This window comes from Corvus kubaryi, unplaced genomic scaffold (assembly GCF_017639235.1).
Source record: "Corvus kubaryi isolate FWS band 111438036 unplaced genomic scaffold, C.kubaryi_AGA036_p1.0 37383, whole genome shotgun sequence".
In the NCBI taxonomy this organism is placed as follows: domain Eukaryota; kingdom Metazoa; phylum Chordata; class Aves; order Passeriformes; family Corvidae; genus Corvus; species Corvus kubaryi.
This window is the reverse complement of record NW_024581125.1, coordinates 2,414,025-2,486,113: the sequence shown is the minus strand read 5'-3', so window position 1 is coordinate 2,486,113 and position 72,089 is coordinate 2,414,025. Positions and strand designations below refer to the sequence as shown.

General features: G+C 44.3%; 2 protein-coding genes across 4 annotated transcripts in view; one reads left to right on the top strand and one right to left on the bottom strand.

The window, feature by feature from the left end:
- VWC2L (von Willebrand factor C domain containing 2 like) overlaps positions 1-6,597 on the top strand; it is a 47,981-nt gene extending 41,384 nt beyond the window's left edge. For 2 of the 3 annotated variants that reach the window (XM_042035380.1, XM_042035379.1), the window contains one exon: positions 4,531-6,597. In XM_042035380.1, the coding sequence (XP_041891314.1) occupies positions 4,531-4,679 (149 nt within the window). In that variant the 3' untranslated portion in view covers positions 4,680-6,597. The remainder of the gene's footprint in view (positions 1-4,530) is intronic. The other variant, XM_042035383.1, reaches the window with a different exon arrangement.
- An 18,248-nt stretch (positions 6,598-24,845) lies between these two features.
- On the bottom strand, positions 24,846-65,607 carry BARD1 (BRCA1 associated RING domain 1). Its single transcript, XM_042035422.1, has 11 exons — positions 65,401-65,607; positions 65,237-65,293; positions 61,717-61,862; positions 54,029-55,026; positions 46,538-46,618; positions 45,672-45,844; positions 38,529-38,637; positions 36,865-37,000; positions 35,865-35,957; positions 26,660-26,757; positions 24,846-25,965 (listed from the first exon to the last, which is right to left on the bottom strand). Exons 1-11 carry the CDS (start codon positions 65,553-65,555, stop codon positions 25,636-25,638), a joined length of 2,376 nt encoding a protein of 791 aa, XP_041891356.1. The 5' UTR covers positions 65,556-65,607; the 3' UTR covers positions 24,846-25,635.
- Between the last annotated feature and the right edge of the window lie 6,482 nt (positions 65,608-72,089).

Genomic DNA, 72,089 nt, shown 5'->3' with positions numbered 1-72,089 from the left:
AAAGCAAATCTCACAATTACACTGTCTGTGGGAGCAGCAAACTTCTCCCATCAGTCTCCCTGAGCAGGGAAAAAGGGTGATTAGTGTCCTGTTATCATCACAGTCGTGGTTTAAGATGCTTTTACCAAGAGCAGGATGACAGCCCTTGCCCAAAGCAGCTTCTTGTTCCTGCTGCTATTATCATAAGTAACCTGATGTGCTTGACATGTCATCAAATGTTTCTGAGCAGCATCTTCCTTAGAATAACAATTTAAAAACCCCACACTGCTGTTCTGTGTCATTCTTTGGGGGCTTGTTTTGCCATTGATTTGGCTGGTCTCATCCAGTTCCTCCAAGCAGCTGCAGTGGGAAAAGCTCAGGCCAGTCCTCAGTAGCACTGGGGTGGGGCCCTGAGCTCTTGAAATGTTGGGAGGGAAAAAGAATATTAGAGAATTTAAAAGAGTCTGTTTAGCTCTGCTGCAGAGAAAAAAAAATAGGACTTGGGTTTCTTGCTGTGGGCTCTGGTTGTGACTTTAGGGGCTGCAGCCCCTCCAAGGCACATGGCACAGCCATGCAGATCCCCTGGTGATGGAGGTTATCTCCACCAGGAGCTGCCAGCTCTATAAATCCCAAAGTTTCTGGAAAACTCCCTGGTGACTGGTGCCATGGCACAGAAAATGCCACTTGGCTGGAGCATATTTTCACCTCAATTCCAGCAGTGCAGGGTCCCTCTCTGAGTGCCTCTCTCGTGCCTCTGCCACGGGTGCAATGCTCGCTGCATCCCAGTTTGGACAAACAGGATCCACTTTTCCAGTGTGAAGGCGGGAGAAGTTTAAATGAGGAAAAAAAAGGGGTGGGGGGAGGGGCTGGTTGATAGTGATTGTGCTGGAAAACTGGATTTCAAGCAATGGGAATTTAAGTTGAATTATCACAAATGCAGTGTGGAAATTTTGCCTTCCGTTAGAAATCCATGTTTCTATAGGGATGGGGATAGCAGTGAGAGAGAGAGGATGCAGTAAAGCTCCATCCAGCTCACTGTGGTGAGCAAGAGAAACATTTCACTCAGGCAGTGCAGAGAGGGCTATTTTGAGAGAGTGCTGGGAAAGAAAAGGTCCAGAGCAGTGACAGTGTTGGCCCAAATTAAAAGTACTGAAGTCTGACAGGAGAGAGGCAGAACATCCCACAGGAGGGCAGATGTCAGTAGAGCCTCAAGCCATGTTTTCCTCCATTTTGCTAAAAGCCAAGAACAAAGAAAACAAACCCAATTGCTGTGATTTTTCCCTCAGTTCAGCCTCTGACTACAGCTCCTTCCTTGGGTGTGCCCAGGTGATCCTGGCCAGCCCAGGGACGCTCGGTGCTGCTCCAGTGAGGGCTGGTTTGGCAGTCCCTGGGATTTATCCCAAATAGCTGTCATTTTCCCCCTTTCCCTTGCCCAGCCCCTTTGGGGTGGTGGCAGTACCCCAAGGATTTTCTGTTAGACACAGAAGTGCTTGCCAGGTCCTTCCAGGCTCAGCAGGAATCAGGGGTGCAGATCATTAGTGTTTAATTACAGAGGGGCAGATCATTAGTGTTTAATTACAGATTTGCAGAGTTGGCCCATGTCCTTGGCCGGGGCAGGGACGTTGCTGTGCTGCTGTCCCCAGAATAAGGGATCCCCTCTCCAACAGGGACCTCAGAGGCACAGGTGATGTTTTCAGCACATGCCCCTCATCTGTCTCCTCTTTTCATCACAGTGTCTGCTTTCTGTTCCTCCCTGTCCTGGGACAGGGACATTAATGGAGGGTATTTACTGATTTTTTTTTTTCCATATGACCCCCTGGGGAAGCTCAGGAGGGGGGAGAAGAGACCTGGGGTTGCTGGGAGGAGGAAGGGCAGCCAAGGAATGGACAGATAAGCAGGAAGAAGGAAAAAGAAGCTTTTGCCCAGTTGGCAGCACCCCATCAGCCAGTCCCAACGCCACCACCTGTGGTTGATCATGATCCCTGCACCACTGGGGTGCCAAAATCCCATGAGGGAGGTGTTGGGTCCCCAAACCCTGTCTGGAAGGCAAAGGTGACTCACCTGTGAATGAGCAAATCTGCTGGCTCCGCTCACTGCCAGCCTCCCACCTGTTCTCAGCCCCCGGAATGGGCTGGCAGTGCTGTAAATCTGGAGAAAGCTGTGTCTGGAGACATGTGTGGGTGTTGAAGCAGCACTGGCCTGTCAAATGAGGTGCTTAACGGGCAGGACAACAAAAGGGAAGATTATCATCCCTTTTCCTTGCCACCCTCATCTCCAGAGGAAGCTTCTTGTTTATATTACATTGAAAAGGGTTTTGTTTGCTCTGGGAGCACAGAGCAGGCTGTTGTGTGGAGGCTGCCCACCCTGGGCATCCCTGACATCAGCAGGCAGTCAGAGCATCCCATTAACGTTCCATCCCAGGTATTTATTTCAACTTCCAATACAGCTAACTGCAGTTACGGGAATTTCCATGGCATTTGAACCCTGGGCATTTAACAGCAGCAGATGACCTGACAGCAACGCCCATGCTGGCTCATAACACACCCCCACCCTCCGGGCTCCAGGAAACAGAGAATTAAACCAGCGGCGAAGAGCACAGGCAGCACAGGGACTCAAAGACTCTGGAAAAGTGTGACAACTTCAGTGGGTTGCCAGAGACATACCACAGTTGGGATGACAGCCTTTCCAACCAGGAAGGTGTATTCCAGACAGACGTCAACTTGGGAAGTCTTCAGCCCATGACCAAAACAGGCTCATGCCTGCAAGGAAAACCACAGACACCACGTGTGCTTATGTGGGGTTTGGCTGTTCATACTCTTGGCTGGTAGCTCCTGGCTTTAAAGTTCTTTGCAGTTTGGAATGGCTGAGGTTGGAGGGGCTCTTTGGAGCTTGTCCAGCTCGAAGCCCAGCCTCAAAACATCCCCACTCCCAAGGCTCCTCCACTGCCAGCAGCCCTGTGTCACCTGTGCTCTGGCTCAACAAGTGCAGTTGAATCTCCTTGTCTGCAGTAAAAGCCTGCTTCTTCCTGGTATCCTGGAATTCACGTGCTGGCTAGGCCAAGGAGGAGGCAGCATGGAGCGGCACAGACCTTCCCAGTGCTGCAGCCTGCCTTCCCAGGTGCTGCCCATGGAAGGAAGCAGCAGCCCTGGGGTACACCCTGTCACCCCAAATTCTGTACAGGAGCCGTCCAAGGCATCTTTCTCAGGCCCTTCTGTTGTGGCCTCATGAAGATGGATGTGGAATGTTGCTGTAGAGCCACGTTTGAAGTGGCCCTTAATGAAGGTGGGAGGGTGTTGAAACACAAGTCACACTCAGGCACCCTGAATTGTCTGGGTAAGCCCAGCCCTGCCAAACTTGTGGCCTGTTCAACAAAGGGTCCTGAGGAGCATCTTACTGAAGCCAGGGCACTCATAAATAGCTCTCTGAGACTATAAAACATGGCAGCCTGGCACTGGGCTGGCTACAGCTCAGCCTTTTCCAGCCTCATAGAGACTTAAGGAACAACTTGCCCATAATTCCATGTCTGTACACGCTCTCGCCTTTGGAATGCACCTCGTGCACTGGAGGCATAGATTAAAACCAGTGGCCAGCATTTCGGAGCAGCACTCGAGCCATTAAACACTTCTCAAATGTCTTTATGCTTCCCCAATGCCACCAATGCAAGTGCCTTGAATTTTTTGTGTGTGCTGCTGGCTCTGACATTAATTCCTGGCACTAAGCGGTGAAGGAGTAGGAGGGAAAGAGGAGAGAGCTTGCAGAGGGACAGATGGGCAGTGGATATTTGTGGGGCTTTTATGAGGAGGAGGAAAGGGCTTTAAGATCCCTTCCAACCCAACCATTCTGTGCCTGGGAAATAAGATCCTTACTGACTTGCTGCTCAGCTTTGATATTGTGTAATAAAGCCAAAAAAAAAAAGGACCCAAAGCAATAATAAGCAGATTAAAGGAATTATCTTTGAGGAAAAAACCCCAGCTTTTATCAGAAAACTTATTTGAGAGGTGATGCAATAAATCATTTATGGTTAATAGCTCCAAGCTGGTGGAGGTCCTTGGGGTTACGTGGTGTTGGAGCATGACTGCCAATGGCCCTAGGGGATGAACTGGCTCCGGCCCCTGCAGCTCCCTGCAGGCTCACCAGGCTGGAGCAGTGAAGGCTGGGCTGTGTCCTCATGCTTGTCCTCATGGTCTTGTCCATCTTGCAGCCAAAATTTAAGGAGAAAGAGGTACTAAATTAGTGGTCAACCTAGTAGAAAAAGCTGAGTGCAAATGCCATTTGTTCTAGGGGCTGGGTGCAGAAAGAGAGAGGAAAGTTTCAAGGCCTTTTTTTTCCCTTTAGTGCCTGAGGGCAACCAAAATATGAGAGAAGGGATTGCTGTGGGTCCAAGGCTCAGCACTGAGCAAGGCAGGAGCATCGCTGCAGATTTCGGCAGCAGTGGTGGCGTGGCCAGAGCGCAGCAAGGGGCTGGCCTACCTGTCCCAGGCTTAGAGCAGAGCTGCTGCCCCCAGTCCAAACACAGAGTACTTATCCTGTCACCCCCGTGTGTTTCCACAGGTCCCAACTGCTTTGCGGGCACCACGATAATTCCCGCGGGCATCGAGGTGAAGGTGGACGACTGCAACATCTGCCACTGCCACAACGGGGACTGGTGGAAGCCGGCGCAGTGCTCCAAGCGCGAGTGCCAGGGCAAGCAGGCTCTGTAGCAGCACCCCCGGCCAACAACCCGCTCGTGGTGATGGTGACAAAGGAACGGCTTCAGTGCTGCCCACGCGTCCAACCTCCCGCCAGCTGCAGCAGGGCCACCAGCAAGCCCTGCGAGGGTGCCACACGAGCAGAGATCAGTACCTGCGGGGAAGGGTCTCCCTGTGCCCCCTGCAGCTCCTGTCCCGCTTTAGTTACTCTGTACCGGGTGTGCAGGTGCCTGCTGTGCTGTTGTAATCACCAGGGCTTGGTGGGGACGCGCTGCTCGGACTGGGGGAGGACAGCGGGAAAACGGCCCGCGCACGCTCTTGGCCTGGCGATGCCTCCGAGGCACCGATCGATTCACTGCTCTCACTTTCTACAGTGTGGATCATGGGGTTTTTCACATTTATTTATTTGAGGGTTTTTTGCTATTGTGATTTTTTTTTTTTTTTAAGCCTCTTCCTAAGCTGGGATCATCGGGACAATACAGCTATGAGTGGAGCAATAGATGGAGCATTTTTATTGTGTCTGTAAGCGCAGGTGGCACTAAGGACAGGAGGGAGGTAGAAATTGAAAGGGATGGGGGGCTAAAAAAAAACCCAACTGGAATGTAACCTGCAGCAGGACTGAGGTAGATGCACAGGTATAGACTGGACAGCCAAGACACAAAGCTGTATCTGTGTTACACTTTCTCCACTGAGTGGGGACAATAAAGTTGAAGACACCTACACAGTGACCGTGACCTTGATGGGAGCAGAGCCCACGGCAGGTGCATGGGCAGGCTGGGGCAGCCAACCAGAAGGTGCTCCATGAAAGCAACATCTGACCTGGCTTGTCTGTGTGTGATTCCTGGCTGGGGCAGCAGTGGTGGAGCAGAGGGAAGAGGGCCCCACCTGCTCCTGTTTCTTGGGCTGAGCATGTGTGCTCACCTGCCTTGTCCCATCCCGAGGCTGCTCTCGCTGGAGCCAAGGGCAGTGTTCCATTGCCTTCAGCAACAGCAGGTCACGGTTAAAATATGGGATCACCCCACTCTGGAGGTTTCCAGGAATGTCCCACATCTGTGGCAGCACTAAACTGGCTCAGCTGGCAGGTAAGACCCTTTGCTACAGCGGGAGGGAGCTGCCCTGGCTCTCCCTGGGAGCATCCACAGTGCTGGGGATAAAGCAAGCCACGGTGCAGCAGGGCTGGGCTGCACCCAGCAGAAAGCAGCTGCTCTCTGTGCCTGCCTGTCAGAGCAGAGGTCCCCATGGATCCCAGCAGCTAAGGGTCCCCATTTGGCTTTCCAGCACTGGCACCTCCTGCTTTCTCAGGCTGCAGTTTCCAAGCGATACTGTGAAAGAAAAGCCACCAACGTCATCTCCCTGCCCTGCCTGCGCAGGCGAGGGCAGGGGCCTTTCCCATCACTGTCCACGCTTGGTTCCCTGCATTTTGGTCAAGGCCATGAGGGTGGTGGTGCTTCTTTTGTTCAGAGTTCAGACTCCAGTCCAGCACCTGCTCTCGACAGCAACAGCAGCAGATCCTCCCCACAGCATCCTCACCGAAGCAGATCAGCACATCAGGCTCAGTTTATACACACTGTTGCCTTTATACTTTTATTTCTTCCCCGTTTTGGTGTTTTCCTGGAGGGCAGGGGTGGGAGGAGCACTTAGCACAGCAACTGCTGTCCTGTGGCTGAGCATTGGCTCCCTGCAGGCCGAGCTGGTACCATTAGAGACGTCATCGCCACATTTCTTCGTAAGCTGTTGCCTGTCAATGACTATCCAGTTTCAAAACTTTCAAACAATAGTGTGCCTGAAACTAGTGAGAAAAAAAGAAAATCTGTAAAAATGGGAGGGAGGGGTCCTAGAAACAATATTTGATGTGTAAAAGACTATATTATTAAAAAATTATTTTGTTAAATATAAAGTGTGTGAACCAGCAAAAAAAACCCCAAAATTATATATTTGTGGTGTATTTTACTCTGCTGATCATCAGCCCCTCAAGCTCCCAGTTCCCCATCTCCTCCCTTGCTCCAGTCCCTGTCTCTTCACAGCATTGGTGAGTGCAGCTGGGGTGGGAAGAGCAGGCTTGGAGCCTGGAAGTGGCCATGAGAATCCCATGGATGGGATGGGTTGCTCATGGAGTGTCTCAGCAGTAACTCAGTACACCAGCTTTGCTGTGCCAAACCAGGATTCCCGTTTGGGGAGCTGCCATGGACTCTCACTTTAACCTCCATCTGCTTTTGCCTTTTACTGGTGCCATTTTATATTTGATGCCATTTCCTGAACATGGAAATTTGCTTTCAGTTCACAAACCCCATTTGGTACCTCCAGATGCATCATTATTTACACTGATTAGTAGTTACTCTAATTAATTACAGCTTAATTACTGTAGTTAATGTTTGTACAGTGCTTGGAACAAGTACAGCACTATACGTGCCACATATTATTATTTTCTTCATTATTAATTAAGCACCATCTCCATTCCATGCTGTGCTACTTCATTATTTCCCAAGGAGTCACAGTAGCGCCCTTATTCCCACCCAGGAGTACTTTTCTCCCAGCTGCCACTGGGATGCTGTGATGCTGGATTGGCATGGGAAGAGCAGTGGGATTGCTGAGGAACATGGGAATGCTCGGGGTTTTGCCCTTCACTCTTTCAGGGCACTGTGTCTAAAACCAAATGGGGAAAAGGCTGATGGAGGGGGACCCCTTGACCCCGCACAGGGAGCTGGAGCAAGCTCTGGGTCACATGAGGGAAAGCCCTGCAGATCCCATCACGGATGTGTCTGCAAGGTGTCCATGGCTCAGACTGTAGAAGGGGTCTGATTCCCCCAAATCCAGCAGTGTGAGACACAGTCCCACTGAGGGATCCCACAGCTCTCCCCAGGCACCAAGGCATCAGTCTGGGACCACAGGGAGAAGCGAAGGGCACAGATCATTTTCTAAGAAAACTTGCACTGCTGATGTGGAAGAGTTGCCAGTCATAGGTGGGCAGTGTTTCCACCCCAAAAATCATTGCCACCAGCTCCACTTCCCATCAGCCTCTGTCAGGCCAGGGTGGATCCAGAACTGAAATCCCATCAGGCGCTCTCCAAATACCCTACAGAATTTCATCTTCATCCCAATCTTCTTTTTTTTTTTTTTTTTTTTTTTAAATGTTGTAGTTAATTTCTGCTTTTAATTAATCACAGCTCTGGGCCAGCCAGACCCATTAACTACTCTTCTCATTTAGACCTCTCAGAGATGCAGTTGCAGATGCAATTTAATTTGTTGACCCGTGATCGATAGCAATTAATACCATCTCTTTAATCTTGTTGAAAGGTTCATCTTGGGCTTCCAGAGGCTGCTAGCTAAAGGGAAAGGTGCCTGATACATATGTTATCAGATGGGGGAGCACAACCTCCTCCGTGGGCACCATCCTCCCCGTGCCCCCAGGCTAGCACTCCTGAAAATACAACAGGTATTTGTGGGAGATGGAGAAGGTGGATAAAGGTGAGGGAAGATGCTGAGGGGTAGAGAAGAGCAGGGGGCTTGGTAGGGCAGAAAGTAGGGGAAGGTAGAGTTATGGGTTGGAAAAATGAGGGGAGATAGAAATGGGACAGCCTAGGAAATGTGGCTAGAAAATCAAAAGGAGCCAAAAGGACTCGAACTGGAGCAAAAGAGCAGGTCAGAGAGGGGACAGCTCAGAGGCAACACCTTCAGCAGGAGCAACAGTGAATTTTGCAGAAGAAACAGACCCAGAGTCCGAAAAAGCCCTTCCTCTTGGGGTTCGTACACCCACGCCTCCCTGATGTGATGCCATCTTTTGCCCCCCAAATGCAGCAGCTGTGTACAGCTCCCTCCTCCTCCTAGCAGTGGGGAAGCCCATCCCAGGAGCATCACCTTTCCCTGTCCTCATTAATATGCCATTAGTCAAGATTGTTTTATAATTACAGAATTATTTCCTGCACACCCCAGGGGGACTGACTCAGCTCCGGAGCACAGCAGGGCAATGTCTTTCTCCCCCAGGAAGCTGCAAAGCACACTCCAAACCAGGCTAAGACTGGGAAAATCCTGAATTTTGGGCACTCTCCATCCTACCAGTGCTCCTGAGGCAGCAGCAGATAACAGCTTCAGTGGCAATAGTGAGCTGAGTGCCCTGGTGACCACCCCCTGGATGCCAAATCCACTGCAGCAACCCCTATCCAGCCACAGCTCTGCTAGAGGTGAAAGCAAAGAGCAAATCCCAGGATTCCAGCACAGCAAGAGCAATAAAGTGTTTCTCTTTGGTGGTTGTTAAAGGGGAAAGAGGGCCCATGTGGATATATGGCAAATGAATGCCCTTTACATAGCAAATGGACATGGGTTTGCAATAGCAAGTCAATAGAGAAAATGAAAAATTTATCAAGAATCCACCTTCCTCGCGGTGTGGAAGCTTAGCTTTTAAAACACAGGGGATGGAAGGCATGGAAGGGAAGTGCCTGTATTTATATATTTAGGATGTTAGAATGGTTTGGGTTGGAACCTTTAAATGACCATCTAATATACCATATGGATTTATTTGTATTTGCAGATAGAGTTCCTTTTTTTTTAAGAGAAAGAATCTTTATACCATTACTAACTCCATTACCTAAAGGAACTCTGCTCTCAGAAGATGCCAGTTCATGCCCCCACTCAGCCCCACACAGACAAAGGGATAATTATGCTCTAGGAAATCAGAAGGAACGAGAAAATCCAACCAGAAAGCTAAGCCAGGCTCCTTTGGGATGGCACAGAAGGAAATTGTGTCCCTGCCAGAACTGACTGGTCTCGCCCCTGGGGACAGGACAGGTGATGGTTGCACCCATCTGCAGAGGTGACCTCATCTTTTGGGCAGGCAGCTGGGTCTTAACCATGGCTGCTCAAGAGACAGATGAAGCCTCTCCTTTCTCAGGAGTTCCTGTCCTCTGGCTGTGCTGGCTCCCCTGGAGCCACTATTTCATAGAATCAGGGAATGGCGTGGGTTGGAAGGACCTTAGAAATTATCCCATCCCACCCCCTTCCATGGGCAGGGACACCTTCCACCAGACCAGGTTGCTCCAAGCCCCAGTGTCCAGCCTGGCCTTGGGCACTTCCAGGGATCCAAGGGCAGCCACAGCTTCTCTGGGCACCCTGTGCCAGGGCCTGCCCACCCTCACAGGGAAGAGATGTCTGCATTTAATTAATTAATTATTTCAGTTAGTTATCTGCATCCCTGGGAGCTGGGAGCTGATATTCTCTTGGCACTGGGCTTCCCACAAAAGAAGGCAAGAGCATGGGTATGGTAGCACCAAGTGACACCCTCTGACAGTTTCAGGGCATCCTTCCCAATGCAGCCTTCCTGATCCTCAGCTCATGGAGCAGCCCTGGCGCTGGGACCTGTGCCTGACCTTTTGTGCACATCACCCCGTGCTGGTGCCCCAAGCAGTCAGGTGAAAGGAGCTTTTCTGATGCTGGCATCAGATACAGCAGACAGTGATCTGGGGAAAGGACGGGGAGAGAGGAAGAACGAGTGTGAGCTATTAGACTTGTTTCAGTGGGACAAAGCAGGAATTCAGTAATAATTAATGCCACTATTAAAGATCCTCATTTAGACTGTAAGGCATCTGGCACCAGGAAGGACACAGTGAAGGTACTTTTGGTCATTAAACACACAATGTTCCATGCTGCTGTTCTCCTGACAGTGATAACCCATGAAAGCTTGAAGAGAAACCACCAGCCCACTCTCCCTCCTGGTTGTGCATAGGGATTATCCTGTTGCCCATAGGGATTGTCTTTTCGGCTATTCCAGCAGTGGCTTGGCTCTGTATTTGGAGAAACAGCCAAACCCAAGCCTAGGGGAGTCTGGGAAAAAAAGTCTTGTGAATCTGGAAGGCAAAACTCCAAGGAAGCAGATGAAAAAGGGGGCTCACCAGGCTTTATATTGTCTTTCCAAATGGTGTTGTGATGGTCATGGACTCACAGAATAGTGTGGGTTGGAAGGGACCTTTAAAGTCCATCTAATCCAACCCCTCTGCAATGCACAGGGACACTTTCCATTAGACCAAGCTCCTCAGAGCTCCATCCAACCTGGCCTTGAATGTTTCCAGGGATGGGGCAGCCACTCCCTCTCTGGTCAACCTGTGCCAGGGTCTCACCACCCTCATTGCAAAAACCATCTTCCTTATATCCAGCATAACCTGACCCTCCTCAGTGTAAAACCACCACCCCTGGTGCAACAGGGTGAGATGATGAGTGGAGAGTGCAGACAGGAGCATCCCACCACCAGCAGGCTCTGTCTCTTGCAGCCTCAGGTCCTACCCTGGAGGACTTCGGGAAAGGCTGCAATAAAGCCAGCGGGAGGAGTTCAGCTGGCATGCTGAAAAGTGTGGCCTGGAGTGTTTGTACCATCCCCAACACTGCCACCAAGAACTTGGCTAATGAACATCAGTTTGGTTTAAGAGACTGGGAGCAGTGGTCATTGCTCTTTTCATTACTTACCTGACCAGAGGGATGCACCCTCTGCCTTGCCCAAACAGTTTTCCGGACTTTCTAGGGCCCGACTCTCTTCCTATAATTTGGCTGTATTTGCCTTTTCTCTTTTTTTTTTCCAAAGGACAAAAGCTTTGGGAAAGGGAAGAGATAAAAATGTGAGGAAGTTACTCTCCTGCAAATAATCCACTCCCATACATGCTGAAAGGCTCATTTTGCAGTCCATTAAGCTCAACTTAATGCAGGTAGAGCATGTCTGGCATCGAGAGGATGGTAAAGGTTTCGGGGTTTAATTTTACTCAGATGGAAAATCCTATACGTTCCTGGCTGGTGTCGGCACTTCTGCAGCACAGCAAACAGGCCCCGCAGGAAGCTTGAGGCCAAGGTTAAAGCACTTCTAAGTCAAGATACTGTGATACCCAAAGAAGCAATTTCCCATTGTATCGCGGATCTTCTCGCACTTTATTGGCACGAATAGAAGCTGCGAGCCAAAGGGGTGTGTGGGGACCCATTGGAGCTGCAGATGGCTTTAAATTTCCCCTCACTTTGCCCGGATTCAAGGTTATCCTCCCGGCTGGCCGCGGGCCTGCGAACTTGGGCTAATTGCATTTCCAAACAAACAGCAGCACTGCCCCTCCCTGCCCTGCCAGGGTCAAAGGAAAGCAAATGGACACGTGCCTGGATAATAAAGTGTGTTTGCTATCATGCTCTGAAGCTCCATGGGATATTTAAGCCCTCCTAAAAAACATCCTAAATCCCACTGCTTTTGTCAGCAGTGTGAAAAATAATAAATGGAAGGAAGCACAAGTGCCTCAGGCAAGGGAGCAGGAGGCACTTAGGGAAGGACAATCCTTAAAATCATGGCACAAATGCCATGAGACCATGGAGTTCCCCTGCCTGCTCCTCTTGGGTGCTTCTGAGAAGATCCAAGGCTGGTCTCGCGTGGGGACCAAAGCACCATTTGCAGTCCCACCTCTCTGCATCCTTCTGGATTTGAGAAAGTGGATCACAAACCAAAGCCATCATTTCCTAGGCCAAAACTCCCCCCACTCCCCCAGTGTTTGTCTGCTACCTGTGAGTGTGTGATGCCTTGGAGCAGAAATACAGGAATTTTTTTCTGTGAAATCATGTTAAGAGCAGAAATAAGAAATTCCCAAATGGAAGACAAGATCCTGCAGGTTAGGTCCACATAGAAATAGAAGTTTAGGTGGATGCACACCTGAATTCCTGACCACTGAAGCATCCTCTGAAGGAGTTGCCCCAGCAAGGGAAGTGCCACTGCCCAGGCTTGGCCCGTTGCAGCTCTAACCTTGAGCAGGGCACAGAGAGGCTTTGAGAAATCCACCCACATCACAGACTGGTTCTGTCATTTTGTCAGACACACTCTTCAAGTAGTGTTACCCAATGAGGGCATTTGGCTTTAGCTTTTGAGACTAAAAACACTCTTTTGAGAATAGAAACACCTGTAGAACATAACACATAGCAAAGATTCTGCAGCCTCCGTGTGCAGGGGCCACCAGTGGGCAACAGCGCAGGAGGGAAGCCTTGAGGCATCATAGCCTTTCTGTTACCTCTGAGAAGAGAAACCAAGCAGACTAGAAAATGTGAAAAGAAAGAAACATGAGAACAACTGAGCCACGTTCCCTTCAAACAAACAGAAATTTGGACCAGAACCTACTCCTGGGAGAGGATGCAGGGGTAAAAACTGTCCTCATGAGAAGATGCTACATTCAGCACCAACAACACCAGGAATCTCTCCCCATTCCCAAGACATGATCTTAAAAGCTCCATTCTCCACAGGAAATTATTCCCATGGCAAGAGGCCGCTCCATCCGATTTTCTCATATCTATTTGGTGATAAATGTATCTTAATCCACTGCCAGGTAATCTGCACCACCTCTAAGACCCTGGAAGCCTGTGCTTTTTGCAAGTAGAAGTGACCTTGGTACTTTCCCAGGTGTTATTTGGATGCACTGAGTAATACCAAAGTGACAACGGCTGGAAATGCAATATCGGGACAGATCACGCCAAATACCAGGGCAATTTAGTGATATTAAATTAGTGCACAGCCTCAGATTCCTGAAGAGAAGCAGCCAGTATTAAAGCAATGCAACTACCAATGCAACCTATTATGAGTTTTATTCTTGCTATTTTTTATTAACCAATTTTTCATCCTTGCCCTGCTGTGGAAATGCTGCGTGATAAAGGGCAAGGGCTCGCTCACCTGCAAGACAAGAGCTTTATGGCCTGGCCTGAAATAGATCATTTGCAATGACAACAAGTGCTGTTAATAAAGCTGGGGGCTAGGAAATCACAGGAAGCTGTGTTTCCTATCACTGCAAGAGAGCTAACTTCGGGGAGGAAAATGAAATGTTAACCAAAAAGCCATTTCCAAGAGAAATAGTCCCTCTGTACATCATCAAACTAATAAAAGTTACATGAAGTCGTGTAACAGAAGGAAATTCTTCCTTCTTCTGGTCACAAATCATTTAAACCCCATTTCTTCGTGTTTTCAGGCTCAGAACACAATTGCAGGCTTCAGCTTTGTTGGTGAATTTATGCAGCTCTTTACTGCTCACCTATTTCTCATTTCCGTCTTTTCCATTAGTGAATCATGGAAGCATTAATTAACTTTTAAGAGGCAGATAGCAGGTTTGTTTCTTCTTCTGTGGATCACTGAATCAAAGGTGGGCCTGAGTTGTTCACTTATAAGTGGAAATCCAGAAATGGAGAACAGCTACATTTCCAGGTTGTGCTTTACATGCCCAGCAGGAAACATTTTAATATAAAATTTTACATGAAAAGAAGGGACCTAAAGAAGCATCCATTTCCAAACAGGCGCAGCCTTTACCAGCTCTCCTGCAAATGCTTTACAAGTGGAAAATAAAACCTACTGCAGTGAGCAAAGAGGCCAGAGTGCTTTGGAAAACCTGGCTCAAGGCATCAGGTTGCTGGGAGTCTTGGCAGCAAATGGAAAGAGAAGTCTGGAGATGTGGGCTGCTCTTTGGTCTTGGTGACTGAGTGGAAGAGCTCTGGGCTGGACAGCTGTGGTCCTGCACAGCTTCGGACTCTGGGAAATGGAATGGCCTGGCTTGGAAGGGACCTTAAAGCCAATCTTGTTCCACCCCCTGCCATGGGCAGGGACACCTTCCACTATCCCAGGTTGCTCCAAGCCCCAGTGTCCAACCTGGCCTTGGACACTCCCAGGGATGGGGCAGCCACAGCTTCTCTGGGCATCCTGTGCCAGGGTCTCACCAGAAAAGAATTTCTTCCTGACTCTAATCTAAACCTGCCTTCTGTCAGTTTGAAGCCACCGCCCCTTGTCCTATCACCTCATGCCAGTAAATGGCTTCTGCAGAAGTAGTTTGAATGTTCAGGGTGAACAACTATATTTTATGGGTTCATATTAAAATTCCACTCATTATTATTGAAACAATGGACACTGTAGGCTCAGCACTTCTGAACAGTTTGTGGTGTTTTCAAGACTGACATCCTGAACTGAGATGGAGGAAAACAAAGCAGCCAAAGTACTTCAATGTGATTAACTCTAGGGCTCTGGCATGGGCTGCAGGCTGGGTGCCTCAGGGTCCTGGCCAGCCACCAGGATGTCAGAAAATGCACAATATTAACAGGATCACAGAATCATTTTGGTTGGAAAGGACCTCTGAGACCATTGAGTCCAACCTATGACCGATCCTTAAAAACAGTGGAGAGCTCCCTAAGGTGGAACAGACCTTCTCACCAGGCAAACCCTTTGATGGGCCCTGCCAAGACACAAATCCCTGCTTGTGTGCCACCTTTCTAAATGAAATGTTACTGCAGTCACAGATCTCAACTGTCCCTGAAGGCACGCAGTTGGATATTTATAATCACTTAATAAACACATGAGAAATGGCACAGTACAGCCCTACATAATCTGTGTGCAATGATCCTTGGTGACAAAGTTTAAGTGACCAAATCCTTTTCCAGGTCTAATGATATTTTGCTCTAGTAAGCCAGTGATAGATCTCATATGGCAAAAATAAAGCACTCATGCATAAAATTAATACAGTAAGCTCTGAAGTCATAAAGCTTTCAGTCTGTGATATATGAGATGAGAAAATGACCAACATGTAATTCAAGTTCTCCCAGCACCTTATTCCCAACAGGTTGTAGGGTCACCTGGGCATTGCATGATCAATCCAGGCTGCTCCAGAAGTATGTGAATTATTAACCAGGTTCAGGGACCCATCTGGGTCATGTGCATAAAATGCCCTGAGAGGACACAGGTGGCAGGTTCTCCTCTTGGAGGCCAAATGTTTCTGTTCTTTTCAAACCTGCATGCGAAAACTTCCAGCAAATTGCTTCCATGTATTTTGTTCCCCTCATTCCTTTCAGAAGGGCTCACGATGTGACTAAAGGCATTTGGTCCAAATCTACCTGCTGAATTAGCTGGGCCTCTTTCTAGGCAAGCTTCCCCATCCAACAGCAGAAACACAGTTCCCACACTGGCTTCCAATAAAATTTGAAACAATCTCAAGAAGTCCTCAAAAAGCATGACAGCAACGTGCACAAGCAGCCTATGCCACACACTGCTCCCAGAAACACAGCCTTATTTGTACAGTGGCAGATTGGCTGCTGGTTGTCTCTGAGGGGCTGGACCACGGTCCTGGGCTTGTGTGCTCGGGCAGACTCCCCCCTCACAAATTGCACAGCCCTCCAGGAGCTCCTGCAGTGTCCTGGTCTTCTGTCCCAGTGTGAACTGCTGTCCAGGGAAACTTCCCCAGTCATCTTGAAAGAGTAAGGAACCATCCAGAAAGTGAGAGCAGCGGGGAGAGAATGACCCAGCAGTGCCATGAGTCTGCGGCATGAGCGAGGGCTACCAAAATGCATTGTCACTGCAAAACCTGCTCCACGCAGCACCTGAGGCCCAGGAGAGCAGGGCATACAGGTGCAAACACAAAACCCTCCATAAAGATATCAAAGAATCACCATAGAATTGTTTGGGTTGAAAGGGAACTGAAAGCCCATCTTGTTCCACCCTCTGCCATGGGCAGGGACACCTTCCCCTAGACCAGGTTGCTCCAAGCCTCATGCAAGCTGGCCTTGGACACTTCCAGGCGTGGGGAATGCACAGCTCTCTGGGCAGCATAATTACACTCAGCAGTGACAAATATTGCAATTACCTCTCTGCAGGTGTGTTGCACACCTGATTGCAGTAACTCAGAAATCCAGCCCTCTATAAGAGCACAGACATTGCTTGTTCTGACTGTGGGTACAGCAGGGATCCCACACAAGGACGTGCTGCAGACTCCATCATTCTGCAATCCAGCCTATGTTTCATCCAGAAAAATAATTATCCTTTGCATGTGAGATGATCAAAGTGCTTAAAAAAAATCTAACTCCAGCTCCTCAATCAGGAATGCTGCCAAGCTATCGAATCAATAGGTTGTTAGATACTTGAAGTATGGGATCATGTGAAAGCTATCAAATGATTTCTTTGTTAATAAACTGCTACAGTAATTACCATTAGAATAGGAATGGAAAGATATGGATCAGAAATGGAACACTGTGAATGGTTTCTCATTAAGTGAAATTAAAGCCCATGAGATTTTTTTTTTCTTTTCTTTCGGCCATGATTCTGCTAAGTTTGAACTCGCACGCCCAGAGCTGCTCATGCACCCTGCTTTGGATGCCCCCATTTCACCTAAAAATCTTCGTGTCACTGAGCCTTCAGTAGAGATACTTTGTCTACCTCCTCTCCCCCAGTGGTAAAGGGGGCCAGGGAATGGGGGCTGCAATCAGCACATCACACGCTGTCTCTGCTGCTCCTTGCTGGGGGGTGCTTCCAGCAGCTTCTCCTGCTCCCAAAGCCTTGCTATGAAAACCCAATATACACAGAGACAGGGGACATTACAGCATCACAACCCAAATTACTGACTTTCAAAGGTCTGCTGTGCTAAACATAAGGTTTCAGTTAAAGAATGTGGCAAGCTCCTCAAATCATAAACACATTAGGAGGCAAAACAGCCAGTCCCCCTCCAGCCCTCCCACTTGCCGCTTGGGATTGTTAGAGTAATAGATTTTTTTCACTGAAACAGCTTGACCTTGTCTAAAATGCAGGTCAGAGAATGCAATGAGATACTCACAGGGTTCAGCTTCGCCCTAATTAGTGGGACAGAAATTGTAATGCTGGCTTCAGGGGGAGGAGGGAGAAAACCACTTGCTGCAGCTGGAGGAACAGTCTGGCTGTCCAAGCCAGCTCAGCTGCCCACACAACCATCCCAACTTCCCTGACATCCCTCCTCCTTTATCCTGCCCACAGCTGAGAGAGCACACAGAAGGAAGAGATGCCAAGCAAGTAATTGAGAAGGTCTCAAAAACCCCAACTCTTTTTAAGAGGAGAAGAAAGGTTGTGGAGGCTGGAAAACACCTGAAAGGTATCATTCAACATCCGCAAATCCCACTTTACCTGCAGTGCTTAGACAAGACAATATTAATAGCCCCACAGCTCTGCACATACAGAATTTCAAGTGCTTCCAGGCCCTTTCCAGACCTAATGTATTTAATGAAATTGGTTGTCTTCTACTAGCACATAAAGAAGAAGGGGGGAAAGAGGACTAATGGATGTACATTAACCTTTTGGTATACTAGATTTCCTGATACTAGCTACTAATGCAAAATGCATTAGAGGGAAACACTTGGGAACCCAACTGTGGAACTGCTGTAATGTAGGGAATGAGTCTAAAATCCTGAAGTGGGCACAGCAGGGACCCATGCAAAGGTGGTTGCAAGATGATCAAAGAGAGCTCTCCAATCTGCTTTGGGCAGAGAAACCCTGCAAAACAGGGTCTGGAGAGGTAAAGATTCAGAGAGTGAGTTTGCAGCTGCCCCTTAGCAGGGGAATTTTGTTGCTCATCCCAAGAGCAGAGCTGTGAAACCCCTGTATAAAACCTTTTCCATTGCCACACAAATGCTGATGGGCAGTGCAACACATGAGCTCCTTCCCCAGTTCTTGTGCTGACCTAGGCAGCACCAAAACAATGATTTCCCTCCTCCAGCAGGTACAAAATTATCTTTTTTTAAGATCATCTCTTTGAAGACGAAATACCAGGAGCAGCCTGGACACAGCATAGAGCAGGAACAGAGAAGGTGAGGATGACCATGGCAATGGAGAGACAAAACAGCCTCAAATGTCTTTATTTGAGGATTTCTTCACTTGCTGTGTGTTCTGCTTTAGAATTGTCAAGACTCAAGTGTTTTTCCTTCAGTGATGTGAGGGAAAAAGGGAAAGAATGAGACCAGAAGTGAATATTGTCATTTAATACACAAAGACAGTTGAAATAGTTACGTTAATGTGCACTAATTATGTGTGGGACTAGGCAGCACATCCCCAGGCCTGCTTAGAGCCTCTCTCCCTGCTGCACTCAGGTGTGTTTACCTACCGTGGTCAAATGTTACTGCTCATGCCTGTAGTGCAAGTGCCATCCCCAATTTAACAGATCACTGTGGTGCCATCCAGAGACTGATCCAGAGCCAGAACTGCCTTGCCTGGCCTTCAGTAGGAACTGTGGCTCCTTCCAACTTGCGGATCTTAGCGTGCCACAACTGCAGCAGCTCAACCACAGCAGGAGCTGCTGCATCTGGTCACTTACTCATTTACAGGTGAGTTTGGGAGCTACAACTGCATTTTGCATTCACAGCCTGTCTTTCAGTCCAAATCCTCCTTAGAGTACCTGACTGCAGGCTCTCCAAACCAAGGGAAAATATAAGGCTATGTCCAAACCCGGTCCTGATGGATGGCTGACTGCAGCTGAGCTCACTGTGCCCATCCTTTCTGCACCCAGATTCCCTGCACACTAATAAGGCTTTGTGCTGAAACACACGGGCCCTGTAAGGAGGAAAGAAAAGCAAGGTTATGGGCTTTTTCCTGGGATTTGACACATGTAAATGGAATGCAACAAGACCAAATCAAATCCTGACCCTTTCTCCCCCCCCACTTTCTCTGCCTGCTGGTGAGGGTCTCCTCAGTGGCCACAGAGATTGCTAAAAACCTGCGTGTCCCACGCTGCCCCAGGGTGCAGGGTAGGCCCAAACACCCAGCCAGCTCCGTGGGCAAGGCTGGTGTCCTGCTGATGGCTGGGACACCAAATCTGTAGCTTCCAAGACCTGAGCCTAGGTAGGGACAGGCTATTTCTGAGCCCCAGACACTGCAGCAGCTGCTAATTCTGTGTCGGCCAATTCGAACTCCATCTCTCCTTATTGAGTCAAGGTCTCTTTCATCAAGCACTCTTGAAAGAGGCGACAAAAAGCCCTCAGTGGAAAACCCCCCAGTGTTTATTCCAGGCTCTTCCCAGATGTTTTTACCACACCTTGTGCAACAGGTACACAGCGAGAAAAGAACCAGAGACCAGAAACCTTGTACTGTGAGCAGACTGAGCTGGAGAGAACATCTGCCTCCAATTTTGCAGTTAAACAAAACTGTGACTTTAATTTAATAAAAGCCTTCTGCCTACAACCACAGATAAAATTGTTCAAGCTTGGCTGGGTTTAAAACCAGAACCTGGCACCTCTTCAGAAGCACGTTAGTGAGCTTAGGGTAGAAAATCTTCCCATTCTGACAGACACAAGCTGCTGGGACTCAACTGCTGAGAGCAGGAATGAAGCATTGCATCGGGCATGGGCTCCAGAAGCAAAGCACACAGGGGTCAGGGGCAGTATTTGCATGAATAACAATATTGTTTGTGGGAGGGCTTTAAAAATGATGCATGCCACTAAGAGTAGCTGGTTTGAATCCAGCCATGCAGGTGACCCTGGCTTTACACAGCCAATCTGAGGGCACACGAAGCAGTTCAATCCAGAGCACAGCCTGGCTCCCTTGCCCTCTCCCAATCCTGTCATCTCCTGCTCTCCTAGAACAAGCCTGGGGGACACAGCCAGGCAGAGCATATGGCATTCCCTTGCTGCACAAGAGGAGAAAAAAATTCAGCACTGCAGACTTATTGAATTAAACATTATTGTGGCTAATGCAATCAATAAAGCATTGATTGCATTATCCATATTAATATTTAATTCAATTAAAAGGCCCACTTTTTTTTTTTTAAACGTTCCTTCAGATCTTTTATGCTGCAGAATTGAATTTTGCTAGACCATGAATTCCAGCTAGACCCAAGCTATAGCTGATCTGGGTTTCTCCTGGCACCAGCTGTTCAAAGCTGACACTTCCAGCAGAGCAGGAGAAAACCATTTCCCTGGTCAGGGTGCCAGTAGCACTCAGCACAAACCCTGCAGAGACTGGGACCCCCCTCAGGCGATTGGGAAGCACACAGTTGTGCATGGCAATCCAAAAACCTCAGTTCAGGAGCCTTCCTGTTGCAACTGAGCCACCATAAGAGGCAGCCTCACCCCTGCTCCTGCCACCAAAGAGTCTGGCTCTTCTGAGAATTAGCAGTTCGCCAAACTAGCAGGAAATTAACCCAGCCCCACACTAGCTGAAGAAGTAAGTAAATTTTTATCAGTTCAGCAAGCTGAGCAAAACAGCCAGCTTAGCTGCTGCTTCACATTCCATTTCTTAATCCCCGTTTTAACCCTTTTATCACTGTGTACCTGTTTAGCTGCGGGGCCTGTGGAGGGAAGCCCTGCTCTGGTGCAGCCCCCGCGGCAGCACTGCTCTGCTGGCAGAGCCACTACTGCTGCACTGACTGTCACTGGGCAGGCACAGCCCCGAAGGGAGCTCAGAACTCTAGAGCTGTGCTTGCCAGCTGTGCCCAGCAGGGAAGGAGCTTCCCGGCCTCTGGGACACCCTTGGACACCCAGGGCAGGCCCTGTAAGGCAGCCACGGCCGGTGCTGTTCTGTAGCTCCTCCCAGCTGTGGAGCAGAGCTCTTCCCACACCCGCTGGAGCCAGCCATCCCAACTCCTGCTGCACAACAAGCCCTGCGCAGCAGCCGCCCCGCGGCCTCAGCGTCTCAGAGCAGAGCGACAGCAGGGTCTCACACACGCAGCGGGAGCTGACGGCTCTCTGCTACTTCATCAGACCAGACCTCCTGCCAGGAATTAAATTGAAGCACACAAAGTGCATTTTCTCCGTAGGAAAAAAAGGAAAAAAAATAAATAAAGGTGGGGAAGCTTCCTCCCCTTCTTCTATCTGATTACACACAAAATGTTCTTCTGCTTTTAAGGGCAATTTAACACTAGTTAAACTACCATTAATTTAAATCAAACAAGTCTGAAAAGATAGAACATGCTGCACTGCTATTAAAAACAACTGAATCTTCATTTGTTCCACTGAGACACTGCTGCCCAATTCCAAGCCAATACTATCTGGCTGTCCAAAGACCTCTTGCTGTAGTTTTTAAGCTGGTATTTAAGCCTGCTTTGTTGGCTCTCTAAACACAAAGCAGTCCCCGTAGGTATCGAAGATTCAAACCTTTCCATCAAAGTGCTTATGGGAGTAACAGCAGAAAAAGGTCATGGGACCAAACCAATTAATACCAATGAATGTGACATCAAATCCACCCCATTTCCAGGTGATCTTCCAGCACTGAGGTACAAAATAGCCTAAGGAGGAAAAAGGAAAAGCTTTGTTCTACTGTGTTTCACAGACTTGTCCTCAACAAGATGCCAAGATGCTGCTACCCAGACTTTGCTGGTAGTTCACCCAATGGACAGGCCAGGCCAGAACAGTTCCTGCCCAGCAGCTCTGTCAGCACCACAGGGCTGGCAGTGAGGAGCTGATGTTTCCCTTCCCTCTGCCATGCTGGCAGCAAAGCTAGCCCACAGGAGTTGGGAGCAGCACAGCAAGCACAGGCAGGGGGACCAGATGATCCCTGTGTTTATACATTTCCCCCAAATAACCCACACCAATGTGCAGTCTTACCAGGCTGCAGCTTCCATGCAGACAGCTTTGTCCTGAGCAGAATGTGTGCAGGAATTTCATTAGCCAAGACCCAATTCTCCTGGAAGACTGCCACACAAAATAACTGCTCCAGAGTAAGTTTGGTCTTAAGACACTGGACTTCTGGAGGAAATGGAACCAGCTTCAATCCCCTGCCTAGAATTATTGCCTTCCTTGAATTAATTCCCTTCAGTGGCTTGCTCCTTCCATGAGCCTTGCCCAGGCTGATCAGGGATAACCACGTTGGGTCCCAACAGAGCCAGTCAGGTTCAACCTCAGCTCAAGAGCTTATAAGGGACAGCACACAAGAGAGGGGCTTTATCCCCCTAAAGGCTGTGTAGGTGCCAGCTGGGTGAAGCACTTGCTGACATCTCTTTTACCAGAGAGATGCACTTTCGGACACTCCCGTGCTTGTTATCATTACAAGAGGGCTGTGAGACAACAGAGCCACAGCACCTCCCAGCTATGCCATTTCTGATTTGAGAGCAAAAGCAGCTACTGCTGCTTGGTACTACTCAGTTGCCTGTTGTTTCCCTGAACCACTTGCAGAAATATTGAAACATCACTCAAAAAGATCTCACAGTATTTACTAAAAATGTTACCTTATGTTAACTATTAGGGGTGTTAAACTGATGCTGTCACTGAACCCCAGACTTTGCTATTGAAGGTGTTATCAGGTGTTCCAAATGAACTAATTAATTATGAGTAACAGATCATTTTCAAGGGAAGATGCTTGAAAATCATTAACCTGAGGAAGAACTTCTTGCCTGTGAGGGGGATGAAGCCCTGGCACATGTTGTCCGGACAAGCTGTGGCTGCCCCATCCCTGAAGTGTCCAAGGCCAGGCTGGACGGGCCTTGGAGCAGCCTGGGATAGTGGAAGGTGTCCCTGCCCATTGCAGGGGGTGGGATGAGATGAGCTCTAGGGTCCTCCCCAGCCCAAGCCATTCTGTGATTTACAGTATTTTTGATCAATAAAAACGTCTATAATCTGGAATGCAAGTCTTCGAATTCTATCTCTTCACATGAGGTAATGACCACGATATAATCTTTAAAGTCCCTTCCAACCCAAAGTATATTTCTATGAGATGCCCCAATCATCTGTGCACATTAAGTATATGCAGGTTATCAGGAGAATACTACTATAAATACATGTTATAGCTAAGGTTCTTTATTACCTTTTAAAAGAAGATTTTTTTTGATAAATTCATCTACTCACAGCTTCTGACTAAGCCAGACTACTATGGCCATCAGGGCCACAAGTCTCTCACACTTCCTGAAATACCTCTTCCATTTTCAGCCTGCCTCCTAGTACTTTCCTTTAGTGCACCCTAGGTTTTGGACTAGAAGAGACAGTGAAAAATGATCCCTACACACTCCTTACCACATGCCTCAGGAGTTTGGAGCCTTGCCTTCAGAAGCCAAAATCCATCCAGTGGATTAAGGCACTTGATCTATGCTTACTACAAGGCTCTTTTATCAAGTGCTACCCCTCTGCTTTCAACAATGAGCAAGAGCAAATTACGCAGCCTCTGTGTCACTGACCTCTAAGTTTTGCGTACTTGCAGTGCTTCAGTAGTGTTTGGCACCTGCTGTAACTCTGGCATCCAGGTCCACTGTGAGGCTCTTCAAGGCTACATCTACGTAAGCTGATCACACTCTGAGAGACCTGAAGCAGATGGGCCAGAGTTAATCTTGGTTAAGGATCTCTCCTCAGTATGATATGGAGTGATTCTTCATGTGACTGGAGAGAAATGCTGCTTGATAACACAACTGGATTCAAGGGAACAGGGACAAGGTTCAGAGCATAGCTTAAAAAAGAAATTTGCCATGAATGTTTTGGGTTAACTTGAGTTTCTTTGCATCTGCCAAGGAACAATGGCTGAATCTGTAAAAGTGCTGCCTCTACTTTAGGACATGGAGCAGGATTAGTGATGGGTCGAATTTCTTTCTGATACAGGGCAGAAAATCTCCATTCTTACACATTTTGCAGAGATTCACTGCTACTTTTGGAAAGAACACTGCATTAGGTATATTGATGTACTATGAAATGCCAAGTTAAAATGTACCATAACTGCTAAGACAAATGCCCAAGCCCATGCAGTATCGACTTGGTACCTCATTCTCTGCCAGTGTTTATCTGCACAAAACTCCAAACCACATTTATCCCAGGGGCTGTTCCACTAATTAATGAGCCCTGCATTTACTGAAGAGCAATCACTCAGTCTAGCATAAGTGATAGATCAAGATACTCCCGCTACTCAAATCCAGCAGATGCTATTGAAAACTGTACCTGTTCTACCTGCTGTGTACAGTTCTAAGAGTTCTACAGAGCACAGGACCTCCAGCAGCAATGGTTACAGAAAACAGCTCTCTTCCTCTGCAAAAGCAGCTCTTGGGTGTGGTACACCATCTCCACAGCTGTACTGAGCTCACAGAAAAGCACTTCCATTTACCTGTTGAGATATGTACGGGATATGCACTTATTCTGCAGCCAAGCTCATGCAACAGATGCTCCCGACTTAATGCATACAAAACTTTCCTTATTACAAACAATACAAAAACAAACACACACAACTTTTGTTCTATCCCACAACCATCATTCTTATTGTGTATTATTCCAAGACACCATTTTTCAATTACAAATTCACAAACTAAGATACAAAACATTACACAAGAGCACAGAGTGAGGAAGATTCTGACAATAACTTCTGAGCCATTATGAGAAATATTGTAATAAATATGAAATAATCAAATATTGATCCAGTGTAGCCAGCTGTTTAGGTGCAACTGTGCAAAGTGAAGCCTAATTCTTTCGTGATCACTATTTTTTTTCTTTAAAGTAGCCATGAGAGCAACCATCCAAATTTACAAAAATATTTATTATAATAATTTAATAAGTAACCTGATGCTTCAAAGCCTTCAGAAAATAGAACTGAATTCTAGTTACACATTTACAAGCATAAATGAGGACAGAAGTGAGTAAAGCATTCACCTTTTTACAAATAAGTAAATTTTAGACCAAGATTTTTAAATACAGTGTTCTCAAATTGTCTACTTCCAGATGAGTTCAGGCCATTAATTTAACTCTGATTTCTCCAAGACTTATCCCATGCCAAGAATTTCCAGCAAAATTCACTTGTAAGAAGTTATAATAAATGTCACATATCACTTTACATGTCTGCACAGGGTCAAATGCATGGAGTCCATTTTTTAAAAAACACAAATTCTGGCCTGGAAAATCTTGATAAATACAGTAGATCTTTATCAATGGATGTTAAACACAACATAAAAGGGGTCATGCTCAATTGCCTACAAAGGGCTCGTTCAAATCAAGAAAGTAAAAGGTTTCATTTTGCAAAATCCCAGTTACAAAAAGTCAGTGATCTATTAAGTCAGTGATTTATTAAGCATTTATTAAGTTTGGTGTAAAAATAAAACATACTAAATAAGCCAAGGCACACTTTACAATCCTCTCCTCCATTGCACATTCATTTATTCCAGCACATCAGTTATCTTAGTCACTCACTTAAATGCTCAAAGCTCCCCTGAATCCAAATCACAGCTTCAGAGCAGCGTTTGCCAGCGTGTCCCAGCTGCTCAAGATTCAGCCCATTTTAAAGCCTTGCTCTCGAGATGCTGCTATTTGATATTCACTTCACAGGCAGGAGCTGAAATGACATCACACAGTCTATGAGCCAGCTGGAGGGGGCCATCCACACCTTGCCCTGCCGGATCTTCTCCGGCTGGAACTTGGAAGCCACGTCATAGATGACATATTGGGTGCAGAGCCTCTGGTCAGAGGTGGGCTCTGCATGGTAGGCCACTGTGTTGATGGTCTGTGTCACATCACTGTCTGGTTTGGGCTGCCTAACCAGGACCTGGCCTCCTGCTGCTTTCACCAGCTCCAGCAGATCACTCTTCTGGTGATGTTTGAAAGTTCCCAAAAAATAGAAGTAGCATCCATCAAACAACTTAGGCAGCTATGTGGGGGGGGAAAAAAAACCAAGCATAAATACAGGACTTCACAACTGACAGAGAGGAAGAAAGCGGAAAGGAAAAATCAGAGCATACAAAACACCTACAATTTAAAATAAGCACCACTGGACACTAGAACAGTAACATGCAAGGTTCTAAGGGTAAGTATGCAACCAAGAAAAGCTTGTTTATGTGGTAAATCCTTGCTTCTGTTTAAATACTTTCCAGCACAATGGGGTTTGAACTATGAGTTAGGAATATTTACAGCTACTGTTACAATGAAGTTAATAAATTCTCCAGTGTAATCCAGCAAGTAACCAGGAATGATCCCAGTTAAATATAAAAGTGGCCCTAAATGGAAACAAATAGTAATAAAAACATTTTTCTTTCAACTTTCCAAACTGTGTTCTAAAGCTGAGCAGAGAAGGCAGAAGCACATCACTTCCTGGCCCATCAGGTGTAATACAGTGAGTGCAATACAGTGTTCCCCTGACAAGGTTACAGCAACATCTCCACTAATGGAGAAAAATGACAGCTTTATGGGTGTTCACAGCTCTTTGGATCACCTTGCACATAATCAAATTTCTGTACAAGACCACATTAAAATTTTACATCTCCTGCACCTTTGCGTGTGGCAAAGGGCAGAGCTGCCCGAGCCCCAGGTCATTAATCCAGGCTGTCTGGAGCAATAAAACCCACCAGCTGCTCCCGGTTGAGCCGCCCTCGCTGGGGGCCACCTTGGACTTCGTACTTCTCTTCTTGCTCTCGAACACAGCTCTGCAGACAGGCTTGTACCCCTACAAATACCACAATAAGGGAGGCAAAAGTTAGAGACCCCAGGCTTCAAGAGAGGCTTGCATGTCATTTTAGGGAATAAAGAGCTGTGCTAAGACAAAATTATTACAGCGCAAGACATACATCCACACAGCACCAAAGCTTCTGTGCTTTAGCAATTTGCTTTTAAAACCCAAAAAAATTTACAACAGTGCCTGAAGATGCAAAGTGAGATGGAGAGAAGTAATATGGCACTAAAATCAGTGCTATAAACACCAGAAATTATTAGCTCTTCCTCTTACCCTCTAAAGGTCAACCACTTAATGTCAAATGTCAAACTGCTGATCATCGGGAAGCTCAAAGCCAGCATGCAGAGCCAACACGGCAGTTATGAAATGGACACAACTGCCTGATGAAGAGCAATTACAAGGCAAGCACAAAGCTGCTTCTGAGCAGCTACGGCCTCAAATAACAAATCAGATGGGATTTCAAGGTCTCCAGGATCAGCACGAACTGGAGATTTATGCTGGGGTTTAACAGTGGCATTCATTTCTGTTAGCACTGCTGCATAATGAGATTGTCTTTTAGAGTCAACATGTTTTTACCTTGTTTTAAGGCCAGTTATTTTTTCCAATAGAGAATGCACTGATGGTAATGCATTGCTAACGTCCATAAAGCGTACTGCCTGACCTCACTCCGGGGAGAGGAATTGCTGTGGTCACCCATTCAAGGATGGAACATTTTGCCTGCATGTACATTGCAGTCATTAATAAGAATTACCCAGGAAAAAGTTTGCAAAGCTGATTTTGAAAACGGTTGCACAAGGATTTACAACGTGGCCGAGGCCGTAACTTTTATAGCACCTCACTCCTTGTACAGTGTTTCTAATTCAGGCAACTTATTTGCACCGGGAAAATAGGAAACCCACAGTACATAAAAAATATAAACTGAACAAACTCAAAAGAGAAATGTGGAGGATTGACCCTAAAAAGGAAAGAAGTCCAAGGCTATGAAGAGAAATATAACTGACAAAGGTACTTGGATGCCATGGCAGTAAGTAGCCAATGGATAGGAATATCTAATCCAGAGAGATCTTGAAAGAAACTCTCAGTAATTTGCTGTCAGTTCATACAAACTCACAAAATGCAATGGGAATTCACATTTTGGGTAGTAGGTGTCCTTCAAAGTGCTTACATCAAAAAAGATAAACCCCTACAGAAAATTACTACTGGCTGAATATTGCAGCAAATACCTCCCTCCCTGTACAAGTATCAGATTGATTATTTGCACTTGTTCATTCCTTCAAGGAAAATTAACATGAACTAGAAGGGCAAACCTAGTCATGGATTTTCCAGAAAGGCAACTCACATATTCATTATTGATAACAGCTATGAATACTGATAACTTAATTTCAGTACTCATAACTCAAAAATAAATCTAAAAGCTATTTCACATTTTATTTATTTATTTTAAATCACCACAGTTCAACAAGACTTCCTGCGTCCATGTGCCTCTAACTTACACTGCTATCCTTTCCCTCCAAGGAAATACAGATATTAATGGGTGCCACTTACAATAAAGGAAGAAGTCTCATCTAATCTCAAGAACGGAACTGTCCTTTCATTAAGAGCATGCTTTATTTCAATCCACCATCAAAAGCTCGATTTCAAGGACTTTCACTACAGAGATGAGGTTTGATACAGTAAGTACATCACAAATTGAGCATCCAGTGCCAGCATCAGTAAATGAAGCAAATGGGATACAAAAGTAATAAAAGATTGAATGAATACAAAAGACTACAATGTCTTTTTGAACTGCTGCTTGCCTGAAAAAAAAAAAATGAAGTCAGGGAAGTGACTAATGTTAACGGAGTGTTGATGTCATAGAATGCAAAATCAGTGAGGTCTGTTTCACATACATACATCAGTCCATTTCACACTGCCAGGTCCTCCAAGGAGCCTGAAAGCCTCAAAGTTCCTTGTCACACGTAATTACAGTCCTCCAACAGGGCCAGAAGAGAGACTCATCCACCTGTGTCCTGTTTTCACTGTGCCCACAAGAATCACAAGGCAGACATCTGTTTCCTGGAGAAACTGGAAGCATGCAAACAGCCAAGTGTCTGCATGATCAGCATTCTCATTAATTTTAACTTTTCTTTCCCAGCTAGAAACAGGCCAGATCTGTGTCTTAACAGGTTTGTGACACAAAAGCTGTGTTTTCCACATAGCATAAAAAGCCAAGAGTATGCATTCTCAGTGCCCAGGTATTTTCCCTGGACATAAATATTTTAAGAGGCTACACTGTTAGGCCTACACACACACACCCCTTTATGGAGCAACAGACCCTCTGGGGTTTTTTGGTGATGGAAAAATAGTACATTTTCAATTAGTGAACATATTTTTCACACAAGATCTAGAAGGAGAATTTGCTCTGACACATGGGCCAGAAAAACTGATGCAGTAGCAACCAGTGTTTGGGGAAGGTGCTTACAACACTGAGGTGAACAGTCAAGGATTATCTATCCATGGAGGAAGGATTCCTGACTAGAGGAAGGAAAGCAAAATACTCTTAAGTGATGGATACCAGTATGTCCTTTGCAGATTTTGTTCAGACTGATTTGTTGCCAAGTGGCTCCTTTCTGTTCAACTACTCCTGCATGCTACAAAATTTGCATTAAAGAATTAAAGAAGTCAAATATCATAACAAAAAAAGAAACAAAAGGGGAACATGCTCCTGTTCTCATATTTGAGATAAAATGAGAGAGGGCTTAAGCTGTTTTTCTACCTAATTCATTATTCATTTGTTTTAACAAAAGATTATTTTCCTGTTTGTTTTCCCCCCTCTCCACACAAAATGTAGTGTCAAGCCACCACTTGCTTCTATATCTCTAAATCTCCATTATCATTTTCAGGTGCAGTGAATCCTAATGGATGCAATAGCACAAGTGAGGTTCTCAAAGACAGCATAATCAGCTTTGGTTGTGTTATGGTGTCATTTGGAAGCAGCAGGAATGCACAAGTTTTACCATTCTTCCAGGAGATGGTATCGACCACCACAAAATGATCTTGTGCTTAAAACAATAATATCCCAATTTCACACTTGAGAGCAGGGATACAAACAGAAGATTAGAACACACTGCAGGCCCTTCCAACCTGTTTTTTTTTTTTCCACTGCTAGGGATTTTAGTTTCTGTGAAAACTGAGTGCTAAGTTGAGTCCATTCAGTATAGTCCAGGTCACTTCCTTCAGCAGGCATTATTCACTTTAAAGCTGCTAACGTGTGTATAAGTGGCTGGATAACAAGACAGTTCCCTTTTAATGGTCTCTTCACCCAACTGAGTATCATACTGATTAAGATAATGTATAAAAGGAAATAAAACTCCATACTTTACCCACAGGTGTATCAGTCTGCTACTTCTACAGGGACTTTTCCAGAAGCTCTTTTGACATTACATCACTTAAGTCAAAATCTCCCTTTGATTTCAAATAGAAGCCATGTTTAATTGACTCCCAAAAGTCCTGAGATCAGACTCTCATTTCTTTAGCACTATATTGAAAAGCCACCAGTGAGAACTTGATGCCAGGGCACTGGTCAAATGAATGGACTGAAAAAAATAATTGCTATTATCCTAATTTAAAAAATGATCAGGACACCATCTCCCTTCTGAAACGGAGATGGACACCTTAAGTACTTATGCAAAAAAATGTTCAGAACAGGACTGAATCTCAGGACAAGGACCGCCCTAAAGAAGGTCTCTGAAAATGGAAGGGAACCTAACTTACTTTTGAGAAGACACCTGTAGTTTTACAAGGAGGTGGAGATCAGGGTTGTGTTCTTTTCCTCCACACATTTGCAGTCTGTGCATTCTTGACCAGCCAGCCTGACTAAAAATCAAGTCTGTTCTGTTCTAAAATAAGGCCATTCCACTTGCACAGGGTCTCAGCCAATCTTGACTTATTCCCTAATACTACTGCCGATAAGTTTGGACCATCTAAATTTGAGGTTGTTCAGGTTTATCCATGTTCTCTTCCTTAAAGAGAAGAGGGTGATTATTACAACCACGTGTTAATGGCCCTTTAGTTTAATCTCAGTAGTTGGATCAATCACCCATGAAAGGGTACAACTTGTATGAAGGCAAGTGGCATTTCAATTCTCACGGACTAGAGCTGCCTTGCAGTGCCAGCTTCAGTGTGCAAGCACTGATGAATGAAGCTGGCCTGACACAACACCATTGTGGGGCCAGATCCCATGGGCACAGGGGTCATGCAGAGTTCTGCCCTAGAAATACAGGACATCACAAGCCTCAGAGCCTCTTAAAGAGCTGATTTCAAACTTGCAAGTTTTAGGTATAAACAAGGTCATTTGCACCAACTTTTAGCAAAACCCAGGCCTGCATTAAAGTCCCTAGAAAACATGGCAGAAAGAAGTTTTAGCTTAATGCGTCCGCATTTAGCTTGGTGCCACCACACTTGGCAAGCAGAGCACCGCTCATTTTTTCCCCTCATTAACAAGATCAGTAAAGCATCACTACTTACACTGATCCTTATTACCTCACTGAGCAGCTGCCCCTGCCTTCTCACCTTCCAGATCTAAGGAGCAAGCAGGTTAACAGGGTGTCCACTCTAATTGACCTTTGATACAAGTGCAGCTGCTAGTACTGGAAATAAAAGAAATCATTATTTGAAAAATTTAAGATCAGAGCCCTCTAATCCTTATTCATGTAAGTCTTATTGGTTTGTAATGAAACTAACTCCATCAGCAAAAACAATTTGAAGAGAATGAAGTACAAAAAAAACCTGGTTGCCAAGAACAAGTTGTAATCACCCACAGATACTCAGGGGTATCTCTCAGTAACTCAATTAGCCTTAGTGGAGTTTTGTTGGATTTGCATTAATAAAGCAAAGAGCAGAGGTTAGTCCCAAAAATCCCTCAGAATGGCTGAAGGTAATTTAGGAATACATGATAGCAACAAAGAAGATGAAATACTACACGTCCAAGATCTAGTAGAGACTGCAACTGATACTTCCTTAGCTCAATCTGCATTGGGGGTTTTAAAACTTACATGCAGATTGAGTAAAGCTTGGTGGGATTTTTTTTTCCCTAGAAAAGGAAGAAATCTGGACTGAAAGAAAGCTTTAGGGGAATTTGGCATGGCTGGCTTCAATTTGTTTTCATAAACAGCATTATTGGCCTCTACTACAGCACAGGAAAGAATTTTTATACTGTCTCTTACATGCTTATAAAGTGACTTCAGATTCAGAGATTTTCATGGCATGAGGTAAAGATGTCATTGGTGAAACAAGAGCAGTCTGGTTTTTTATCACATGGAAATGACACACGATCTGCAGAAACTGAAGTGAATCTGCTTAAGAATGGTAGTTTACAAGTTAATCCAGGTGATATTTATTGAACACAACGGAACAGATGCTTAGGAAGTCCCGAAACATTCCCAGAAGCTGGGAGCATGTGATATGAAAATCATTCCTTCTCTTGAAGCCTCAGGTGTCTTACTTTCTTTGGAAAGAAACCCTACTGGCCACAGCTGTTTCTAGAGTGATCAAAGTGTCTGAAGGTAGCCCTTCCTAAAGGGCAGGTTAAATTCCACCAGGAGTGCTCATCCTCTGGATCCCATCACAGGCTTTTTAATGAATGAGGTTGTATTTCCCATCCTCTTCCTTACAAAGGGCTTCCATAATGCAATGTTTTCTTCAAACCAGGAGTGAGCTAGAACAAAGGACTGCCACAAATATGAAAAACTGAGTACCTGGATGACACAGAACGGAGGGAGCTTTGGAAACACCAAGGTTTCCTTTTCTTCTAGACCTTATTTCAAACCAACCCACTTCCAATCTCAGCAGACACCACATTTAAGATATTCTCATGCCCATTTTCTCCTCTGCAAACCCCAGCACAGTGTAAAACTGTGAGCTCCTTTCCAGCAGGTGCAGACACTGTGGGAAGTTCAGCCCCTGCTGGTTTGAAGCACTGCCCTCAGCTGCACACCCAATACAACCAGAACCTGCACTTTGGAGAGTTCTAAAGCCTCTCAGAGCTATGAGTCCTTTTGCAGGAGGCAGCTGAAGTAAGTTTCCAAGTGCAAACAGAACATGAAACTCCAGTGATCAAAAATTTGGGGTGTTTTAAGGAGGGAGGGCTTTGCTGAGAATCAGCCAGTTACCTACAAGATCTTTATGCATGAAAGAGAGACAGTCCAGCCTGAGGAGCAGTTAGCTCAAACAGCTTTGCACTCCTCTGCTCTAACAGCCTAAACAAGGATGGGCACAGGAAATTCAAAAAGATGTTTTCACCTTGAAATGTCAGTCATGCAGTCCTCTAGCTCTTCCAGTCAACTCCCTGTTGTTGCGAGTCCTTACAGGAAAAGCAGTTTTTTCTGTCTCCTTATAATGATCAGAGCTGAATCATTGCTGCTCCAGGTAAGCAAAGCAGAGGAAGGAATGAGCAATCAGATGCTTAGAATTCTGCCAGACACTTCACTGCCAGGACTGACACAAGCTTGTTTCAATGCGTATCGTTACTGAGATCATTTTTCATTCCCTGCTTTAACAGATGACAGTAACTTTAAGAAAAAAGCAAGCTGAAAAGCTATTAAAGACTTCTGCTGGTTTTAATTACACTGTTCTATGCTCCACATAAAGCTTAGAGGAAATACAGTGATACTTGAATCTTTGTCTCAGCCCACTCGCAGAAGGATAATGACTCGCCACTTCGTGCCCTATTACCATCCCAGAAATAATAAAGGCAATAAAATAATGAAACCAGTGAAAGATATGGCCAAGGGCAAGGAGCACAGTGACAACACTGCCTCAATTCAATTCTCTGGTGCCTGGGAAGTGCATGCACTGCTGACACCGTGTCATTTACAGAAAAGGTGGAAAAGCAACTGGTAACATGCAATTTTTCTTCTGTGAAGATCTACTATTTCTCAGTGGTGACATCCTTTCATCCTAATCTCCCACCTGAAGACAAAAGGGAACTCCAAAACTGAGGATATGTACTTGAGTCTTGGCTCTCCAAGACTCAGCTCAAACTCTGCTGGGAAATTCCACATTACCTCTCTACCAATACCATTAGGATGCTGGATCTGCATGTACAGACACATGGAAACAGGAGTATCCTAGAATCATCCAAGAGAAGGAAACTGCTTTTTATGAGAGAAACAGATTCACAGCCTGCTGTAACAAAAGAGTTAACATAAGAGACTCTCAAATGAAATACTGTTTTTGCAAGCTTGTGATGTTTCTTTAAGAAGTGGTATAATGTGTAGGCTATAAATACAACTTTAGGGATAACAGTGAAATGCAGCTTACCTTGTAGTAAAAAAAAATTCAAACACTCATTTATGCACAGTCAGCACTTCATTAAGTGCCTCACTGAGCTTTGTTTTTTTCAAATATTTTAGTGAATTTTTTCAACATGAATTCACTTTAAGTGAATGGTTTAGAACAGTGAACCGCAAACAACTTCTTAAATTTATTATATAACCAGAAAATGCACATACTTCTGGAAGTTTATTTGCATCACATTTAAGGAAACTTATCCAAATAGAAGTCAAAAAGCCACGATAAATGGAAATGGGAAAGAAAAGCAAGGACCTCTTTTTCCTAGACAAATGTTCCATCAGCAGGAGTCCCATTATTTGTTATAACAATCTTTAACTTGTAATGACTCTGAAGAAGACTGATAACAGACTGGTGGGAACAGATGGAGTGGTGCTGTTAATTATAGGCACTTAGCTGCATCAGACCCCATGAGTTATTGCTAACATTTCCCACTAGGGAGGAGAATCACTCGCTTTTAAGTAGTATGTTGCTTACTAAGCTGGGAGCATTAGCAGTCAGGATTGTACTAATCAGTACCAACAACATAAAATAAAACACAGCTGCAAAAAAACCCCATAAAAATATTCCCTGAATAACCCCCGGACTATTTCATTAATTTTTTTTTTCTTTTCCAATCACTTCTAAACATAAAAGTTCTTCCATGAAGATTTAAATTCAGGTCTCACTAATGAAATCTCCCTTCCACTCAGAAGTTTTCTAAGCATCTGACTAGCAGGGAGATGAAATGAAATAAAGGCAGCATGTAGGACAGAATGCATGCAAACCTTCTGGGCTGAGTGAAGCCAAGCACCTGCCACGGGATTCACCACAGAAACATGGTGTTCAGTCAAAAAAACCAGCATGGAACAAACTGTCTGGAAGCCAAATGAACACCCTGAGTCCAGTGTTCAACCTGATGCTGTGCTTTAGTTTGCACCTTCTGAGGCTCTTCACAGTGTTTTCATGAACATTAGTGAGCGGAAAATCCAGATCATTAAAGAATCCTTATGTTCTGATGTTTAGCCACACAGTGGAAAACTGGGATGAAATCTGTCTGTGAGTTTTCCACGGGTAATTAACTCATTTGTAGTGTACTTATTAGCTAAAGGGACTTAGCCATAAAGGTCAAGGGGAAGAAGATGGGTTTTGCAACTACTGTGAAAGCACATACTAAGAAATACATCAGAAAGAATAAACTAAAAAATCAAAATTTAGGGTCTAAGTCCACAGAACAGCTGTATAAAAAAGCATGCACTGTTATAAACGTTAATTACAGACTGCATGAAAGATGACTTGCATACTAACTTGGGTTAGAAGTTACAACCTTCAATAGATCTCTGCTTGTATGTAAACATAAGCTTACTTCCTACAGGCCTGGAGCATATATCCCAAACAAGCCAAAGTCTCCTCTCAATTTCAATGCAAACTGCTCATAACAAATCCTAGAATTCAATAAAATCCTTCCTTCTCTCCCAGGATATCTTCCATAATCTTCCAAGTCAGTCTTAATGTAGCAAGGAAGAAATTCACTCCCTACTGACACTTACACTATGACCTATCCAACACACCTAACGATGAAATGCACTAATTTACCAAGGAAGTAGTAGCTACATTTAATTAAATATATTCAATTAAATTTCTGGTCATTCACGAGATTTGAAAACAATCCCTTGCACTTTGTGTTAAGATAGCATTGATATCAGGGCAGTTAAAAAAAAAAAGTTTCCTTGGAATCCCATCTACAATTTCTGGTTAGAAACCCCAAGGAATCCCACATATTTAATACTTACATTCAAACTTGAGGACCCAACATCCAGTCAGAACAGCCATCATGCATTTGACAGTACTTGGCATTGGAACATCGGGGATAACAAGATGAGTTACTAGGAGAAAGATTACATCAGTAAGACTAAAAGCACAGGAAAATCAGAACCGTGCCTGGCTGAAAAGCAATCAATCATTATTTAAAGAATAACCAGACCATAATAATTTATCAGCCACTCTTTCCAGCGCAAGGAGGTGATTTTTGACACTATGATCCGAGTTAGTAGAAGAGCTATTAGAAATTTTGTGGGTTTCAACGTACACTTGCTGTGAAAAAGGGATGGTTTTATAGTTCTACGCTAACACTTAAATCTTCAGATGAGCTAACAGAACTTCACTCAAAATTCTGGAGTAGTAACCCAGAAGTGAAAGATGGTAGGGGGAAATTACCTTAGCATTTTGTTCCCAAGCACTCCAAAGGAAAACTAACCAAGGATTAAGATAATGTTCCCATCCTCAAAGAGGGGAAAAGAACTCAAGCAAACCCCATAGTCTGGCTTCACCAATTTAATGAAGAACAAAGTCTGAAGGAGGGTAGCACGTGAGAAGACATGTCAACTTTTAATCAATGCCATGCTCTTTTCTCAAGGCACCATTTGCCCAAGGCTCACTTCTGGAGAGTAAAACCTTTACAGGATGTCTCATACAGAGCAGAGACCTTAAAGTTGGTAAAAGAGGCATAAAGAAAAGAGGTCTCTGAGGAGGCTTTGGGATTTTAAATAACAGACAATAAACTGCCAAACTGTGGCTCCCCGAGAAACTTCCTGCCTTGGTAGACAGACAAGCTTTATATGTGTTTACATGCAAAACACACCATCACTCCACTACAGCTACAACTCAGGGATTTCAGAAACTGCACTTCCCAGGAGCGATAAAAAACCCTGTTGCAGGTAGTATCTTAACAGATAAAGTGCAGAACTGTAATTACTTATATTTGGACAGAGACATTTCAACAAGACTCCATACCTCTGCTGTTAAATTCAGTGCACCTCTGGGCCTTCAGGACTGTTGCTAATTTGTTCAGCAATTTCTGCTGCTCTGCACTAAGATTGCTCCCCAGTACACCAAGAGGTCCATTTCTTGGCTGGCTGGAGCTCAGTGCCTGCGTGAACAGAAAATTCTGCAATAAGCTGAATGTTTGGGAACATAAGGAAAGCAACTTACTTACTGGACAGCTTTCTTTCTCAAGAATAAGCATTTTGAAACACAATTCATGGCAAGCTTAGTGGACAGGGTCCACGAATAAATCTCCAGGTAACAAATCAGCTCCACAGGAAAAAAGCTTCACATTAGAGGTACTTCATTTAGCTTATGCAAGGTACCAAAACACCTCATGGATCAGTTTTTCCTCCCTTGCCCTTTTTGGTGCTTTCTAAATACACTGGGGTGCACACATAGAGCTGGTTGGATACCGTGTAAACAGCTTGGCAGACTGCAGTGTTGAAGAGAAAAAATTTCCTAATTAAGTAGTAAAACCACCTACTTTTAGCAAAGTATTAACAACAGATATGGTATTGAGCAACCTTTATAATTAATATTTGCATTTCCATTTAGTCAAGATCCCTAATACTTTGCCCTGTAAGCAATGAATGCTGAAGTGGGGTTTTTGATGCGGACAGTACTAATGCAAAGTAAGAGGAGCTTTATGCTCACAAGGGTAGAATACTTTAGCTCCTGGATTTTCCTAAATACTCCAGATTCCATAGCACAGACACATCTTTAAGATCCAGTTACCCCACAGCCTCAGGCTCTGGATCAAATCATCCAAGTGAGCCAGCAGCCATCCCCTGGCACACACTCACCCCAAAGCAAATGCAAATACCAAAATGGTTTGGCACAGAAGAGCCACATCTCACATTTGCTACAGGTAGGAGGAACAGCCACATTAGTCCTGGTTTAGCTGCAACAGTTTACTTTTGGCCACTGGGTATATTGTGCCCTCAATGAGGAGGGATCATAGCAGGCTGCATAGGCTGGAGTAGATTAGGGCTGTTTCTATCAGCCAGGTCAGCTTAATCCTCATTCATTAGGAAGCACAAAGCATTTCATAATGCAGTAACTTGTTAGGTCTGAGTACCTGATTCTGGATACAAGTCCTGACAAGTCTTTGTCCAAAGGAGGAGGGGAAAAAAAAAACCAAACCCAAAACAATCTCCCTAAAGTTATTTTCAACTGCTGAGCTGGTATTTTCATTATTGGACAAAGGACGATGGTGGAACAGCCTTTTAAGGGGACACAAAAAGCACCTGGAACAAAGACTGCTGCTGCTTGCAGACAGTTTGGTAAGTAGAACAAATTTAGCTATGCAGAAAAACAACATCAATAGTAAAGTTCAAGCAGTGATACTTGAGGAATAGCACAGGCTCGTTCTCCTATAATAAAACCACATTACAAGAAACATCCTTTGTTTTCCCAGATAAAGCTCTAACACAGAACTTCATAGCTTGTCAGTGTTCCACATACATCCTAGAAATACTGTCCAAGACAGTTTCCCAGCCTATTTTAAATCTCCCTGTAAAGCAGGTGACGCACTGTACTTACAGCCAAGCCTTCAATACTTCAACGAAGAACACATGGCCGTTTTTTTGTTAAAAAGCAAAACACAAAAACAAACCCACACAGACATTTACCTCAGAGGGCTGGTTAAGTGAAAATGATTCATTCTTCACTGGTAACATTAGCACAGATTTCATCTTTTCACTTTCTGCATAGTCCACAGGCCGCAGACCAAATATATTACTGGCAAAACAAGCACAGATGGGTTTAAGTAAATAAAATGTGACTTGATTCTTAACTAACCATGCATATTAGCTGGGTAGCTTTCCCTCCCACCTTCTTATTAATATGTAATTTCAGCTAAAAGCACAAAGCTTAAAGTAAGAATTGCATCCAAGACAGATGGATACAGAATTACAAGCTGTTGCATTCAGCTGAGGAGTAAGGGATGTTCAGAGCAGAATGTTCAGTTAAATAAACCACATCCTTGTTAAACTGTTTCAAGATGCACTTTGATATCATTTGCAAGACCCAGAAATTTCAGCTTTAATCTTTCATTGCAGTCATGTAACCAAAAAATGTATTTTTGGCTTATCTGTTTGCCATAAAAGACACGTCAGAAGATTCTCCGTAGTGCATTAAACATGGGAGCTTGATGTGGCTGTGCTTTTACAGAAAAAGCTATCTGCTTCCTACTTGGGAACCACGGCTCCCTTGCACTCCCAAAATCTGAGTATGCATCTCATTTTCCCGCAGTGTGCTGTTCCACACAACACATTATAGCCAATTCAGTCAGATTTTAGTCGGTTTGCCAATTTTGTTGAAATCTATTGATTGTATGTGGCACCTCATAGTTATTAGTTGTGCTTCAAGACTGATTTCCTCTTTTAGCACTCCTCAGACAGAGGTGATTTGCTATAAACACATCAAGCTCAGCCATGGCTTCAATTCCTCCTTCACACAACTTTGCTGCTGCAGGACAGTAGTGAGGGGAGGGAAGCCTGAAATTGCAGAACAGGTATAATTGCCACCAGCAAACAGGAGCCTCTACCAGCACTCTGGGGAATATTCTGCTTGCTTTGCCCTTTTTGAGATTAATGGCTGTTGCAGCTGATCCTCTTCTCCCCAACACACTTAGCTCTGGCTCTCCAAAGGCACAATAAGAGCTCGTTATGGAGGGGAAGCTTGTCACCGAGAACAAAGCCCTGACTCAGTGTCTGAAATCTGGCAAGCTTAGTCATCAAACAATGAAACATTTAAAGAGGTCACAAAACCACTGCAGCTTTGAAGAGTGCTCTCTCAGCCACGAATTCCTGTGCAAAGCAGGAATCCAGGAAGCTTTGCAGGTAATTCCACATAAGGCCATAACCCAATCCAGCCCAAAGAGAAGCTCAAATTATTAAGTCTCCACTCTGACTTAACTGGGAGGCTTTGGCCAGCACTAAGCTGAAAGGGATGTCTGACCTCGGCACCCTTCTGTGCCGCTGGCTGAGCACTGCTCACTAGCACAGCCCCTTAGGAAAACAACAATCCACAAAAATCCCCCACAGAAGAGTCCAGGACGGTATTTTACACTATTACCAATCCCAAACTCTTCTATGTTACTAATGAGCATGGTGCAGGAATAAGACAGAAAAACTCTGCAGACTAAAAGATAACTGGTTAAATCTCTGCCCAGTCCTGGGAGTTGCAGCCCATTAAATATTGTCATGCTGTTCCTGCTTTGTCATGCATCATCAGGGTAGCTCTTGCCCTTCCTTGAAACAAGGCCAACATTCGATTCAAACTGCTGCAAGATAAAGTTCCTTTGAACAATGCATCCAGAGAGGGGATATATATATATATATGTATAATCACACACACTAAAAATCACTTTGAGGCTAGTTGGCTGACCTTTCACTGAGAGCTAAGCAGAGGGAGGAAATCACTGCATGTCAGTAGTAGAGATTTGGGTCTGCTTTTCCCTCCAAAGGCACAGTAAGATTCTTGACTGTTGGAAAAAAACCTCATGAATATTTACCATAGATAAATATATAGACCATCCCAGTTAAATATAGAAATTTTTTTGCCAATTAAACTGTACAAATAAGAGCTCCAGCTACTCCTTCTGTATTCACTTACAATTTTTTCCTAGTTTTAAGCTTGTTTCAGTTGCTTCTTACTAGAGCATTGTGATATGCTGTCCCATCATTAGGCAGCATTGAAGAAGGAAGGGCTATTTATAGCATGCTAAGGTGGCACAGTTAAGTTGTGACAAACTTGGGAGCTGAGGTCTGAAAAAGGAACACCAGCACAAGAGATGGTTTAAAAGTTTTGAATATTTGCAACTAAGCAGATTGTCGAGCTTAAGGAGAGTGAGCAAATGTAGCTGAAACAGGGGAAAAGAGGGTATACATAAAAAAAAGAACAGTACAAGGAACACAACCTAACAACAAATTTTCAAGTAGGATAGTGTTGTAATTTACTTTTCAGAGAGAAAGGATGAAAACTATATTTGTAGTTTTTAAGTAAGGCAGAGGAATGGGAAACAGAAGCTTTAGGCAAATGGTGCTCACATCCATCTTTATCCAAACCAGCTGAACAAGGGAAATCATCCACTTTGTTCCGAGTAAAAGATGAATTTTAATCCAATATGCAAAACCAAATTAGACATGCACATTTCGTCCACCCTAACACACAAAGAGTGTTTTCAGAAATGCCAATAACTCTGTGTGCTCCTCCTACAAATCTGGGTTTGTTGGGAAAGGGTCCAGTGCACATGATGAGTTCCACACTCAGCAGGAAGACACAACTGTTTCTGCTAGAGAGAAATCAGTGAGGTGCTTAAGCTGGAATACGAGGTCTCCAAGGCATCCTTCTTTCTACCAGAATGCAAGTGGGCTTTCTGGAAGTTTTTTTAAAACATGCAAGAGTCAGATGTACCCTTGGGTGCAAGCAGCCATCTATTAGCCATCAAGGTACTGAATAGTCAGCAGAGGGCTGTTACAGCTGGAACAAATCCAATCCAAGACTAGGATGGCTGTGCTGAGAACGAAGATGAGCCCAGTGAAGAGCAACTCAACCAAATCTTCTGAGTATGACTTTCCACGAGATAATACTTTGTAATTCTTTGTAATGAGGAGTTTTAAGCTGCTCCATAAACCAAGTTTTGTCTCAGCCCCACAAAAGAGTTCAGTATTGAATGGAAATCCTGCAGCCAGGTCTCAGTGCAGTACCCACTCACTCCCACCTGGAAATCTGAGCAGCGCAGGGCTCTCCAGGCAGCACCTGGATTTTGAGAATGTGCTAAATAGAAACCTTTCCTGAACCTGACAGAGGGAAGAAAACCTAATCTGTGTAGCCAGAAAGACCATCTGAGATATCCAAACAGAGCCAGGGTTTTAATTAACCTGCTGTCAGCAGCAAGTTCAGCATACTGTCTTGCACTCCGACAGCAAAGACCTGCACTATCTTGACTCAGAACAAGCAGACAAAAAGATATCAGACTCATGGGTCTAATGCCTCCTGGAATGACTGCAGGTCATAATCATTTTTGTCCCTGTGCCATTCATAATTGAGGACCATGGTCTACCCACCCCCAAGCATTCCCACAGGTTTGTTCAGTCAGACTCACAACTACTACACCTAAAAAAATAGAGCAAGACGACAGTTTTTACTAATGCTGAACTTACTGTGCATGAAGAACTGGAAAGACAGCCCATTTGAGTGAAAGCATTTAGGAAGTACTGTGAAATTGCAAATGCAGAGATCTAATTTTTCAAATCACTTGGCTTGCTGTGAAGCAAGGAAAAAAGACAGAATTCAAGCACGTTTTAAAAAGCCATAAAAATAAAAATTAGTTATGTGTAGGAGATTAACTTTAAAAAATTAACAGGACCAGTAGGACAATTAATAGGTCCACTGGTCCATATAATATTTTTCGTTTGTAGTTTGTATCTCTCCCAGTCAGTGAAAACTTCAATGAAGTTGTGGACAAATGAAGTGCCACAACTATTAAATCTCACAGATTTCAAAAAAAAAAAAAAATTTGCCAAGGAATTAGGAAATCCCAGGATTACTTTCTGCCAAAAGAGGAAGCCCCTACCTGTTTTTGCTTGGTCCAAAAGATAAGTGGCTGCTTCCTGTTATATAGAGCTATTTCTTAATGCACTATGAGTTAACATGAAAGGACAAAAACATAGCCTGAAAGGTACTTGGAATGAGATGCACTTGATGGGTTTGTGAATATCTGATATCTAAATCCGAAACTGCAAAGTCTCAGCTCTTTGGATAGGGTTGTACCTCACCCACTGAGGTCCCTCAGGAAGCAGCGGTATTTGCTTCCAGATATATCCTACATCCCTCCACAGACCAGTGGGTCTTACCTACCTTTGGACCTGCTGTCAGTCATTACTGCACACCTTTAAAATATATTTCATCTGGCACAATTAAGTATCATGCTAAATTTCGAAACTACTGCTCTAAGCAGGCTGTTCAATGCAAGCTCTGTTTTTATTCCAGTAGATTAACTCTCCAACACACAAGGGATATTAAGACACAAAACTGAGTTAATTCTACTGCTAAGACAGCAGCAAGACATCAGTCACTTCTGTGAGGTTTCATGCTACATATTTCATGGTGTCCCAAGTAACATTTGAACACATTTGTCATGTTCACATTTTACTTAGCTTAGCTAAAGTAAAACACTTAAGCAACCACAGTGAACTAATCAAACTTTCCTCCCTGCTCCGGTAAGATAAAGAAGAATCACTTTATCCCATCACATTAAGGAGGGCCCTCTCCTTGGCTGAAACTTAATTCATTGAGAATAGGTCTGAAGAGCCTACAAAAGGACTAGAAAGGGTTTTAAACACCAAAAAGAAAAAAAAAAAGTGAATTAAAATTAGACCAATTTATCCATTTGACAAAATTGGTTTGGTATAGTCTTAGCTCACATACTGAACACCTCTCAAGTTAAGGCACTCCACGAAAATAAACCTTGGAGAAGAGCTCTAAGTTGTACTCATCACTACTTCAATTTCTACTGTAAAGACCCTAAAATAATAATGTGAAGGTGAGCATTAAGTACAAAGACACCAATTATAATTAGCCATAATGAAATGAACTATAATTGCACCATTTTAAGTGATCAGCCTGTTCTCATCTCCTGTTTTTAAAACTGGTCTGCTGATTTCAGGGATCTAGGAAAAAATGTCACTGAAGAAAAACAAGCTTCTTGTCAGATGGGACTCCATTATAAGGGTACCTACATCCACTAGGAAGAAAGAATTAACTAAACCTTCTACAGAAAAGAAGGTTCGAGTCCACTTACCTAGGCAAATCCAACCACTGCTTAATTAGGACCACAGCTACCAGAGGCAGTGGCAGCAAAAACACCCTGTAAGATTTGCAAAGTCATGATCCAGGGAAAGATCACAGCACAATTCACTGCTGGAAGCTATTAGGGCACAGGAGGGAAGGGAGGCACGAGGCATTCTTAGGAGTCCCACACACACTGTTCCTGTTTCCATCGTTTCTTGACAGTGCTTGGAAGAGGTCAGCAGAGTCTTACTATTCAAGCCTGAACACTTTGCTTGTACATCTATTTCTCTGTGGCTCTAATGCTCTCTGTAAAAATGGAGGAGGGGAAACCCCAACCCCTTTCCATCAACACACACAGTGGCATTTCAACCAGAGATAGAGAGCCTACAGAAGATCTGGAAGACTCAGTTATTACAGGAGGGATGGACAGGACTGAATTTGTGCCACAGCACCCATGGTTGCTTTTGTCAGACAAATCACACAAAGATTAATGGCAGCTAAATTTGTTCTCAGAGACTTTTACTAAACATTATCTACAGTCAGTGAAAAGTTAAAGCAGGGCTTAAGGTTTACATAAATCTCTCCTTCCCTGATTAAAAAGCTTCTGTTTCAACAGAGTCATGTTTGCTCATGTAGAATGAGCTGAAAGAGGTTCAGCCTCACCTCTGTTTGTGTGAGCACACGCAGCAGAGACCAAGGCTAACAGGAGACCTGCAGAGTCCACTGCTGACATTTGGAGCCTGAGCTGTGCAAACCCACCAGAGCTGAAACCCTGTCACAACCTTGCAGCAAAGCTGTTGGCTGTGATATGCTTTCAAACACCAGACAAACACATGATAAGTGTGACACCACCGGTTCCTCATACACAAAAGGCTTAAAAATCTCTGAAGCTGTCAGCTTTTCCAGGTGCACGGGTCCCTGTTGCTCAAGAACAAAGTGAAGACAAAATTGATCCTAGTTTTACTTTTTCATGCTGAAGTCTTGAGAGCTTGTTGATTTGTTTTGGCTTTTTCTTGTTGTTTTTTAAACTCTAATATATTCAAGATTAGGACTTTATGAAAACGCTATGCTTTCCCACAAAGCACCTTAATTCTGTATGCTTCCAAGAGTGTGAATATTGAGAGCTGAAGTGATTAAGCTGAACTTGTTTATGCTTCTTCCTGTGGCTGCCAAGGAAACTTGTATCATGCTAGACTTCATCCTGTTGTGTTACTATACACACACACCTACTGACAACTTGAACTGGACTCAAATTTATACACACAGGCCTTGGCACAACAACAATACAACACCTAGAATTACATTTAGTGTCTGAAATACTAATAGGCTGCACGGTTATTCACAGACTGAAAGATTCTTTAGCATCTCCTATACACAAATGCCAAAATCTTCAGGAGACTTAACTGTATAGAAGAGTCAACTGAAAATATTACTTAGCTTTTTTTTTTTTTTTAAATTAAAAGGTGTACCAGGGATTAGTGCTTTGATCCAAAAAGGCAAAAGTGAGAATTCCCAAATCTCCGCCTGTGTCTATGTCATTTGTGAAAAGAGAAGAGACTGGAGCAAAATGCCTTCTGCTAGCAAGTAGTGTAGTAAAAGTAACGAGACAAAAAACAGCTGTAGCAGTTCAAAACTCATCTAGCTCAGCATCTTAGAGCTGACAGCAGCTATAACAAGATGCCAACAGGAAAGTGTAAGATTAGGGTGAGCATATGTTGTTACTTTCCTAGTAGAGTCTCCAGTACTCCAGTTATCTATGACTCAGGTGTCCTGAGAAAAGCTTAGGACAAAGCCAAATGGAAAGGAAACACCTACCTGGAAAAGGAAGATACAAGCACAGCAGAGCACACATTTAACACCCACCCCCTCACTTCATACAAATCACATTTATTACTAGCTCTGCTTCATATTCACTTAACATCTACTCTGGATGTTGTAGCTGTGGTTAATGCCAGCAAGATTCCACATGCACTCACACTGCATCCTGGGAGGCGCCGTGCAGGAGCAGCAGCTCCACGATGGCCACGTGCCCGTTCCTGGCAGCGTCGTGGAGCGGGGAGTCGTTCTGGTAGCCCGTGGTGTTCACCAGCGCCCGGTGCTGCAGCAGCAGCTCCACCACCTCCCTGTGCCCGTGGTTACACGCCTCGTGCTGGGGGGGAAAAGCCACAGCGGGGAAACTCGGGTGAAACAGAATTCACAGAAGGACTCCTCTCACGGCAGTTCCACTTTCCAGCACTCCGCAGATGGCCAGGGAAGATGATGCAAGGCTACCGCATTACACTCCTGACAGGAATTAACCTGGGAACCCAGCACTAACAAAAAGCCCTGAGAAGAACTGAACAAAGGCCAACTGTGTGCAAATTAGACTACAGGGAACAAAACCCCCCACCTTACAGGCTATCAGGAGTATTCTGCAGGAGAGGAAGAAGTCATGGTTGAAAAGAACCTTTTGTTTATTTTCTGTAATTCTAGTAAGCAATTTTTTCACTCCACTACTTGATATATTTCCAAACCACTGAGGACATTAGGAACCCATTAAATACAAACATTGTTTGGAATTCATCATTTTCAAGTTATCGTAGCTGTATTTTCTGCATTTGCAGAGTCACAGGCTGATCGATTTCAGAGCCTGCCCTACACCCCAGCAAAGGAGAATTACACCTGGGCAGGTCAGTGCTTGCTAATGAATTCTTTTAACCTTGTTTATCATCACTTCTTCACTTTGCATAATTCTCTGTCACCTAAATGTGTGTGAAGGGAACTAAAATATGGGAGGGGAAAGGAGGGATGAAGTGAAATCTGATTAGCACACAGATGAGAGAAAGAAGCCTTCAGCACTCACCAGTGGTGTCCAGCCAGCATTATCTTTGACATTGGGATCTGCCCCGTTTTTCAGCAGCTCCTCCACAGCTGCTAAGTCACCCTACACAGGAGAAAGCCATAGTTATGAGAAAGTAATGAAGAAAATACACAGATACAACACAAACTTGAGAGATGCCCAATTATAAATTTAGCTGCAATAAAAATGTAATGATATAAGCCTTTCATGTAGATATTGTCATGATAACAAAAGCTCAACTGATCTGGAGACCACACAATCATTGCTGTTCATTTAGAACCACCCACACATTTTACACAATTACATATTTCTAGACAAAAACAATGCATGTAACAGAGTTAATTCAAAATAAATGGAAAAGTTTGTGCTAATTGCAATCTGTCCACTACAGTCAACTGCAAGGATTAAAGTCAAGAACGTTTATTGAGAATTTCCTCGTCCTTCAGACTGGATTTTTTTCAAGCTCATCTAAATAACTGACTGAAAACATAGGTAAAATAAATTAATAAGCCTGACAAGCTTCTAGGAATTGGTTTTCCATGAAAAGAAAAGAGTTTTATTTAACACTGCAATTACTACTTTATGTTGAATCTCACTGACACTTTCTCTAACAGTTATCTACCAAACAATTTTAATTTGCTTTTTGGAAAAATGCTATATTCAGTTTTTACTGTGAGCAAGTAGGTGTGGAAAGGGTAGAAACTGGTGCAGAGGCTACGGAAAAGAGGCTGAATAGAGATGAGGCAAAGGAAGCAGAAGGGCAGAATTTGCGAATCAGAGGTTCTGACACCCTGAAAAGCAAAGTTGGTAATAAGATTGGAGCATATCCAGATGCAGCTATAAATAGGTAAGGAGCTCAGCTGTGGAAGCTGAGGCAAGGAGATCTCTGCAGTGCAGGCCTCAATTCTTATTATTTTAGGCAAAATCAAGTGTTTCAAGACAACTGCTGACACTTTGCCTAGGCCAGGGTACTGTGATCCCAAATGAAGATACAAATACACAAACTGGTATGTAGCTCTTGCCAAGGCCAAATATACAATACAAAAAAAGATCTGAAGGAGAGAAATTTAATCCATTATATACATCAAGTTCAATGCCTTTAAGTTGTGGAAAGTCAAGGAATTTCTAGGTACTACTCACAGCATGCCTTAGAAAAGGTAAGAGAATATTAAATTAAGCTTTAAATACAATAAAAACAAACTTAATCCATTTTTGTTACCAAGAAGCACTTTGAAAAAACAGAACAGCTTTAATCTTCACTCTTTAAGTTAGAAAAAATGTTAAGACAGACTGCTCTGCAAAAATAAATCCAGCAAGCAACAACCGTAAACTCAAAATTCACAGAAATAATGCTGAAACTCACTGGCTTTACAACCATCAAGGAAATTAACACATCAGAGATAAATTTCATGCATTATATTCACAACCTGGATGTCCCAGCAAAATGTTACCTTTCAAAGCAATTAAGGGATTCTAGCAGCAGCATACTCTTTATGGTTGCAAGGTAACAGACATGCATCAAACCTGAGGAGTTATTCAGAGGCAGCCAAGACAACGCTCAGCATTAAGATCCTTCCCAACAGAGAGAACACACAATTATCTATAATGAGCGAGAGCTGAGCTTATCATTTAAAGTTCAGTTTGCAAACACGTACTGCAAGGGTTTGACATTTCAGGAGTACTGCTTTAAAGCAGGAAGCACAGCTAATAATTTGTGTGGGCATCAGATACTATCACAGCTTTTCAGATCAGTTATGTGAGCATTGATTTGTAAAACATCACTGTGGCTTTATCAAAGGAAACGTTGATGGTGTGGACACCAGGACTGACAACATCCACTGACTTAAATCCAGGCCCACGTCAGAATTGGAAAATTGGTGTTTTGCTGCTTACAGAAGATAAATATTGTCATCATGTCATCTGTAAATGGAACCTGCTCCCTACAACCAGTACTGAGCACTGAGAGTGACAGCAAGGAGGGAAAGCTGTCATGAGCTGCGCAGTGACTGGATGGGCGCTGCCAATCAGGATTACAAGAGAGATTTTAACAAAACAGCCAGGAGAATGTGCCTTTTGTGTCCTCAGAGGCTCTTCAGTCAGTCACCATAACGTGAACATTTAGCTAAAAAAAGCAGAAGACTCAATTTCAAGTCGCAGATCATTAACAGACACATTATCAAGTCCCTCCTGCAAGCAGGACCACAATCACAGAATCATTTTGGTTAGAAAAGACCTGTAAGATCATCAAATCCAACCACAGGTGCCTCTGAGCTTTGATTGGATCTTCCAGAGGCTGATACAGGTTTAGATGACAAGTCAAGCCAAATAACTGCGATCCAAGGGTAAAAAAAAAAGTGTGTTTTCTTTTTTATATTGGCCACTTCTATCAAAGTTGATGGAATTACTAACATTTATAAGCTCATAAATGCTTTGCTAAACTCTAAACAAGAAAGAGTAAGCACCACGTAGGTGCAAGTCCCAGACACAAATATGTCAATTCCATGTCTTTCCTCCACAAGAGAGCAGAACAAACTACACCTGTTAGTATGGAATGACTAATTCCAACATGCTGCATAAACATGTGATTTGACTAATGCCGAAATTAATTTTGTACATTTAGTTCCTTGAGTTTACTTGATGCAGCAAGAAAATCACCAGTCTCCACTAAGAAGCTATAACCAAGTGACACAAGGAGAGACCCTCTTGACTGTCTGCAGCAACAGAGGGGAAACGTTAAGTGGAAACACTTCTTGTTCAGAAAGGGAGAACAAGGCAAACACCAGCTAGAAAAATGCTCCTACCATTAAGAATTCACAGGCAAGTGTTTATTTTGAAATCTAATTATCAATGAAGGATTACATCCAGCTCTTGAAGAGGCAGGAGCTACTGCAGAATAAGAATTATCCATTCGGAACAAACAAAGCTCAGGACATTTCATGCTCATAACAAAGCTCAGCTGTAGTGACAAGACAGTAAAGCCATGGGTCTGCTCTTCCTCGGCAACGCAGCTCACGGGAGCTCGGGAAGCCAGAGAAGCAGGAAAGGCGCTGGGGCCATCTGTTGGCAGACCTGGAGCCGGCAGTAGCTTAGACAGGGAAGAGCATTTACTCGGCTTTACAAGCACTTCCTCCTCCCAATGAGAATTTAGTTCCTGCAGCCACGGCTGGCTCAAGCCCAGAAAACTATCTCTGCTTGGCTTACACAAGGTTGTAGGGTTTTTCTTTTCCTTCTCCCTCAAGTCCCGATTTTATTACATATGGTTAAGAACTGCACGTGTCCTTTCAGTCACATTTTACAGGGGTTTTTTTTCATTTTGCCCTTTACAATTTCCATTAATCAAGGCATTTTTCACCAAAAAGTCAAATTATTAAATAAATGCGAACATATTCTACAAGAAAACCTATTCTACCAGTTAAAGAGAGAGATGCAAAGAATTAGGACAGTACATGAAGATGAAGCTAAAAACCTGTACCCCTTCAACCAAATACTTGCTCCTTCATTTACAAATTTAATCAAGCCACTTCAGTCTTCAGGTCAAGCAAATGAACCAAAAAAGCCACCTTTCAAACACAATGACATCTGCTCATTTAAGCTGGGGGGGGGGGAACTAGATTATTTACAACTCATAAATGGTCAAGGAGGACAAATATGAATTAAAGTGCTTTACAGGGACTGTGAACTCTTTCCAGGAACCTGCAAGTTCCTCACCTCAAAATCCTCCGAATTAATTCCCTACACAGCAGACCGCTCCCTAATAACAAACATACAAGAAACTATGCTTAACCTTCAATAAAGAGAAAACATGCAAGAAGTTAACCTGCCTCAGAAACAAGACAAGTAACAACCAAGCATTATTGAAAAAGCAACGGTAATTTGTTTCCAAGCTTCCAAATCAGCACTTCGGAAGATGGATTGCTTTGACTCATGGCCAGTTTCCATATTCTCAAGTGCTGCATTTGAAACCATTGCACTATTTCATATTTGCCTTGACCTCATTTCTCCAGGAGGGGAGATGCTCTTCTGTGACACAGCTCTCAACCATGGCACACAAGAGATCCAGTACCAAAAGAAAGGAAGTTCCCAGCTGATTAGGTCAGACACCTGAAAACAAGATTTAAAAGCCATCCTGATGCTGGCCATCACATGCTCACAAAACCACAACATCTTCTCTGCTCTCCTTCCTAATGTGTCGTTAACTGGTAATAAAGCAGTAAAAGGAGCACTCTCACGGGCTCAAGGAATTATCTCACAGTTATTTTACTGTGTTAATTATAAAGATCATGAAGAGTCCAGCACAGCAGGCTAGCCATGGGTGAAGCCTTTCTGTGAGCCCTCCCTAGAGTGACAGCAAGGAGGGAAAGCCATCCTGAGCTGTCAAAACTAAAGGGTACCTGGGACAGGAGGTAGCCAAAACTAGTCCCAATACACCATCTCTCTCTTCAAACAAAGGAGATGCTCTGCATAGAGGCAAATTCTTCTTTCCTCAGAGCAGGAGCAATTCCCCATTTCCCTCTAACTTGAAGCATTAACAAGCCTTCTCCCAGCTCTTTCCCATCCACTCCCTGTAACAGTGCAGCTGCTGCCAAGATCCTCTGTCACCCTCCTGTGTTGCAGTTCACAGTCCCTCTCCCTGGAATCCATAGTGGCACAATCCCACTGTGCTCTGCCCCATCACCTCCCTTGGCAAAGCAGGAGAAGCACAGGCACTACCCAGACCTGAAATGCAGTGCCAAGGAACTGGGGGGTTCTTCTCTCCACAGAAGATTTAGGACTCCACACAAACTCGTTAAGTGGCGCTGTGCTGTGATTTAATTGCCATGGAAGAGCTGATCCTGTGAACAATTTGCTCTCTTCCTGTAAAAAACTCCCATGTGGAAGGGCTGTTGATTGGGCAATTTCCCACTAGTCTGGAATACTCAGAGTTGAATAGGTCACATTCTGTATTTTAACTAATTGGGATTTTACCTTTAATGACTCTGAAGATAAACACATCTGCTGTTTGCTACAAGAAGGGTCACATTTATTTTCATTTATTAGTTTAACTCAGCATTAGGTTCATCCACACTAGAACCTTTCTTGAGAACCATTTTGATTTCAGTAAAATAATAACTACTAGGAGTAGTAGTAAATGGGCTCAATCCCTCAGAATCATTAGAAACAGCACAACACTCTAACTTTTCATGCCTGCTAACATTGGGCATAATCTATTTTAAATAAGAAAAAAAGGGAGAATTCAATTAGCTTCAATTAAAATCTGGGTATTAGACCCTAACAGCTAATGAAAATAATACAGATTTATTTTTATAATTCATGAAGTCTCAGAGAATTAGACTTCATTTTACTTTGGGGGAGGGTGGCAGCTACAAGTCTGTTTCCCTTTACACACATGGAAAAACATTACTGGCTGTGAAAATAACAAGAAAAAAAAATTGCCTATAAAACGAAACTGGAAGAGAAATGCTTCTTTCAGAAACAGAAAAAAAACCAGAACTAATTTGGAAAAAAAAAAACCCAAAGAAAAATACCCCACAAAAAAACCCAACCAAACAAATCTAAACCCCACACTGAGAATATACAAAGGGCATAAAGCCTGGTATTTTCAAGAACAGTCTGAGAAAATACTTTTATCAGCTCCATACAGGGTTCCTGCAGGTTAAAAGATCATAACCGAGAGATCACTTCCCTCGTGTTATTTTAGTTCCATTTCAAAGCAAACTTTGGGATCACCCTGAAGCCCTACCTAGCTACACAAGCCTTTGCTAATGAGCACCTCAATGAATATGGAGCTGCTGGATAAAAACCACAGCAGAACTAATGAGGAACAGAAGCCATTTCCCATTTTAGCTCAATAATTATAAACATCAGAAGACAACACCAAAAGGAATTCACACAGAGGACTGAAAAAGCCCATCCCACTGCCCACACTCCAGCTGGAAGTCAGCTTTTTTTTGGCTGTACCAACGGCAGTAAGGAGTGCCAGCAACACCACTGAACTTCGATAATCAAAACATGTTTATCCTTTTTGTCTACAGCATGAACTGTTTAATTTTTCCTCATTTATTTTCAAAATGCTTTGCAATGAAAAACCACCTTATTGGCATATCACCAATATGCCAATACTCCATGTCTCAACAAGCTGCAGGGGTGCTGTTTTCTTAGATGAAATACCTGCCTTCCAAAGAAGCATCAGGCATATTGCTGGAAACCATACCTGTGTGAAAACTTGCCAAGGCAGATCCATTTTTTTCAGAACCAGTCAGTCATGACTGTATTCATTACAAATCCCCAGAAAATCACAGAAGGGTAATTTGTAAACAGTGTTTTAATAAAGAGGAACATGCAGGACTTAGGACGAGAAGTAACAGGAGACCCCTCCTTCAAAGCTCTTGAGTCCTGTGAGGACAACATTTCATTTTCTCCCCCCTAATTCCATATTAATGACATCAAATACGAGATTTGAACTCGACTCAGCTCAGCTGACACTTCCATTTAAAAAGGTCTTGTGCAGCAGGAGTGGCTTATTAGAATGCCTTTGAAAGAGGACACAGTTATTTATCAAGAACAGCCTCTGTCTCACCAGAGAGAAGTGCTGTATAAATGTCAGGTGCTTATGGAGCAATCAATGCTTCCAGTATATGCAGTTTATTAATCACACAGCATTTGTATTTTATGATTTAGCACAAAGTGCATTTAAATTGCCAGACCACAAACTCTTTGAAATGACCTCTCAGAAGGGAGCTGCCATGAGTGCATCTGACGAGTGGGACATGTTTTACCCAGCTTTTACAAAGCAATGGGCAAGGACAGCCCCTGCAAAGAGCAAAGCCATGAAGTTCTACCACACCAGGAACTGGTTAAGATAATAACAACATAATGAGTATTAGGTGTCATTCCATGACTAACACTGACCTTACATAAAACTGAGAACATCCCAGCCCTGTCCCTTTCCTTCAGAGCATAGGGCTCAGCATGGGAATCACAGGGTGCAGCACCTCACTCCCCTTGAGCCAACACTTGCATCAGGTGGTGGATCTCAAAGCTTACATAATAGTTAAATAATGTCTCACAGTTATCGTTATGTAGATAACTCAGATCTTGTCCTGGCTGAGTTACCAGCTCAGACTGAACTGATCAAGATCAGAGATCTGAAACAGTTCCTAAACTCCTTATGACAAATCAGAGACAGCTTTCTGGCACACAAGGCCAAAACATTTAAATGCTTATCACTTCCTAGAACTCACAGGTATAACTGAAACTGTAATGCTTTGAGTTTCCAAGTATAATCATCTTTGATCATTCCAACAGTCATTTCTTTATGAAATCAGAGAATCAGATTGGAAACTTCCCAATAAACCTAGAAGAAAAAGATCACAAAATGAGATTTCCCTCCCCAAAACACAGTGTTCTAAAGTAACTGGTTTCCAGAATATTTTTAAAACAACATTGTCTTTGTAAACTTCTGTTTAAAGCTGAACTAGAAGATGATGGTCCTACCTTGATGGAAGCAACATGGAGCAAAGTCTCTCCCTTGTAATTCCTTCTGGCAATTGTGTTGCCACCAGGGGATTTCAACACAAAAGGACTGAGTGGTGTTGCTACTTGGCTGCAAGTCTTGGAAGTGGATGGGGTAGAAGGAGATTCTGAAAGTGAAGGACTGTTTATCACTTGAAGGGCTGCAGATCTTCTTGTCTTCATTCCAGTGTCAGTGAGATTGGATGCAGAGGAAGAAATCTGAACTGGTGTCTGGTGTTCCGTCGCTGGGGAGATGGGGGAGCCCTGCAGTGACTCCTCTAAGCCATTGGCCTGCCTGCCTGACTTCCCAGGAACGTCCCTCTCACTTCTCCTTGCTCTTTTAGACTGAGGAGTACCCTGAAGTCTGGATTGCTGCCTTCCACGTTTCAAAGGCACAACTGCTTTTTCTATTGAGAGTGTTGTCTCTGCAGCACAATATTTTTCCTTGCTATCTCGTGCAGAGCACACAACCTCACCACTATCTTTCTTCTCTGGGGATTCTGCCTGTGGTAGAACTTCCATATCTTCTGTATTGTTGCTGGAGTCAGCTTCCTTTACAGACTCCTGCTGAGGTCTTTCTTCAGGACTCTCTGGTTCTGGAGTGCACAGCACTACTGGCTGACTGCAGACGGTCACACACTTTTCCTTGGGAATCTTCTCCTCGACTCCTTTCTGCTCAGGTTTCTCTAAGTTCCACTCTTTGTTAATGTCTGCTAGATGTTTCTTTTTCATCTTCTTCCTCTGTCTCTGGGTTGGTCTTTTTGTTGGCTTGGAGGGCTTCTCTTGAGGAGGGGAAGGAAAGAAATCATAAACTGAAGATGTGTCTTGACCAAGGTCATTGCTTTTAGTCTCAGCCTGACTCCTCTTCACAACACATCGAATCTTCCTGCTTCTTGGACTAAACCACATTTTTATCTGTTCCTTCTTGCTCTTTTTTCCCAAGTCTGAGTCAGTCGGTGTGGATGTAACTTCTGCTGAATCTAAGTACATCAGGGAAGAGTAAAAATAATTATGGAGTACTCTTCAGAACCTCACAAAGCAAAAAAAAAAAAAAAATCGTAACAACAACTGCAGTAACTGATGAAGTGTTACTAAATACAATCTATGAGTGCTTTCATTCCTTCTGAGAAGACACATGTAGTGACTTTAAAAGCCCTGGCAAGGTCACATGCCACTCTGGAGCTCAGAGATCCCAGTGCAGCTACAGCTATCCATCAGGCAAGTGAGCATCCTGGCAGAGAAATTCCTCAGCAGCCTGGGTTCACAACACAGCACGTGCACAGAGGAGTTCCGGCCAGGTCAGAAAAGGACAGAAGTTGGTTCTCTCACTGAGTTTTCCTTGGAAATAGGTTTAACAAAGAGGCATGTGCATACACAAAAGAGCACAGAAACAATTTTCTAAAGAGATATTACAGTTCATCTGAAGATGAAAAGGAAGAATAGCTGTAAGCAAGCAAAAATAATATCCTTATAAAAATGTTGAGCATTGCTGAGAAATCTTGACTGATTCCACAGATACGGCAGATGAATCAGAGGAATATATAGGAAATCTGTAAGCAATCATGTCCTGTCATTTGCTCCTTTACCCCTTGGTAGTAAATAATTTCAAGGAAGCTAATCATTTTGATATCTCAAACATTTCTTTAAAAATATGCAGTGGAGCAATTTTATAAATCAATTTGTACAGCACATTACAAATCAATGACCAAGATGACGGAGGAATATCCTGTACTCCCAGCACATGAAATAACAGGTGAGAACAAGGACTATAAATACTGTCCTCAATGGCTTAAGAATAAATTAAGGAGTATAAAGTGACCTCAAAGTTAGACACTAATTTAATTTGACAGGTCTTTTGACACAAAAGAACTATAGCAGATTTTGTACCAATTACTTCATGGGAACCCAAGTTATTTTAGGTTATTTGGACAAGTCCTCCAAAGTAAATGCACTACTCATTCCTTCTGTTGCCTCATACCTCAGGGACTACCACTCACAAAAGTCTTGGTGATTTATAGCAAGCAAACACAAAACCAATATGAATTTTGTTATTTCTATTTTTTTTCTGAAGCAGCACTAAGACCAAGATTAGAAGGGAGGGGAGGGTTTTAAGCATTCTTGGAATAAACTATACGAAGTCTCAATTATTAAAAGTGACAGACACTCACTGCAACAATCTATCACTTTCATTTCAGTGCATTAACTTTCTATGGATAATTTATTTTCTGCATACCTTCTCTTTTATTTTTGGTGTTAGTAACTACAGCCCATTTTTCACAGCAAGCTGGGATAAACTCTCAGCAGCAAACACACTGGTTCCAATCCCTTGGTCATAAAAAAAAGCATTTGAAACTCCACTTAAAAGAGAGCTGTGTAATTCAACAATTAAACAGACATTCACAGATTTCTTTTCAAGCAATATTGCAAAGTTAAATGTTTCCTTAGTCTTGATCCAATTACCCTACTTACCCCTTGAATTAAATCATGTTACATATTAGATTTAGCTAGAGGAATATGTAAGCCATCGGACCAAAAGTGTCATTAAGAATACAGCTTGAGGCTAGTTAATCAATCATTTAGGCATCTAAAGATAATCATCAAGTACAGAACTGCAGCTATTTGGTTTTCCTTTAAGGCTGGGCTTGGTGCAAACAAGAAAAAAAAAAACCACTGAAATTGAGACCGAAATCTCAGAACTAGCTAGCCTTGAGATCATATCCAAACTCATTCTGACAATAACATCTAAAAAAACCAAGAGCTTGATTGCAAACAGATGCAAAATATAAAACACAAGTTACTATTTACTTGTCTTGCCTTCAGTGTTTACACAAACTAGCAGATTTCCCTGTAAAATATTTACCTTGCTAAAACTATCAGTCATCCCCAAGTAAAGAGAAAGAATAAAATCGGCTTGCAGAAGTAATTTGTACAATTTTACGATGGCCAGAATTCTTTTTGATGTGTATAGCACAGCAAGACTTTCAAGTCCAAGTGACAAATTCAATCAAAGGCACTGTCCTTCAGAAGTATGATCTGAAGCAGCATAACACAATGAAGCATTTACACTGGATGTACCACTTCTGGCAGCAGGAAAGCCTGCGAAAAATCCACCACGAGGCTTCCTGAACTGATCTGTTTATAATTGGTTGCTCAGCAGGGACTTACTAGTCAGGTTATTAAAACACTGCTGAAAGTGTAACAACGTGCCAAATAAATACTTTCCCAGGATTATTTTTCCTCACCTGCAACGACTTGAGGTGTAAGAGAGAGCATGTTGCACGTTTTAGAACACGGAGGCACTCGTGGACATGATTAAAAGATCCCCGTATCCTGACAAGGAGACCCACCCCATCCAGAGGCCAGTCCTGCACACCCAGGGCATCTCCACAGCCTGCTGGGGAGGAAACTGCATTTTTATTAATTTTCTGGTTTTTCTTAGACTCTGCTACCCCTTCCTCCATTTCTGAAGTGTACAAGGCAGGGAGCAAAAGTAATCTGGACAAACGGCCAATCCACCTTTCCTGAAAATCGAATCTTTTGATGGACCGAGAGCTGTGAGAGGGAGAAAGAAAGAGGGGAGACCCAGTGCCAAGAAGCTGAAAGGAAGTTCTTATGGTTTAATATGTAAATGTTAATTCATATAAAGAGGCTATTATCTGGTGGCTAAGTTCATTCTGTTAAAGTACCTTCAGAGAAAATTGCTGACAATAAAATCAATCCCAATGAATTCTCTGCTGTCTCCAAGTTTCAAGCCAGAGCTCAGATCTCAACAGGATTGAAAAAAAACCACTATTATGATTTTGATTTAATTATCTTTTTAATACATAAGTATCCTCCCAAAAATTTTTAGAGATGTATTTAGACAAGGTGAATCAGTAGAGCATGCCTTACTAATCCTAGATTTTAAAAATCTGCAATGGCATAAAGAGCATCCACAATAACAGTAATAGAATCAGCCTATAATAAATGCAGTAAATTTAGTCTCCATTACCTATTAAATGTAACATTAAGATACACAATATAGTAACTGAATTATTTCTAAATTAGAGTTATTTGCACATAATAAGCCCAAGTTTCTCGATGCTGACATTTAATAGAGTTGGATTTCTTAAGTGTCAAAAGGGTTGAAAGTACACAAAAACACTAGGAGATAGTCAGTGCCTTGCAACTAGAGCTCCCTCTCCAAATTCTGCTGTAGTGCAATAGCAGGCTAGTGCAGGGGGGAAAAAAGGAGCAATTAGGAAATGTGGTTTAGCTATCATTAATCTGCATCAAAGGAATATAATGATGCACATTGTGTGCCTTTCAAATTATTCTCTATTACGGGTTTCAGAACAGAAGTTGAGAATCTCTTTGACAAACTAGTCCCTTATTAAAAATCAAAGGGAAGCGCTTTGGTACCATCTGTGCAACATTAGTGCCTTCGCTGAAGAATGATTATTTTGCAAGTTAAGTATTCAACACCGAGGGGGAAAGGGAGAAATTCCAGCTATTCAAAACCTCACCTTTAGATATTACGAAAAATGTCATAGCATCCACGAAATGCTGTGTTATCTGTTAAAACAGGAGTGCAACATCTTTTTGTCCAGTAAATGTGAAACAAAGTCATGATACTATAAAGGCTGATTGAAAGTTGATCTCTCTGACTGTCCACCAGCATCAGCACGAGCTTAGGAAGCTTTGACCAACACCTGCAAGGTGTAGCCCTGCATGAGAAGGGAGGAAGACTTTCTGTTTGATGTGTTAAGAGTGAAGCAGATTTCTACAAAGAATAAGGTAAAATTGACCGTAAATGGTTGGTGATGGTTCTGAAAATTTACAGCAATCTCTTCTTTTTAAAGAACATTACACAGGAAAGTCTGCCTAAGTATTTAGAACTTCCTTCAAAATGATCACTGTAAATCAACATCTCTCGTGTTTTATATACACTATGCCCATGATTCAACAAGCTCTCACTAATTACCCACCTGTGAACCCCATCATCAGTTCTCAAGATGTCTTGGACTGCAACATTAGAGCTAAAGAGTTTGAGCTGCAGACATCCCCATCTGTGGTGCCTTCCAGCCAGCTTCCCATTACCCTTCGGAAGGTGCAACACCGGGCAGGAAATGGTCAGGCAGCTCTCCTCACCTTGCCATGGACTAAGGATATAAAATCTCTAACAAGTGAATTAATTTGGAGGCTCAGCATTTCCTACCTATAGCTTGAATTTTCCACCTATAATTTGCATTTTCTAGCCAGTTTCAGGTTTGTTGTCTGTCAATTCATCTTCAGTCACCCCAGGAGTGTCATTTGCTGTGTTTCCCTCTAATTTAAAAGGGAAGTAGTAGCTATTTTGTGCAGTCTTTCCTGAATTATTTGCTGCTGCTTCTTACAATGCACATGCTGTTTGGCAAAAGCTATTCTTATCCCAATGGAATACAAAGTGAGATCCCTCTCACGTCTACTGTGGAACCTCAGGGTACAGAGATTTTGTATTTGAAATAGTCAGTGTGAGCTTAACCCTATCCTTTTCAGTCGCAGCAGTTCTCTGGGGTTTTTTAAAAGAAAAACACACAACTTGCTGCATGCACTAGCTCTGTCAGAGACTAAAACAATGAGTAGTAGGATGCACTTAGAAATTTCAGCGTCAACAAGGATCTCAAACAGAAGACTTAAGAGAAGCCACAACTGTCTCAAAACAAGGCATACACAGCAAATATGCAAAAGGGACATAAAACAAATATATGGAAATATTCTTTTTTTCAACTGCTTCTCTTCCTTTCCTGCACTGAAAGATTGATTTTTCGGTCTATTTCCTTTACTTGAACATAAAGTATTATTTCTGACCTTCTAACACAAAAGAGAAGAAAATATTGTTGACAGAAGTACAGTGCTGTAGGAATATGAAAGAAAGTCCTTAACAAGAGAAAAGAACCCGCGATTCTCCAAACTCAAACATATTTCACTTTGGATACGTTAAGTTCAAGGCAGAACTTAACGTATCCAGACATCCATGGGAGGTGACGGATTTGCCAGAGATGAGGGACAAAACAACCTGAAGAAATTGCTCTCAAAATCTCTAAAACTACAAAATGCTGTGATTTTCAACCATACTTTTTTTTTTTCCTTTTCAACACATTGAAGTTGTTCTTAGAGGTGTGCTCATTTACTTACGAATTCAAGCCATTCCTGAGAGTGAACTGTTACCAGCTCAGGACGTTTTTCTCCTAACCTCAGTATCAAACATCCAAAAGGCCACTGTACTAATCCTTAGCACACTGCAAAGATTACAAGTGACAGAAAGGCACCTCCTGAATCATTCAATATACAACACTCTTGTAAACTTCTATTCTGTGTCTGCTTTTAAGTCAGAACAAGGGATGATAAAAAGAACCTCATTTAGTTCTGCAGCCTAGCCACACCATGAAGACTTTATTTTAGGAGAACTATGGGATTAAATGTATTATTCAATTTTCAGCACAGTTAAACATCAGACCAATTTTTTTAAGAATTAATCCATCTCTAAGAGTTCTCCAAAACATCTAAACAGTATCAATAATGCTCCCATGTTGTATTTTAAATGCTTTATTTATAGCATTACAAATAGTTCCTCTCAGAATGATTCTCTTCCAAGTGTGCTTTTAAAAGCCTTCATCACTTAAAATCTTTCCCTGAAATCCTATTTAAGCCATCGTCTGTTTTCTATGCTCCAGAAGATTTAATCACCATAAGATTTTATATCTATATAAAATGTATTCCTTTACATTTGGACACAGGCTTCCAGCCTCCTCACTTAAAATGCATTTTGGTGTCAATAAAGAACTATTCCATAAGTGAATGAAGGTGCCGATGGGATTAGACATAGAAAAAGAATCTTTAATTTAGACAAACATATTAGGAATCAACAATGAAGGAAAAGTTACCTATTCTGTATCTGACAACTAAATGAATGTTTTCTAAAACTTGGTGTTACATAAATGCTCCTCTCTGAGCTTGCAGAAGAAACACACAATCACCTACGCTTATTTCACTACAGTTTTTCCTACTTTGACAAACAGCCTAAAATTCGACAGAGATGAATTCCCAAAGTACGTTCTCTGCAATCTTCTAGCACAGTCAGCAATGACAAAGCTTCACTGCAGTAGACTAGCTGATTGTTAGGGACCAGAAAATAAATGAATTACGACTTGCTTCCTTCCCTTTTTAGGCAAGGACCATAGATAATTTTTCCCACGTGCAAAAACCCTAAACTGAAAATTACTGGGACAGCAGGCACGACTCAGTGCACAGAAACCCAAGAGGCAGGAGAAGAGCTGCATTAATTCTTTAATAGGGCCCCCCTAACACAATGCAGAACATTACACACTGGGGCTCCCATAGGATATGACAACCTGTGCCCCTGGTTTGTGCCACGTGACTTGGCAATCTCTCCCACTTTCATCTAATTTTGGAAGACGGATTCTAATGAATTATGGACTAACCCGCTCATGCGGATTTCTTAGTAAAACAGACTCAAAGAACGAGCAATCCATACAGACAGTTCTCTTCAAATCAAATTTTCCAAACATGATTTGGAACAGCCTCTCGGAATTTTAAGCAGGGCTGCACTGCTCATTCCCTGTAAAGCCTGGGAGATGGAATGGAGCAGCCTGGACTCTGCAGCCACCAGGGATCCAGGTGAGCCTCACCTGAGGCGTCGGCGCCCAGGAGCTGCCGCAGCTTGCTGCAGAGCTGGATCATGTTATCCAGCTGCCGGTTGATCTGTGCGTCCTGCACCCAGGCTGGCACGTGGCACACGGGGCACTCGGTGCCAACACAGTCACCCACACAGGATCTGAAAGGCAAATGGAAAATCATTATCCCGTGTAAGTTATCTACTGTAGCCGCCCATCAACCGTTTCCCAGCCAAGCGCTCAGCGAGAATCTCTTATTTTAGCACTGACAATCCGCTGTTGTAAAGCCCACACAAGTTAGTCACAAATGCAGGACAGGACATATCTATCATGGCAAGTGACAAGCCGAACATAATTAAGCAACCCACTTCCAGAGCCTCATCAGGACACCGTCATGAAAAACAGGGTGCCTTGTGACTTCCACTCATAAGCCAATCCAAATTTTCAAAAGCTCCACTGCTGTTTGTCTCCAAGTAACAATTAGGCTCAAACAGTTAAAACTACACATTCCTATACATCTGCTATTCTGCAGCCTTCCATTTTTAAACAAGTGCCAGAAAGCCAACCCATAGTAAACCACCATTTCCACTTTCTCCTAGTTAAAATTTGCTTGATGCTGTGAAGAAGTTTCACCTGTGTGAACACGTCTCTCTATGAAGTCCCACGAGGATCTCTAGGTGCTCAGAGTATTTTATCACTGCTGTCTTTCAGAGCATTTATGTCAGATGATCATGGTGGGATGGGTGGGGAAACAGATTTACTCAGTAATACTACTGTCCCCATATCAGCCTGAAAGCTTTTATTCTTTTGATTAGGCCAGTGAGAAGACCTTATGATTTGCCACCTGAACTGCAACATTCAAGGGCCATTGTTATGTCTTGTCTCCAATCTATCCTATTAAATACAGGTTATAGTTTCACATAGCCAAGAGTGAATTAATTTCCAAAGTCTCACTACTCATGTAAAAATTGCTGCCTAGGTGTGTTTTGTGCTTTAAACAGGCAAAGGCCCTCGTGGCTGAGGCACTGCTGTGTTTGGGAGACTGAAGCACAGCTCTTGGCTCCAACATATTCTAGATATTGACAAATCACTTGGAGCAAAGGGAAGGGCCAACCAGGTCTCCTCTAGGGAAGCTGGCCTCAGGTTTCCCACCCCTGTAAATGGCACTGCAAAGGAAATGCAGAATGGCTTTTATACCACAACATGTCTTAATTACATGTAGCTGTTGGGGTTTTGTAGTCAACTGATAATGACTGCAGGTAACCTAGCACAGCTACTCCAATAAAACTGCAGAAACTGATCTTGATAAATATCCCTGTCCATAACAAAACCATGGCGAGGGAGAACCAGTTGTTTCATGTGTGACCTGAGTTCTGCAGTTCATTAGTTTCACACATTTCACTTCATATTTCAGAAGCCAGCTCCGGCCATTTGCCCCAACCCTCCCTGGGCGTGTTAATAAACGTCTGTCTTCAGCAGGGGACCAGAATCACTCCACATCAGAGTACTGCAGACTGGCTCCGTGCCCTACCTAATTTGCTTCTAAACAAATTAATCTGAATTTCCTTAGGTTTATTTTAAAAAATAGCCACTGCCCAAGACTCAGTCATCAAAGGACAGATGAAGTGCTGCTAAAAGGTCAGGCATACAAAGAAGAAAAGATCAAGCACAAACAATAACTCAGATAATAGCAAATAAACTCATTTTTCTGGAGCAAGAAATAGCTGCTAATGAGTGCTCATAACTACTGTTAGCTATTCTTTCCAGCCTCATCAATACAAACTGCATTGTCTTCTTGATGTGTGGAAAATTTTTCTTAAAAACCCCACAAAACTTCAACAAACTGGGTGTTTGAAACCTGCCACCCAGAATACACCAGGGGTTATCCAAAATAAAACCACAAGGCCTTAGATGCCCAACACCCAAACAATTACATTTATTAAGCCACATGTTCATACTTATAAATAACTTGTACAAGCTCCTGGGAGATATTTAACTAAGTAATCTGCAGACAGGTCATATAAATGAAACAAAGAATTTTAAAAATTCCTTTAGACAGCAGAACCATAGAGTGGTTCAGCTTGGAAGGGGGACCTTAAAGCCCATCTCATTCCACCTTCTGCCATGGGCAGGGACACCTTCCACTACCCCAGGTTGCTCCAAGCCCTGTCCAACCTGGCCTTGGACACTTCCAGGGATGGGGCAGCCATTTCTCTGGGCAACCTGTGCCAGGGCCTCATACCCTCTCACAGGGAAGAATTTCTTTCTAATATCCAATGTAAACCTTCTCTCTTTCAATTTGAAGCCATTCCCCCTTGTCTCATCCCTACGTGCCCATGTAAAAGGTCCCTCTTCAAGAATCTTCTACAGCAATTAATAGCCACAGCTAGGAAAGAACACACATGTCTGGAGAGAAATAAATCATTTGTGCATCTTTAAATACATCCATACTAGGGGAAGAGATGCTGAGGGCATCTGTGCCATAATCAGTTACTCCTTAATAAAAAGCAAAGAAATATTCTGCTTGTATTTTACCCTTCAGGCCTTCACCACTGTAAACTCCTATGAGATAAGTGCAGCTGAAGACAGGGAGGGGATACACATCCATGAGGGAGGAGGGGAGGGTTTTCCTCAACTTTCATTGACACACTGACTTGTAGATTAACAGGAAGCAAAGCTGAGTATCTATGCTGGTTTACAAGCAGAGGTTAGAAAGCATCCCTCCTCTCCACCCTAACAAAGGTGGGATTTTATCAGACTGTTTACACCTGTGCTGTGCAGAGAAACTGTTTAAAACACAGAGCGGACCTTTTAACTCCCCCTGTTTGCATGTGCATGCCGTGAAGAGCAGTGACACACAGGGCAGCCACAAGCTTCCACCACCTCACCCAAATGCGATTCTGGGGCACAAACATTTCAGCCTCTGCCTGTATTGACGATGCAGTGAGTTGTCCTACGACAGGCAACGTGACCACCACCCCCTCTGAAATGCCCTGTTGGCCGAATGTTTCTAATTTAAGTCAGTTTTTTGAAGCACTCAGATTATTTGACCACCTCTAAGCAGAGGTAATCCTGCCTATCCCAACGTGTTTGGATGCGCATGAAAACAGGAACAGATGCAGATCTGAAGGAGCAAAGTCTTGGTAGAAGGCCAAACCAACAAGCACCACCCAACCCTCTGGGGCAGAGGAAAAGCCCCTTGGAAACAGGAAACACCTTTGCAAGCTGCTCTTTTTTCTTCATGTGAGGAGAAAGGAGTTGAGGATGATGAGAACTGCAAGTTGTTCTGGAATTCTACTCCACTACAAGCCGACAATTCCCTCCATCAGACTGAGGGTTCCCTTCACACCTGGCCAGCATCCTGACGCCTAAATCAGCATTCCGGGAGGAGACCCACAGGGGAACAGCAGCTCCCGCTTTCCTCTCCTCCTCAGTCCCCCGGAGAGCCAGAAGGCACCACCGGTGCCCACTTTCCCGTCCTTTCTCCACAGCACGGCGGCGAGGGGGGCGGCGGCGGGCGAGCCCCGGTACTTACAGGCAGAAGACGTGCTCGCACTGCCCCAGGGACACGGGCTCCCGCAGGACGCCAGCGCTGTGGGCAGAGGAAGGAGAAACGCGGCACTTTTAACACGCGCGGCCACACGGCAGGAGGCGTGGGGGAAAACGGCGGGGGGAAGGGGGAAGGAGGACATCCATTACCAGCGGGAGCAGCTCAGCGCCCTCTCCAGCCGCCCCAGCGCGGCGCGGGTGTGGGACCAGGGGTGCCCGGGCGGCGCCATGGAGGGGGCGGCGGGGCGTAGGGAGCTGCCCGGGGCCGGCTGGTTGCCCGAGCGTCCGCGCAGCGCCTCCCTCATGGCTTCCCTCAGCAGCTCCTTAGCGCTTCCCGCCGCCGCTCCGAATCCCCCGCCCGCCACCACCGCGCAGGCGCCGGAACCGCGCGCGCGCTCCCCGCCCTCAGCGTTTCCCGCGCTCCGGGAGCGGGGCGGGGCCGCCCGTGAGGGGCGGGCTGGGGAAATGGCGGGCTGGGCGAAATTCGGGGCGGAGATCGCAGAAACACAGGGTCAGTTAGGGTGTGGTAGGAAAAACGGGTGCTAACGTCTTCACGTACGACTCGATGGGTGGGGGTCTTCAGTAATAATGGGAAAAATAGGCTGTTAATGTCTTCAAGAATGACTAAGTCTGAAAAAATGGCTTCAGAGTCTTGAGGAAAAATGGGTCTTTTTGTCTCTAGGAGCATCAAACTGCGCAAGTTTGTTACAGAACCCAGACAGTTTAAACTTCTGAATGTTAGGGTAATAGGAGAAACGGGTCTGCACAAGCCTATTGCAGAACCCAGAGCGTCTGAACTTCCAAACTTTAGGGGCAAATGGCCTACGTGTTCAACGGGGAATATGTAGTAGCCTTTTTGGAAAGGCTGTACCTTCCTCGTACCTCAGCTGACGGGGAAAGGAAAAGGGCAACATATGGCCAGGAGTTTAGGATAAAAGGAGGCTGCGTCCTCTGAAACCCCACGCGGGTATGTGCCAGTGGACTCTCCCCCTTTATTTGAATAAAGTTGCAGGACTCCCTGTCTCCTTCATGCACACTGGCTTTTCACAGTGTGATTTTCCACACAGGTGGAAAAGACCTCTGAGACCATCGAGCTCAACCTGTAACCGATCCCCACTGTGTAAACCAGAGCGGAGCACTGAGTGCCACGTGCAGTCATTCCTTGAACACCCCCAGGGACAGCGACTCCACCATCTCCCTGGGCAGCCCCTCCCAATGTCTAATCACGTGAAGAAATTCTTCTGATGTCCAACCTGAACCTCCCCTGGTGCAGCTTGAAGCCATTTCCTCTTGTCCCTTCCCTTGTTCCCTGGGAGCTGAGCCTGACCCCCCCGGCTGCCCCCTCCTGTCAGGGAGTTGTGCAGAGCCAGAATGTCTCCCCTGAGCCTCCTTTGCTCCAGGCTGAGCGCCCCCAACTCCCTCAGCCATTCCTGGTGCTCCAGACCCTCCCCCAGATCCACTGCCCTTCTTTTGATCTGCTCCAGCCTCTCAATGTCCATGGTGTCCTGAAGTGCCCAGAACCAGACACAAATGCATGAGGTGTGGCCTCACCAGTGCCCAGCATGGGGGAAAAATCACTTCCCTGGTCCTGTGGCCACACTATTCCTGATACAGGCCAGGTGCCATTGGCCTTGCCTACCTGGGCTTATGTTCAGCCACTGCCACTGGCATCCCCAGACCTTTTCCCAGCTTTCCAGCCCCTCTGCCCCAGCCTGGAGCTGCAGGGCACTACTGAGGCCAAAGTGCAGGACCCACTTGGCCTTGTTGAACCTCGTGCTGTTGGTCTCAGCCCATCTTGATACCACAACAGCATCCGAATCGATCACATACCCAAACCTGATGCTCCTACATGCCTCTTTCCAGTGTTTGTGTATCTATAACAAACATGTCTAACACTGCATAAATATCCCCTATGCAAAGAGGGCCTGAGACAGGTGGGTGGACACGGCATCATGGTGCTGAGGGCACCCACCCCTCATGTCTGGCACCCAGCCCAGGCACGGCGCCTGCCCCATGCCAATGCTATTCCACCCTGACTTTAAACATTTCATTTTCTTCCCCCTCTCTTCTGCCCATTCCTCAGCTTCCTCTGACAGAGATACCTAACCAGTCACCATTATTTCGGGTTTCCAGGGTGGATTTTCCCTCAGCCTGTATGTCCTGCAGCACCCCAGGCTTCAGTCCAATCTCCCACTTTTGCAGGCTGATGTTTTTTAGGTGGTACCTCCACAGAGATGCAGCCCCCGCCATCCCTCTATAGCGTAATTACTGGAGCACATAAAGCAGTTATAGCAGGAATTTATCACTTTCAGGTAGAAATACTCCTGGCCAAGTAAAAGATAGAGCAGGAATGCCAGGAGCAATTTATAACAGGCTTACTGACATTTCACGTGGAGAAGCTCCGCCAGTGAATAAGCATCAAGCCATAAATCTCGGACAAAACATGATTAAAGTGAGCAAGTTATTCTTTGAGAGAACTTCATCATAAAACAACATGGCGGTGTGGAGCTGCAAAATTTGGTTGGTGATAGTCATAGGAAACAGACATCAGGGGGGTGTCCCAGCCTTACCGTATCTAGACAGAGGGAGTTCTGCTTAAATGGGTGTTAAATCAGGGCTGGAGGTATTTCTTAATAAGTTATTAATGTCTTCTAAGAGGGTGGTTCTCCAGTTTTCAAGTGTCACACTCCTCTGCTTTCGTAGCTGGTTCCCACCATGGCTCCTGAACGCCAGGGATGGTTTAGATTGGGAATTTTTTTTTCTTTACTTATGGAAGGCTAAATATTTATCTTTTTTACTAATATGAGCCAGAGGTGCAGGGAAGCGAGCTCCACACGGGATGTGGAATTGTGAAATCTCTCAGCTCGCTGGATCTGAGAACATTTGCTGCTGTTGTCTGGGGCAAGCTGACACATCACAAGGTGAAGCAGCATCATGCTCTCTGCATTCATGATAACTCCTAATCCCTGTCCGTGAGAGGGGAATCCATGGAGGGGCTGGAAAGTCAAACAGCAGCCTTTGAAGCTGACACTGTCCTCACAGAACCAGGGCCAGGGCGGGATGGGTGCCGGCCCCCCGATCCTCACACGCCTCATTTCCCCGGCGCAGAGTGGGGCTGTTCGCTGCCATCGACAGCGCAGGAGCTGCATCGGCGCGCCCGGATCCCGCTGTGGAAAGTGTGGCTGTGTCTCTGTAATGGGCTGTTGTTCGCTGGAGCTCAGGGAAGCCCCGCTGCGTTAATAACACGGCGCGGTGTCCCCTCTGCCGACAGCCCGGCACCCCCGGCGGCGCGGATCCGCCAGGGAAGCGGCGCTGGGGAAAGAACAGTAGCCACGGAGGCGAGCGTGGAAGTGCAACAAAAACCCCTTTGTGTTAAAAGCACACCTTGTAAGGGACACGTGGAGGTGTCGGATGCTCGCGGGCAGCAGGCGGGCTCGGATGTGTGTCTGTCAGGGTCTGACTGCAGCGAGCTGCTTCAGGGCACAGCATCCTCCTTGCCTGTCTTGGGGGAGGGAAAGGGGCAGGCACAGGTGCCCTGGGCCTGTGCTGCCCGAGGAGGACCTTGTCCCCAAGCCCTGCAAGCTGGGGGACTGGCATGTCCCACGGTGCCTCTTCCCATCCTGTGTGCATGCACCAGCACACCTGGATGCAGGAGGGGGATGACAGTAAGGGACACACAGCTGGACAAGGCACCCTCACCCCTTTCCTTGGGCTGCAGGGGATGGAGCTGGGGCAGGGACCTGCTCCTCACGTTGCCAGAATCAGGATAAACTCACAAAATAAGCTAAGCCTGCCATTTTTCCCTTAGAAATGAAGAGTTGCCAGGTGCAACCTTAACATCCTACTCCCTCTTACTTGGCTGTTGTGTGCTAATCCTGTGCTCCAAAAACCCAGCTCCCAGCATCTCGCAGTCCACCAGGGATCCTGAAAGATGGCAAAAGGCCTCACTGCTGAGATGAAACTTTAACACAATTTGAAGCACTCAGAGCAAGTTACAAACAACACTTGATCCATAGATCTCTTGAGTCAACCTGGCATTTATGTTCACAAAATATGAGATGCCGATATATACTGTATAGGACAGTAAACCAGATAAGTGCCTCCTCTTCCTTTCCTCCAGCTGAAATATGGTTAGTGTCTCTCTCAATAAATCCACAGATGCTCGCATAGTTTCCATTGTGCTGAGACATTATGTGGGAATTTACAAACATTTACAACTAAGTTAAACTGAGGCAAAGCACTGCCCTGGGCAGCCTGCATCTAACAAATACTTGCGTTCAAGAAAGATGTAAAAGTCACAAATGATTCATTTTCCTTAATTTTATAAAGGTTAAGGAGCTGGCGCTCTTGGAAATCTAAGAAATGTCTTCTTCAGCAGTGAATTACTGCAACCAATTGGACAGTCAGAAGCAAAAAAAGTGATGTGGGGAACAGAGGGAAGCAAGAAATATATCTCTAAATTTGGTTTATGCAGTATTTAAAGTACAAGTAAAGCCATTCCAGGCGGTATAAGGCCCGCACACTTTAAAATAAATTTGTCACATGACAGAGAGCCAGTAAAAGGGTTTCAGCAGTGGTGTGATATAGTGAGGCAGAGGCATTTGGTGCGTGCATGAATCAGCAGCTCCATGCCCCGCTGAGGCAAGGCTCATCCTCACCATGCTGGACTGGAAAAGTGATTTCCAAACAATGCCGAGCTCCGGAGCCAAACCCGTGCTGAAGGATGGCTCGGCTGCCTGGCTGACGAGGAAGGTAAAAAATCCTCGTCGACCTCGTGCTTCGTTTCAAAGAATTGCCCATCTGGTAAAGACTTTTTTATGGAAATACACTGCTACCTGATATTTTATTCATTTAGTGAAGTTCCCCAGCTGTTTCTCAACAAACATACAACTATTACGTGGTTCATTGTGTAACAGGAAGGAGCATGCAGAGGGAAGCAGTTCCATTGAGTTTTGTAAATCAGTTGTTTTCCCAGGGGTTAAAAGAGCCAAAGCTCTGTGAAGAGGGATCCCTCTGCTCTCATCCACCTGAATACAGGGCACATCCTGAAACCACTGCATGCTGCCAGGAAGGGGTGCTCAGCTCGACGTGCTGAGCACCCACAGAAAGCGACAGGATGGATCCTCTTCATCAGAAGACTAAAGAAAAGATTGGAGGAGGTACAGCCTCATCTTTGAATTCCCTCTCTCCCCAAATGTCTGAATCAAAGGCTTTAACTGAGGCTTCATTTGCTCCTCGGGCCACCCCTCTGAAGCCAGTTTTGCTCCACACCCAAAGCCCTGTGAGCTCACCGTGGTCGCAGAAGCATCGTGGGCTGCGGCACTGGTTTGACAGACATGGGGCTGCTGAGATCATTCAGTGCAGTAATTGATTAGGGCTGTTAGACTACCAAGTTTTGAGATTTCAAATACTGAGGGATTTGATCCCCAAAAGGAGATAATAATAATAATAATAATAATAATAATAATAATAATAATAAAGTCTGTTACACTTTCTGACTAAGCAGCACAGTCAGCATTGCATTACATGGCATTAAATTATTCCTCGAGTCTCGACAGCAGGAACATCTGCTGGTGTTAGACATGGCATTTTTAATTAAAGGCAGCAGCAGAGAAGCCTGTGGTTCATTGGTTCTGCTTTCACCGTGAGAATTGCTAAATCCAAAGGGCACTTGTAGAAAAGATTTGGTCAGAGCACAAGCTCTGGACCCAGCGCTGCAGAAGCACAAGCGGAAAAGCAACAGAGGTGACAGGTAATTTCCACCTGCATCTCTGGGCCCAGCGCCCGGCAGGAGATCTCTGTCAATGCCCACATGGGTCAAAACCGTGGGGGATTTTACAAAATTTAAATTACCCTTCTGATTTGACCAGAAAAGGGATTTCCCGCAGAAAGACAAGTAACAGAGAACAGCGAAACATGAGAAAACCCTGTGCCCAGCCAGGGACCATGTTCACACCTTTGCTGCAGTGACTGCTGATGCTCCCCTGCTCCAGTGCTGGGGTGCACAGATGGATGGCACAGACACTCCATACCAAGTGGTGCCCCCCTAGAGCTTTAACTACCAAAGGAAATGAGGTTTGAACAGGGAATAATTTGCATCCCCCATCACCTGCCCTACCAGAACTCTGGCTTTAAGCAGATCAAACAAGACCAAAGATCCCCATCAGTCCTGGGATTTGAGGGATTTCAGCATGGCTGGAAAGTGCCCAAAGCCCTTGGCAGGGTGGATACATCCAAGACAGAGCCAACCAAAAAACAGCCTTCTCGCCTTCTTCCAGCTACAAGGCAGTCCCACTAACCTGGGTCAGGCTAGGCAGTCTGCTTTGATGGGACCCAAGTTTTCTTTAATAAAATCTGAGTTTAAATCTGCTTGCAAAATGCCAGGTCCTGACTCAACTGTGTGGATGGGCAGAGATGAGGAGCAGAGGAAAGTTCTTGTCTCAGGCTGTGGATGTCAGAAGTGTCAGCCCCATGGATATGTGTGGCTGCCTTCCCGTTGGCACTGAGGGGGCCAGGATTTCCCTCGGCAAGCCCCACAGATGGTGTTTGTTTGCTCAGCCACCATAAAAAAGGAAAATATTTGGTGCAATCTGCTAGCAGACAGAGACAGACATATGGTCGGTGTGAGGCAAGCCTGGATGCTCCGGGAAAACACTGTCAGGGCTCTGCAGCGGCTTTTAAATGTTGGGTTGTCTTTGAGTTGAGTGGGATACAAGTCCAAGGAAATGGCTGAAGAACCTGGGTGCAGGTTCTTGAACCCTCTTATTAGCCCTCCTCTAATTAATCTTATTATACTATCCCTATTGTGCTAGAGTTATTATAATAAACCCAGTTTTAAT

Coding starts and splice junctions, on each gene's coding strand:
- BARD1 (XM_042035422.1), bottom strand. CDS start 65,555: ATGAGGGAGGCGCTGCGCGGACGCTCGGGCAACCAGCCGGCCCCGGGC. Junction 37,001..38,528: donor CACTTAACCAGCCCTCTGAG/GTAAATGTCTGT, acceptor CTGTTCACGCAG/GCACTGAGCTCCAGCCAGCC. Junction 35,958..36,864: donor CACTGAATTTAACAGCAGAG/GTATGGAGTCTT, acceptor TCTTTCTCCTAG/TAACTCATCTTGTTATCCCC.